Consider the following 72,089-nt stretch of genomic DNA (forward strand, 5'->3'; position numbering starts at 1 on the left):
CTCTAACCCTTACCTCTGCTCCCTAATTTTTTTCTTCATCCCAATTACAAAAAATACAGGCTATCTCGAGCCTCGCTCAAATACAATATGAGAAGTACTGCAGCTCATCATTTATCAAATTTCACATGCACAGTCCCTATGCATATGACAGAGATTTTGATTAAAATTAGTGAGGTTTTAGCCTTCTTGAAAGACATACTAGCTGAGAGCCTCTTGAATTAGCAGAGAATTAGCGTTTTTAAAACCAATGTTTGTGGGATTTTTGCAATAGCCTACATCACTATGGTAAGGAGGAGATCGTGATAACTGACAATATCTTCTTTAGGAAAGATCCCTTTCTGCATGATCATTCTGCTTGAAACATGGACATGGTTGGTATCTTCCTACTATATAAAAGTGTGCATTGATCAGGGAATTATGCAATGCAATAAACACAACAGTGTTTAAATAAAATTAAATATCCTTCCTTGCTATTGCACTGCAACTGCATAAAAGAATGTAAAACAGAGAGTGCAGCTCCATTGGGATTTAGTTCTAACACTATCTAAGGAATTGCTGCAGAATTTCTGCTAGAGAAAAGTATGCTCTCTTCTATCACGCACAAAAGAAATGGCTGAGAAATTCAGATAAGTTTATTTTAACTGTCTCCTCACTATTGATCCTTTGGTTGTTCTGCAAGGAGATTGCAAATACTAAGTCATCATTGCATGCTAGTCACAAAAGTGATGGGGGAGGTGAATGGGAATACGGATTCTGACCTGACTTTTGTGCCTCTGAACATCAAAAGAAATTTAATATCCACCAGGCCAAAACTTGAGTCCTATATGGTAGAATAACTATGCAAAAATGCAGCTTAGTGCATTATCTTTTATTCTGTTGCCTATGGAAAAGCGGTTGCATTATAAATACAAAGTATTTGATGCTGCTATTTGCAATGCCAGTAACGCTAAAAATGTAATACTGGACTTCTACTACAAGAGGAAGAGATAATACTTCAAGAGGTACACATTTTGATGAAAGTATGTGTAGATGATAATTAGAAGCATAGAAAGTATGCAAATCTAGGCTGCAAGAGCAATTCTGTGAATTTAAGTGTTCTGTGTGCATTAGTCATAAGCAACTATGGGGATGTCTGGTGATTTGGGGTTTTTTTACTTGACCTGTCAATGAAAATATTGAAGGATATTGAAGTCTGCAATGACAACAGATTGAAATAGCAGTAGTATTTACAAACTCAGAAAATATCATTCATTGTTTTGGGTGAGTTTTTTACAAAAAAAAAAAAAATTGAATAGTTAATGCTATTAAATGCATTCCATAGGATTAAATCAGAGTTAATGTTGTTAAGCAAATGCAAGAATGCTGCATCAGCTTTGCCTGCTCCTGAAACAAAAGCATGTACAAACACATGACCTTTTCCACAATGTTGAGTATTTTGTTAGAAGTTACTATATAGGAATCAGAAAGCTGTATCACTGTAACTTGATATTGACATTAAAATTATATGTTAAAAAGAAATAGTTAGAGGGGTACCTGACAAATTCATCCTTCCACCTTGAGTTAAAAACCCAGATTTGTGTAACTTGGTCCTAAAGACAACTAGTTATTGAAATGCTACAGCTTCCCCAGGAAATCTGTTTTATCCTCAATGATAAAACAGGCTGAATTAATTCTGAAGAGATTTCTGGCCACCCACATAAAACATGAAATACTCTTACTGAAAAAAGGACTTTATATGGTAATATGTATTAACGAGCATAAATGTTTCATGTTTCTAGCCACTATCTTCAGCATGAAATGCAGTCTTTCAAGAACTCTTTGCCATAGAAACTAATTAGCAGTCTGAAATCTGAAATGCTTAAATGCATGATTATTTGTATTATTCACATTTTTTCTCCTCCAGTAGTCTTCATAAAAGAAATTCTACTGTTATCACCAGATGCCATGAAATAAGATTTACTGAACATGTTTCTGGTTCACAGAGTTAAACCATTCCTCTAATTCATGTAAAATAAACCACACTATTTGGTATAAATTCTATTCATTATTTAAATATCATTAGGATGTATGAGAAAGAGGAAATAATTTCAAGGCATAATTTAGATAGCTTGTTAGAAGCATGAACTGCTGTTGATGACACATTAAAGAAAGATAAAGGAACTGGTGAAATTCTAGATATGAATATTTAAACTCTGCACAGTAAACTAACTTTCTGTAAAAATAAATTCTATAATTGTAAATGCAATCTAACACCTGGCTGAATTATACTACATATGTGTTTATATATATATATGTGTGTGTATATATATATATATATATATATATAATTTGTATCTGCCTGTTATTTGAGTATACACCTAGAGAATGAAATGATTCCAGGAGGAAAACCCAAGGAAGGGCAGAAGAGCTGAGAGAGGCATCCTTCTCAGCGTAATCAAAGCTGTAAGCCTATTTCTGAATAAAGACTCAGGAGTGATTTGGAAGTGGAACAAACAGATTGGGAAACTTGCTCTGGATTCACTCTTAAGCAGCTTCTGAAACTCTGGAACCCTGTTACATAGATAACATCAGTGCTTTGAATGGCATGGGCAGAAGGTGAAGACAGTCAATCACTATAAGGGATGAGCTGGTTTATGTCTCAGGATGTCACAGTCCTTTTCTGACACAGAAGTGTGTTTTCATGATAGAAGAATGACAGGCATGGGAAAAGCTGAAATTTTCAGGAAAATGCCACAGGTTGTTATGTACATTTTGCTTTTGTTGAGAAGTGGTTTTCTCCATATTTTACTCAAGTATAAACTGACTGGTTTACATTCTAGTAACCAGAAAAAAAACGTTTAGAACCTTGAGGGTTAGGAGCTTGAAATTTTGGGTCAGTTTCAGTCAGACTGGTTGCAACCAAGGTGAGCAGGAAAAGAAAAATGCACTGTTGAGCACAGCACAAACATTGCTGTCAATTCTCAAGTGTTCTTAGATGCAGGCAGAGATTTCTTGTGTGGGGTGAGGATTAGTTTTTATGAAGAAGCAGGGGAGCTGGGTTTTAACTTCCAGGGAGGAAGAAGTGTGGCAGAAGGTAGAGGAGAAGAAGGTGAAGGCAACACTGTTTTCTGAACGTACATGAGGCCTGGCATGAAACCAAGGAGCTGCTCTGGATAACTATATCCTAAGATGCCTTTGGGAGTTGTGTATGGAATCAACTAAAACCATCTCTGAAGGCAGGTGAATTTGAGATCCTCTATATACATTTTCAACATCCATTTTCAATGAGTCCATCCAACTACAAAAAAAAAATGTAATATACAAAAAAATTATAAGGTATAAAAAAATTATCACAGATATTCAACAGGATTAATAGCACTGACAGAATCCTGACTATTAGGTTGAACATGTGATGTAGTTTTCACAAAGATATTAAGTAGGGTTTTGCATTGAATCAATTTTTTTTTCTTAGAAAAGAATGTCAGGTATATGATGGGAAATTTGAACTTGACTCTCATAGGTAGAATGGGCTTTTGTCCTTTTGCTGACAATACCTTATAGAGATCACTTACTGAGGTTACGTTATCAGAGCCACAGCAGAAAACAGCACAGCAAATGCAGCTTGATCCGGCTTGTGTGGAAGGAAATTGTAGTTTTCATTTGATTCCATTGAGACTGAATTAAAACTTTCTTACCAGACACAACCAATTTTTCCAACATAACTATTAGCAAACTATTTTCAAAAACTTCTCCAACCTTTCCCTCACCCTGTGAGGGAAATGCCTGTGAGGGAGTACTCTCCTGGGGGAAGGAAAAATCTGTACCTACTTCCAAATCTCCTTGCATCCTCCTTTGAAATGTCTATTATGGATCGGTTCTGGATACAAGATATCAGACCAAACAGACCCAGGGAATCTTCTGTCATCTTGTGAGCTCTTGCTTGTAATCTAAGCTAGAAAAGAGAAGTCACACTAGATTTACCACAGACCCTTCCTGGGCCCCCAAGGGAGAAGTGTGATATTGGTCTTGCTTGTTCCTTAAGAGCAAACTTCAGGGCTGTGGGCAGATCCCTGTCACACAGAGTCAGCTTATTTCCAGGGTAGTTCACTCACTTTGAAAAAGGCAAAACAATAATGAGAAAAGCGGATATAGACAATAAGGTAATATTTATGCTGCATTATCTATCTCAAAGGTTTGGGTTTGGGGCTTTCGTAGTTTGTCCGGGGTTTTGTTTGTTTGTTTTTTTGTTGGTTTTTTGTTGTTTGTTTGTTTGTTTTTGTTTTGTTTTGGGTTTTGGGGGGGTTTGGGGGGGTTGGGGTTTTTTTGTTTGTTTTTTGGGGTTTTTGGGGGGGGGTTGGGTTTGGTTTGGTTTTTTTGGGTTTTTTTTTTGTTTGGTTGGTTTTTTGGGTTTTTTTAATTGGTTTTGGGGGGGGGTTGGTGGTTTTTTGTTGTTGTTGTTTGTTTGTTTGTTGGGGTTTTTTTTGTTTTTTTCTTTTGCATTTCAGAGAACCCATCCCAGCAGAAGTTAGGAAAATAAAGGGCGGTGGCGAGACCGCGTGGATGAAACAGGGGCAATGCATTTGGCCAGACTCCAGATGCGGGTGGGTGCGCCTCTTCCCTCCTGCACTCCTGCCTTCTCCCGCGGCTTTCGGACAGGGAGACCGGCGAACACAATCCGGTAAAAGCCACAACCATCCACAGCGAGAGCGAGGAGGGGGAAAAAAAAAAAAAAATAAAAAAAAAAAAAAATAAAAAAAAAAATTAGCAATGACCAAAACCCCTCATTCTCCTCTGACACGGAAGCGCGCTCCTTTGCAGAAGCACAGCGTTGAGCGGCCGCTCGCTCTCAGACGCGCAGCCGCCGGTTCGAGCACAGCCGCCGGTTCGAGCACAGCCGCCGGTTCGAGCACAGCCGCCGGTTCGAGCACAGCCGCGGCGAGCAAGGCGCGCCTCCCCCAAAGCCCCAAAGCCCCAAAGCCGGCGGGGCTGCCGGGGAACCTCCCACCCCTCCCGGCCTCCTCCCACCCCTCCCGCCCGCTGTGCCCGCATTGGCCGCGCTCCGCCCGTCCCCGCCCGCCCGCATTGGCCGCGCCCCCGGACCAGCGGCGCCGCACCGAGCCCAGCCCGGGGAGCGCTGCCCGGCCAGCTCCCTGCTCGGATACCCGCCGCTCCGATAGCTCCCTCCCTGCTCGGATACCCGCCCCTCCGACAGCTCCCTGCAGCGCCGCCGCGGGCTCCTCTCCCCGGCAGAGCCCAGCGAGTCGCCGCCACCGAGCCCCATCCTCCTGGCAGAGCCAAAGAGAGACAAAGTAAACGCCGGCGAGTCCCCCAGCCGCGAATTCCTGCCTGGTTTTGGTTTTGGTTTTATTTTATCTTTTGTGGTTGTTTCGGGGGGGTAAAAAATAACGGCAAAAAGAATTACATCGCCGTGTTTTCATCAGTCGGCGCTGTTGGCAGCACGCCCCTGATAAACAAAGGAAAAGGGGGAGGGGGCCCGCAGGAGACATGCGTTCCGTCAGGAAGAGGTGGACTGTGTGCACCATAAGTCTCCTCCTCATCTTCTACAAGACGAAGGAGATAACGCGGACCGAGGAGCGCCAGGAGATGCCTCTGGCCGGGTAAAGCCGCGGGGGAGGGGCCGGGGGGCGGCGGGGCCGGGGTCCCTCCGAGTGCCCCGTCCGAGTGCCCTGTCCGTGTGTCCTGTCCGTGTGCCCTGTCCGTGTGCCCTGTCCCTGTGTCCTGTCCGTGTGCCTGTCCCTGTGCCCTGTCCCTGTGCCCTGTCCGTGTGTCCTGTCCCTGTGCCCTGTCCGTGTGTCCTGTCCCTGTGCCCTGTCCGTGTGCCCTGTCCGTGTGTCCTGTCCGTGTGTCCTGTCCGTGTGCCCTGTCCGTGTGCCTGTCCGTGTGCCTGTCCGTGTGCCTGTCCGTGTGCCCTGTCCGTGTGTCCTGTCCGTGTGCCCTGTCCGTGTGTCCTGTCCGTGTGCCCTGTGCCTGTCCGTGTGCCTGTCCGTGTGCCTGTCCGTGTGCCCTGTCCGTGTGCCCTGTCCGTGTGTCCTGTCCGTGTGCCCTGTCCGTGTGTCCTGTCCGAGTGCCCAGGGGCTCGGGGGGCAGGGATGGAGCTGCCCTGCTGCCGGGGCGCCCCTGGGCAGTTTCAGCTGTCCGGGCTGGGCCAGGGCCAGGGCGGCCCGGGGAGCGGCTCCGTGCGCCGGGCGGGATGCGGGGCAGCGCCTGCGGGCTGCGCCTTTGGAGCTCGCCCGGGAGCTTTGCTGAACTTGGCTTTTTCTTGCTCCGGGAGAAGTGTGGGTCATCCCCCAAGCTCTCGAGCCTCCTGCCTGTCGCTGGCTCAGAACGAAAGGCGAAGAGCGCCGTGCCGTTTTTCTGTTTGCGCCTCGGCTCTCTCTATGCGGGTGCCTGCATTCCTCATTGTTCTCACAACTTGCAGCCGCTCTCCGGAGATGCAGCGCTTTCAGCCAAACTGGTTTTTCTCTGGAGTTGTATAAAATTTTGTTTTCATTGCTGTGCATATATGTGTATCTTTATTTTATTTAATGTAGTCAGTAAAGGCAGAGCAGGGACTCGCACTTTCCGTTTGCTTGTGCGTGTCGAATTCTTTCACAGCAGATTTTTGTCCTCTTGTGCAAGCCCTTGCCGTGATTTAAGGAGGTGGCACAGGGGGCTGTGAGTACCTGTGCAGGCCTGGAGGAAGCTAGGACATTCCAGCCTACTTGTTCCCGGAGTTACATCCCTCTTTGCCCATCAGTCTGGGGAGGGAGGGGGCACAGGCAGCTGTGCACAGCTGGGCAGCTGTTGGTCCCCCCATGTGCTGAGAGCAGGAGCGGTCCTCACCTCTGTGCCTGCTATATTTGCTTCCTCTGTTATTCAAGGTTCTCACTATTTGCTGGTATCTCTTCCTCTTGTTCAGCCTGGGTGTAACCCGGTTTCTGACACGAAGGTATCTGTATTTTTAGGCGAAGTACGGAAGTTTAAAGTTTTGGGGTTGCAGCTGTGTGAAAACAGAGGTGAAGATGAATGTGTGAGGTAGAATTGTCGTTAATACCTCTGCTTCTTAGTATATCCTACTTTCTCTCAGACGAGAAGGAACTGATGAAATTATTCAGAAATTACTTTATATAAGTTTGTAAAGAAAAAGCTGCCTTCAGCTTACTGCACATTGTTTGACACAAATTAAAACTTATTAAAATGAACTGAGTTTTTAATACTAAGTGAAAGAAAACAACTGTGTTTAGTTATAAACATGTATGTTCCTAAAAAGCCTTTTAAAATACAGCAGTAATATACTTCTGACTAGTCATTTTGTGATATGTCTATTTCTTTATCAGGGAGACTAATTGTACTGTATGGTACTACCCACTTTCACTGTCGAAGTTTTTTTTTTTTTCTCTTCACAGCCTGTCATCCCATTCATTATTGTATGAAGCAGAAAAAGTACCCTGAAAATGTATTGCTCATTAGCTGCTGCCCCTATTGATGTTACACTTTTCTTTATCCTGAATTAGGAGTTTGGGACGTTGGATTATTTTTGACTGGCTGTGTGGGCAAGCTAAGTTAGTTTTCCACGGGTTAGTTTTACTTTCAGAAGTTATGGATGTGCGAGATGGCCCATTTTATGGTTATTAGTGGCACCAGAGGTAAATCCTAGACAATCCAAAATGGACTGATTATATACAGTTCTGAATTACTTGAGAAACTTAAACCAGCTATGTGCTCTCATAGAAGATTGTGCTAGGACAATTACTGTGAAGCATGCCCTGCTTCAGATAGACAGTAAGGTCCTCTTAAAGGTTGAGCAAGTAATGAAACGTGCATGTTATGTGCAGAATAGTGTTTCTTAAGCAGTGTCATCTTCTACTGATATCGAATACACTTGAAGGCAGTTATAGTATTTAATGGACTATCTTCACGAGAAGTTAGTCTTATTATATGGGTCTAATTGGTCACCAAGGCAAGGTAATCCAAAGTGAAAGCTGGCACTGTCAGCTGTTGCTGTCACTGTATGGCAGCTCTTTGATTTACATCAGAGAGGATTTGCAATGATTCTAGACGATACAGAGTTTTCCAGTTTTTTTTTCAGTTATTTACACAATGAAGAATTACCTGGAGAAATTTATGTATTAGTGTTTTTATGTATTTTATATATTAGTTCATTTAATGTTGCTTTAAGTTAAAGTTAATCCAGTAAAAGGGAGAGGAGGATCTAAATGAGCACGTTTGTGTTTGTAGTAATAATTTTAACACAAAGTGCCTAGGACTTTTTTTCGTAAGAACATAATTTAATGTTTTTTTGATGTACAATCTGTGTAACTCACTGCAGATGTAAATTGTGACTATGGAAATCAATCACATTTCAAATGCTATGGCTAAGTGTTGGCAATGCATTTTGTTGCTAACTTCTGTCACTTGTTTTACTGTTCAGGTGTGTACTACATACTGAACCTAGAATAAACTAGAGACATTTCTGAAGTGTCCTTAGACTGAGAACTTTACCTGGATGTAGTTTGGTAATTTTCCTTTAGATGCATGCATTCAATGCATCTAGAAAATACATGCAGAAATATATATGCAATTAATACTATTAGACTTTCCAAAAGTTTTAGGGAATAAAAAAATAATATTGAAAAAAAGTATCAGTTGGATTCTGGCTGTTGGAATCATAGACTTCTGCAGCATCCTCCCGTGCCTTCAGGTTAGCAGGATTTGGGTAATTTACATACAGGTCTTGAACCTAAAGTTGTAGGTTTTCGGTAGGTGGCAGCCTTACCTCTGCATCAGTGTGATGTCTGGGCTGCAGGATGTTGTCATGGGGGTGAGGGAGAAAGGGAGCTGCAAGTAATGCAGGATGGTTTTGGTGAAGTGTGTGATGCTGGTTTATTAGTTATAAGGGCTTTTGCAATGACAGCATGTTTTAGAAATTACTACATATTACTAGTTTTGTTAATTTAGCCTAATTAATGTCCCATTGCAGGTTAGCTTGTGTTTAGTCTGTTACCAAATATTATTGTTTTATATACAGCAGTAATGTTGCTGTGTTTCGTACTAAGGGCAGTGATCCAGTTGTTATCAGAACTTAGAGCCACAGAGAAACACAACTCAGCAATTCCTGGAAAGCTTATAGTCTCACATCTTTACTGTTTTGTTCCTTGAAGGGCTGTTGTCATATACTCTGTTTTCAGGTTATTGTTATTGGCAGTATTTCAGAGCATGCTTATTTAACAGATAAATTGATTTAGAGTGTATTATTGCCTTGTGCACACCTGAGTTACAAGACTCCTGAGTTACAAGACATTTTTTGTGTAGATTTTTATGTCCAACAGCTTTGAAGCTGTTTCCATTATCGATGATAATGGAAAGATGTGGAAATAAAAATGAGTTTTAGTCCTAACCTTAAGTTACGCTTGTAGTGTCTGGACTTCTCTGTTCCCTTTATGTAATTCTGTTGGCTAATATCACTGCAAATTGTGCTAGCTCTCCAGATGTTCAGTGGTCATCACCCAAAGCTTACTATACTTACTTTTTGAAGTTACCTTGCCAAAAAGTTATAATCATAAGACTGATGTACAGGGTAAGACAATTGAGGTGTTATGGTTGTGTGTGCATGCAAAAGTTTCATGAAGTGTTGGGGAAGTTCTGTATTTTGTATACCATTAAACTCCAGAATTCTGTGCTTAAAAATCTTTAGCATCAGCAGGAGGCCAAAGATATCTGTTAAAACAATATTGCAGATTATGAACTGGGCAAAGGCTTGGAATGTAATACTTAATTCTTAATTTAGTACTAGAAATTTGAAATCTAGGAGTGCAGAATCTGCCTCACAAACATAATGAACTTTTGTCCAGATTCACGATTTGGACTTTGTTGTAGTTCTTGTTATGTCTATTTCATTATAAATATAAACACATTTAAGCTCTTAATTTGCATATTCAGCTGTTACAAACAACTGTCTTACAGATTTTTTTCTGTTATGGCTTATTTTCTTTAGAAAGCTAAGAGATAGTTGCTTATTTTTGTTGTGAATAAAAGGATATATTGCTGATGCTTGGGATGTAAATTACGTAAGCTGGAGTTAGCCTTGATGTAACTGTGTGTTTTCTACATTGCATTGCAGAGATGGTGAACTGAGTTTGAGTAGAGCAATGATCAATAGCTCTGATAAGATAATTCGAAAGGGTGGCTCCTCAATCTTCCAACATGCTGCAGAAGGTTGGAAAATCAATTCTTCTTTGGTAATGGAAATAAGGTGAGTTTCTTAAATAAAAAAGCAGTTCATTTCACCTTACCTATAATTCTTTTCATTTTATGTTGCTTTGTAATTCCTTTGGTCTATAAAACAGTAATTTGATTTACATTTGCAGGTGGATGTTTTTAAACCGTATCTATTTAGTTTTCAGTGTTAAAAGCAACTGCATTACATTAGGCTTCAAAGTCAAGTCATTCTTCATAAGAATTAATAAAATGTTTTCACCTGGCTGTGACTGTCAGACCTGTGCAATCAGTCTATATTATTCATGTCCTTATTTAAGCTGGTTGTCTAGAACTCTTCCACAGGCAGTGGTGAGAAATTGTCACTTTTAGGATATGATTTTCTCTCGTTCTGAGGGTAGGTGAAAATATCCTGAGCATACCAGTTTTCCTGCCTTGACTACAGAGGAAGCTTAGGCAGACAGCGGAGATGCAGGAGTCAGTAGCTGGGCCATCAGGTGTTGTGAATCCACTTGTGGCTGTGGCTGGTCCACGTCACAGGGTCAGACAGACAATAACTGTGTCTTGTGCAGTTTCCCTTCTTGATGTCAGAAAGGCCAAAAAGAGCCTTAGGCTTATGCTGACGGGACAACCCAGTAGCAGGGTTAAACTGAGTGATAGTTCTGATGTGTCTTTACAGTGGATCTCTGCACGTTGTGGCCACAGAGGGTAGCAAGATGTCTCTGAGTGTGTCGTGTCGTATCTTCCCCATCCTTCATCAGGAAGGTGGCCCATGACAGAAGCATGTGGAGCGGATTGGCAGTGTGGAGTCCTAGGAGTGTCGCATTCTATGAAAAATGAGGGAAAGTAACTATTTTTAACGACAATCACATAGCAGATTAGACTTGATTTTCTGAACATTAAGATTTCGGATAGTGATGTGCTCTAATTAAAATGTGGTTTCTGTGTGATATCCCTTTCTATTTTAAATTTTTTTAATTTTTATTTTTATTAAAAGTACAAACCCTTTAAACAGGTATTGTTTCCATGTATAAAAGCATAGCCTCTCTGAAGGAGAAATTTAGGGATTTTTTTAATGACTGCTACTTCATGTCCCTAATTCTAAAGCATGCAGAAGATAAAGGTAGCTCACAAATGTATGTATCATAAGTTATGAGTCCAAAAGTCGAGGAAAACAGCTTTTTCTGCATTTGAAGTAAGCTGATTTGCAAATGAGCAAGTGACTATAAATAGAGACAATTATTCTCAGTCATTTTACTGAGTATCAGAAATTGAGGATTGTATTTCAGAACCTTTTAAAACCAATACACCTTGCTGCTCAAGCCAAGCAACAAACAAGAAAAAAAAATTACAATAACCTTTTGGTTAAAATTAAGAGAAAATTAAGCTTGGGTTATTCCAATTTTCCACCTGTTCCAAATGCAAAATATATAATTCAGACAAAAAGGTAAAACAGAGGATGCTTTAGTATTTTTCATCCTATAATACGTATATATCATCTCAATCTACTAAATTGATAAGATTTAAAATAAGTTTATTTCTTTATTGTTTTCCAGAGGGGAAAATTTCTCTTATTTAATAAATTGCTGTTTACTTAAGAAGCACTTTTTTATGTGGATTTTTTAAAAATACAGTGCAGGGAAGGATTATTTTTTTTTAAATCTTATTAGTATAGTGAAGAAAACAGTATATCTTGTACACTGGCTTAAACACTGGAAGTAGAGGTTCCACTGTAATTCTTGCACTGTAAGATTTTCTGTACCATAGAGAGCATAAAGCTGAGGTTATTTAAAAGTCCACGTTACCAGTCTTGTTTTCAGAGGAAATGGCTACCTTAGTGACCATTGGGGCAGAGAGTAGGTATGAACCAGAAAATTATTTTAGATTAATGTGACTTAGGGCCAGAAGTTGACATGAACTCTACAAAAGGAGTCAGTGCTACCTGCCAGGCATAGTCTTTACATCCACAGCACATTCAGTTATGATGCTCAGTGGTGAGGGAAGGATATCAGGCATGCTTTTCACTAAGGAAGCCACATACAACCCCTTATGATGTCTTCAAGTGTGATGCTGACTAAATTATATATATTCTCTCACTTTTAGAGGTCATTTGCTGTACGCTTTTCTTCCATGTTATAGCAGTAAGAAGCATTTTAGCTGTAGTTTTACACTTAACTATCAGGATTAACTTTAAAAGTGTCTAGCAGAGTTGTACAGTATTCTTGTGCTTTGACTAAGTGCTCAGCCCTCCATAATACGTTACATGCTCTGTGTAGACCATAAAGATGATTCATAGTCTGTAATTGCAGCTGTTAACGTGAAAAGTGGTTGGTGGTCTTGTGGTGTGAGGTTGACCACAGGAAATAACAGTAAGAGAGAAGCTATAAACAAGCTAGTGCCTGTTGAATAATACATAAAATGTTGTCAGTTCTAAGCAGTGGAGAAATAATTTGTGAAGCCATTAGTGTGCCTCATAAAGATATTTTGTAAAACTTCTAGTCACCCATACATGACAGATGTTTTTGTGTCTTACATCAGCTTGCCACCCACATTAGCAGTTTTCAGATGTAGAAAATGTTTTATAGTGACTTTTGCTTTGTGCAAGGACTGTTGGTCAGTGATGTGTCAAATCTCATTGATTGGCGTCTAGAATATTATACTTTGCTACTACTTCATTGGCTTTGTGGGCATCATCTCTGGCCATTTTATTTTTTGTTCAAGTTAGTGATGTGTCTATCAGCCACAAAAGCCTTAGGAGTTCTTGGCAAGGCCATGGTTAGATATGAGTCAATGAGTGGCAAATCTCTTTTACCAGGACCCTATGGAAGGATGGAAAGTTTCCAATGTGTTTCTGGTGCTCTAGGACATTGCAGCCAGCAAAGGCAGTCTGTGGACTGTCACAACCCTCTGGGGAGAGCAGCAGCTCTTTGGAGATACTAAGCAGGCTTAAGAAGAAAGAGCTAGACTTTCTGTGATTGAGATGGAAATTATGGGTATTACTAATTATTTGAGACTGTGTGAAATGACTGGTTTAGTGGGAGAGTGGTTTCTGCAACTGATGTTACCTTCCATTGCTGGCAACTTCTTTGAAGAAGAATTGATAATTCCTGTGACAAAGGAAAGAGAGAGAAGAAGACTGCTTTCTTGGCTCTCCTTTCCATCTGAATTATTTCAGTCATGAAGAAGTATCCACCATCTGCTAAAATTTTTTACCTTAAATCTTAAGTTTCTACTCTCTGTAGCAATGTGAAGGTTTTCCTTATGCTTATGGAAATAAGGAGACTTCATTTTTAATGAAGGTTATAGTTTCAGAAAGTAAGGATGTGGCTGAGATGGTACAAACCTATAGGGGAAAGCCTTCCTGACAGGGCTGATGACAGCACATCTGTGACCTGTGTGAAATGAACCATAGTTTGATGTCTGTGACTTTCTTCTACTTACTTTTTAAATAAATATGGGAATTTATGCTGAAAGGAGCAGAAGAAGGTCATGAATTGAAGGAAGGCAAATTTTTTAAAAAGTAAAATGGAAACATATTTATCTCTGCAATTTAACAGAGAATATTTCCTGTTAGAAAAGTGTGAGAACTTGTAACCTGTCAGCAGCATCTTAAAAAAAAAAAAAAAAAAAAAAGCATCTTCCTCCTTCAAAAGGTTCAGATTAATATCAACTTCTGTCTTGCAAGTTAGTGTGAAACAGCTGTGGTAAGTCCCTGAAGTGCAAGCAGTAAATACAGAACCAGCAATGTAGCACTGCAATTGCTCTGAAGCTTTTGAAGCAATGTTCTGAAGCTATTTGCACTGTTTCCTTCTGATCATTTTTGTGTCAGAGACATGGAATCTGTGGTTCTCCGGTCTGGTTTAGTTATAATAAACCTCAGGGGGCTTTTGCTTGTCAGTCCATCTTACTCTACCTTGCTTATCTTCATGGTAAGCTGATATATAGACAGCCTCCCTGTGATAAGCGGTAATTGAGTCATGGTCTGTTTAAAAGCCCTCTTCCTTCTGCATGCCCACTCTCTGGTATTACAGCATTTCTGATTGTGTGGCCTCCATCAGCTGGGAGCTTATAGGGACCTTTCCAGGGTTATTTCCAGTTAGGTATGTTTTTAACAAATCCAAATCACTGGTTGAAATAGATGATATTTCAAGTCCCCTTCCAACACAAACTATCCTGTGATTCTAAAGGCTGCTTTTTTGGAAGAGCTTTTCTTAAAACTTCCTTTCAGATAAAAGTAAAACCCAGCACAGGGTGCAAATACCTGTGGTTCCTGCTGCCTCCTCAAGAAATCAACAGGAGCTGGAACTCTGAGTCTTGTGCAAGAGCAAGCTGTGGCCTTTTGTTACCACAGAGTTTGTTTTTTCATGTTGTTTTTAATTAAACTAATTTTGCTGGCAAAAAAAAATCGTGTTTTATCTAGGCTGTAGTCCCTCGAGATTCTAAAGGCTGGGAGCCACATTCTGCCTCCCAGCTGCAGAGTGCAAAGGGGAGGCAGGGTTAGATAGGGTTAGAAAGTCGAGTTGTTTATGAAGGCCTGTCAGAGAGGGTCTGCAGGAGATCAAGAGGAGGGTTAGAAATCCACAGCATAAAAGTTTAAAAAAATAAGTTGAGTGGTTTCTTATCCTCAGGTAAATGAAGGCTATTGCTAAGAATAAGGTGTAGTCCTAAAAGCAAGGCATAAGGAACAAGAGCAGCTCAGCTGCTGCGGAGAAGATCTGAGGAATGCTCTGCTTTCAGTAAGGCCAGGGAAGCACTGACAGAGGTGCTTGAGGTGGTTGTCAAGTCCCCAACACAAGGGCTTATTAGGAACATATTAGGTAAACGTGGGGTGGGGGTCACGTAGATAAAGGCCCATCTTCAGACAGCACAGAGAGGATCAATTAAACACTTAGTCCATCTCTGTTCCATACAGTGATTGCTGGTGAACCTTCCTGGGCACTTAGGATGCTCTCCAGAAGCTTCTCCTCACGCCTGGGGTCCACTCAAGTCCAGCAGCAATGATTTATGGTACACCCTGCCTCTACAGAAATGATTTTTCCCAGAAAAAGCTTTGGAGGTCGTATTTCAATTTTCTTGAGAGTGTCTAAAAATATACATGTTTTTGTAATCTTTAAAGTCAAATCTTCTAGTGGTCTGTTTTCTCTCTTTTTCACACACTTCTGAGGCAGATGAAGAATAGTTTGAGATTATAATATATAATATATAATTTTATATAATAATATAGAATTTTGTGGTACAAAGACCACTGTACAAACTAAAACTCAAAAAAATGCATCATGAAAAAAAATCTCACCATGTTGCCCCAGAGCAGTACATATTCTTAACATTTGGAAAGTTGTTCAGAGACATTACTGTTGCATGAACTCATCAGATAACTGGGAGTTTAAATATTATAGAGATCTGTTTCTCCTTATCAAAAGAAAACTGTAGGTCAGCCACAAATTGACACTGTGCTTTTTTGAGTCGTATAAACACGTTCCAAGCAGCTGTTTGGCTACAATTAAGGGTAAGTCACATCAGTCTCACCTGCTCACAAAACAGGTCAGGTCACACCCCAGTACTATTTTGTTTATAAAAAAAGGCCTTGAAAACCACCTCAAATGAAACTGTTTGTTTGCACATTTCAGCTTAAGGTTGTAGAATACTATTTCTTCGAGGTTTGCTAAAAATCACGCTCTTTTTTCCCTTGGTTACTTTTGTTCAAGCTTACTTTTGAATTTAATATGCAGCTTTAAGTGGATTAACACTTGTCATTATTTTGTCGTGTCTGTTTAATCAGAATAACGTTGTGCTATTTTTAGTGCTCTTTGTGGGACAGAGCAGAGGTTTAAAGTTATAATTATATCAGCATCAAGACTGAGACACTCATGCATGTATGCTCAGTATTTGTTACATTCCTCAGTAATTTTTTTTGTCTCTTAGCACTTAGGTGAAAATCAGAAGTACTGTTATCCCCATGGTGCGGGTGAGTCAGTAGCACAGAGGAACTTAAAACAATAGCATGGACTCTGCATTATTTATCATATTACTCTCAGTATTAGATTGGATACATCAATAAAAAGTATTTTAATGTTAGCATTATTACATATCTCTTATACGAGGATTCTATTGCGTAGTGCAATTAACACTACATTTAACATTTAACTAAATGTGTAATGACAGCTTCAGATAAAAGAAAACATTTTTAAATATGTGAGAAGATACCAAGATTAGTGACTTCTGACCCTCTCAGCATTTTATTGAAAAATGAATTCCTTAGACATTTTGGAAATTTCAGCTGTGTTAAGTGAGTGGTTGATTATCTGGCTCTAATTCAGGTCCACATGAAATTCTTTGGAGGACTTTTATGAGCATATAGATAAATGAGTTTTGAATGCAGGCAGCCAAATGAATAATGAATGCCAAGGTGCTTTTACATTTTTTGACGCTGCATAACTTCACTACCTTCTCTCACTTTTTAAAATAATACAGAAGATAATATGTTCATACACAACTGCTGCTACTTTTTTCCTAACATGGACACTTTTAGGCCAATTTTTTCTAGATATCAGAGACTAAAGCAAATCTTCTGGTGATCATGTGACTTTATAGTTGGAAATCTAGTTTCTGTACGTTTCACATGATTTTTTGAGGTTTTGAGACTCGTTTGCAGTCATCCCTTCTCAAGTCAGAGTTCATTGAAATAAGTCTCTTATTAGATTGGCTTATGATAGCTTTTGAACATTGTATTATTCATTTTATTCATCATATATGATGTTCATGTTTGAACATCATTTTCATTCATATTATCTTTTACAGCCCCAGCTATAGTAGCTCTCTTACTATGTAATGACTAATTGAAGTAATATATAATACTTCTAGATTGGGCAATTCTTTGTTTCTTGTTCTTTTTTGTTTCGTATCAGTTGATTTATCTGTTGCTGAGTGCCCACAAAGTTAAGCTATCAAATCCAAGGAAATTGAAGGGCCAGATTTGAGTCTTCATCTTCCTTTTACAGAAACACGTTACCAAAAGCTACACTCAGGGTTTTAAGATTGTCTGTCCTGCTTTGTTATTCTGAGTCCCTCATGTGCCTCAGCCTTTGCTCTGATGCTGCTTCCTTCATATGTGATAGCTGTAACAGATAGCCCAACACGTTCCAGTCATTTTTATTTTATTTTTTTTCCCAAGTTTAGAAAATGAGAATAATTACTTAAAAACCATTTTTATTATGTTTCACTTCTCCTATGGCTTTTAAGATCAGTTCCATGGTAAGTGTTTCGTGTTGGTTGCAGGACTCAGACATACTCTTCTTTCTTGAGGCAGCGAGACAAGAGCTGGCTAGTGAGCGTGGGTGTTTCTGTGGTTCATCCTTTTAATTTGTGGGGGATTGTTTCACCTTTATGGCTGTGACTGAATGTTGTTACTGCTAGAATAACATTTCTAGCTATCTTTCCCTGTTTGGTTGTGCTCTATGGAAGTTCTTCTCTAGAAGCTTAATATGCAAAAATAACATCTTTTTTAATCAACAAAATATCTATTTTGTTTTAAATTCCACCTTACCTACTGAGAACAGTGAAAAACAAAAAAGTTCTTGATTTTCTTCTTTTCTTGTTAGTCTTGCAGAGGCAAAAATTTCTAGTAGATTTATTAGGTACTAAACACCCTGCCCCAGCTCAGCCATCCCTGTATGTTCCATAAGAGTGTTGTACTTCTTCAGATGTGATCTTTCTTCATAAACATACCTGCTTCACAGATAGAAGCCAGCTCCTAAAGCTTTGCTCATTTACAGTCCTGGGTTATCAGTGGCTCCTGGAGCTCTTGCCTAGGGACTTTTTCAGCTTTTTATGTCAAGGATGTACTGAAAACTGCTCTACACTGCCAGTGCAGGTATTAGTCATTGCATACATTAGTCATTACATTGCAGTCATTAAGTGTCTCGTTTGAGCCAATGTATTGAGCATGTGCCAGTTTTTGGACCCCTGCCCCCACCTATCATGGGCAGAATGGAAGCTTTGGACAGAGTTTATTAATAATCCCTCCCCCTGAGTTACAAGCTACAGAACTTGTTTTCTAAATCCCTTGCATGTTAAACTCCTTCTCAGAGAGGAGTCAAGGTATGATTGGATCTAATCATATCTTGACTAGCCCCAGACTTGGTCAACATTTGATGTTTAAAGGACTATGCAAATGTAACCAAACCTTTATGCAACATTGCCCCACAAGATTAAGGATGGCAAATCAAATATACTTAAGTTATTAAAGTAAATTATTTAATGATGATAGTAATTATAATAATTAGACTAAAAGACCGTTTTTATTTAATATATGGTGTAGTTATAACTTCTAGTATAGTGTACTGTTTACTGAAGCCATATTGAAGCAATAATATTAAAGCCAGCTATTGAAGCTATAATTGAGTAGAAATTGATGATACTCTACTCATACCAGTGACCATGGGCAAGACTCTTTTACCCAGCCTTAGGGAATAACCTGGAAGGAAATTCTCTCTCAAGGAAGGAAGCTACACACACACTCCACCCAAGAAGGAGTGTGTCAGAATTCTCTGCCATTACAAAGGGGGCCTCAGCTTTTGCGCTGTAAAGTGATCGACAGTCAGATGTATCAGCTCAGCAGCTTTACTTAAGTTACCAGTACTGTCACTTGTTGGTTCCATTATCAGGAGCTCTGTCTGCTGCACCCTCACCAGTGCCAGTTTCTGTCCGGAAAGAACTGTTCTTAACAGAATGGAGTGTTTAACTTTGGGATTGATGAGTCAGGCAGGTCTCAGCATTCTCCAACACCAAATGTGGGGTGAGCCCCTCTTCTCCATCAGCACTGATAACTTTTGCAAATAGAGACAAATGTGAGCTGCTTGACCTCCACTTAGGCAGAGCATCCTGGTGGCCCCATAAGCAGATACCATGACTTTACTTTTCAGCTGACATAAAAGCAAACGTTCTTCATCAGCTACTTGCTGGGGGTGGGGAGTATACAACTGTTCAACTGCCATGGTTCACTTGTACATGGTAGTTTATTAAACCCTCATTTTTGGTCACATGTGTCTAAACCTGTCTAATAGTTAACCTGTCTAAACAATTATCTGCAGAAAAGATGATAAGTGTTTCAAAGTGTTGATGAGTTTGTAAGAGATTTTGAGTTCAGCTAACAGCTTGACTGGACCCTGAGCTGCGGTAGTTTAATCTGCAATATATTTCAAGCTGATTTTGTTCAAATTGGTACAAAGGGGTGGGGGTGTTATCATATCAAGTTAATTAGGATAGCCTTAGCTAAACTTCAGTTAATTAGGAGGAATTTTATGCTAAACTAAATACATTACTCTTACGGTGAAATAAGAATCTGTAAGAAAACATAGCCATTCCTGAGCCAAGCTGATTTGTAAAAGATGACATTTCCTGATCACAAATACTTAATGTATTTAAGTTTGTTTTTATGAAAACAAACTGCCACAGTCCTTTTAAAAAAGTCTTAATTCCAAAACTTTGTGAAGATAGTCAAGCACAGTATGCATTCAAATTTTCCGTTATTTTTTCTTCTCTCTGTGCCTTTGTGTGTCCGAGTCTATCAGGGTATTATTTGTGTATTATATTGTAAACACAGTGTGAGCTCCATTCTAAAAGCTTTACTTTAACTCCATCCTAGAGCATGGGAACTTACTCTAGCAGGGCTGACACTGTCTACCCTCTGCTTTATGTTGTATGCCCTTTTCAGCCTATATTGCTGTTAGATGAACTCCATTCAAGCCAGGAGTGTTGGGTTTTATCTCTGCATTTTTCTGTCAATGCAGGAAGAACATTCTGCAGTTCTTGGATGCTGAAAGAGATGTCTCGGTAGTCAAAAGCAGCTTCAAGCCAGGAGATGTAATTCATTATGTCCTGGACAGACGTCGCACTCTAAATATTTCTCGGGATTTGCACAGCCTTCTCCCTGAAGTTTCCCCAATGAAAAATCGCCGATTTAAAACCTGCGCAGTTGTTGGGAATTCTGGCATCCTTCTGAAGAGTGGCTGTGGAAAAGAGATTGATAGCCATGACTTTGTAATAAGGTAAGTTTCTATCTACATTGAAGATGCAGGCTCTTATGTTTCTTGGAGAAAAGCTGGGAGAAATGTTTTAACCAAAGATACATATTACAGGCATTCTCTGAAATTATTCTGAAACAGTATCCATCAACATGTGATTTCCCCAGATTTAAATTCATGTGAATATTATTAAGAAGATTATTTTTACTGTGAAAATAAAACAAGGGAGAGAGGTTTGCATTACTTAATTTTGCTCTTTGCTGTGCTTATTTCAGACAAAATTAATCTTACACAGGTCTTGGTAGCATAAATGCAAAATGGTTTCTCCTTTAAAAATACTCTTTCTTAGCTTTTGGTCAGCAGAGATGGCTTTTTGTAAATTACTACATTACTTTTGTGTAGCATGTAGTAAAATTTCAGTGTGGTGTATTGATGTTAAACCAGGATGCCACTGAGGCAGTTTGAAGTCATCCTTATATATTCCTTCATGTTGCTTTAAGAATCTATTTTTGCCATTTGGGGGAAAAAATTATATGTTTCACTTCTTATTCATTCTTCAAACACACACAATAGAGGGCCTTTCGGATTTCATGGATCATGTCAAAGTTGACCTCATTTGACATCTTGGCACTATGTAGAAAATGCTGAGCAAGAGATGGGGACTTTTGCTTTTGAAGAAGAAGTTTCAATTGATTTGGTTAGAGAAGGGTGAAAGGGCAGAAAGCAGGAGGGTTGTGACAGAAAGCAATATAGAAATAGTAGTCATTGTGAGTTATTTGCTTTTTCTTTTTTCAACCTAAAAAATGATGTGACAATAAATAGCAAAAGGACATAGAAAAGAAAAGGAAAATAACAGTTTTGTAATACATAAATAAAATAATATACTTGAGTTTTGTATTTAATTTGAAAGTTATTTTAACAAGTTGCAACTGAAGCATCTTCTCTTTCATTTTCCTTCTTAGTCTTACTTTTACCACTAGTTATTCAAATTAGCATCCTTACTTACTGCAGAGGAAATCCAAAAGTAATTACCACAGTTTTACCCTGCACTTAGCCTATGGCATGCTTTTGTATTTTCGCTGAGGTTAAATGTGACTTATTTAACAGGATGACTTGGTTTTGGACAAATTTAGGAGGAAACCTTCTGAAAGGGTGCTTCCTTTAATGAAGAGTAGATTTTGGCAAAAAAAAAAAAAATTACAGGTTCAAAAGAATTTTTCTCAGACAAAATGAAAATACTGTTTATTTAAAAAGCAAGTTGTTTACAGGTATAAAAAGAATTAACTATGTCAAATAATAAAACTTCATGCTGACTTGAGTGATTCAGAGTTTTTTCTGTAGGTGTGGTTTTTCCGAGTCTGGAGCCAGCCTCTGGGCTGCAGTGCAGTTTGGGGGGACCCCGGGTGATGTTTCGGTGTTTTGGATTGGAGAAAAGTTGAATAGTTCTAGAAGACAAAACTACAGTTCCTGGAAAAACTTTTGCTTCAGTTAATGAACTAAAACCTAGCTTAAAAGGCAAAGAAACAACTCCGTCTCTTTTTCTCTGGAGAGAAAAAGCCGCGAGTTGGAAGAAACTGAGAGTCTTATCTCTGTGTTTTCAAACAAAGGCAGCAAAAAAAAAAAATATTGCTTCTCTTTCCTCTTTCTCTCTCTCTGGGTCTAGCTTAAAGCTATAGGACCCAGTTTTGGGCACAAAGCAGGCAATAGGTCATACAAGAACATCACTCCAGGGCACAGGGCTACGGAAAAAATTAGATGCTGGATTTTCTAGATTAAATTTTTTTGTAGAGAAGGCTGGGTACATACTTTATTTTAAATCTTGTGCTGCATTTCTTTGCAGTCATCCCCATGCTCTTCCACTTGTCACCTAACTTCATGGCTAGTTAAAACGATATCTGATATCTGGTTTTAACTAACTAAACTATAGAAAGATAATATTCTAAAGACTTGGTGAAGCTTAATAAGAGCAGTAGGAAGTTTGGGTTGCTAATCAGTTCTTTAGACTGGAGAGAGATGTGGGTGTTCTGTGAAGATGGTGAAGAACTGAAACAGGTTGCCCAGAGAAGCTGTGCATGTCCCATTCATTAAAGTGTTCAGGGCCAGGTTGGATGGGGCTCTGGGCAACCTGGTCTAGTGAAAGGTGTCCATGACCATGGTGGAGGATTTAGAACTAGATAATCTTTAAGGCCCCCTTTCAACCTAAGCTATTTTATGATTCCCTGAAACATCCCTCATATGGTACATGAGAATTAAAGTGATCTGTATGACAACTATTGAGTCTGACAATGTTGTGATTAATAATCTCTGATGTTTGGGGAATAACATGCTTGGCCCTGCTGCCCATAGGGAGTTAAAATGCAGTGATTATTTTAATATTTTTTTTTAACAAATGAAAGTTAAACTGTTTTAGAATTTACATATTATAATTTCCACTATATGATATTTATTTATTTAAGTCTTGATGCATGTATAGTTATATAGTATCTGTTTAAATAGCAAAGAATTTGTTTGTAATGGAAGTTACAGAAAAAGCAAATCATTCATCAGTGTTAGTTTCTTATATTTCTCTTGTTCCATTTAGAAAAAGTTGTACATCACTTGATGTGTAATCACATGGTGTAATTATGAAGTTCTGGAGTGCTTCATAAGCACTTACCTATATTGCTGTTAGGATTCTAGTATTAAAATGTACCATGACACTTTGTTAATCTTTTTACTTTTATCTGATCTCTTGAGAAGTAAAATGTCCTCACTTATGTGCCACCTGATGGTATTCTCAAAGGGAGTTACTGAATGTGTCCAAGCGTGTAGGCTGGTGAAGGACAGTTTTGCAGAATCCTCTGATGCTAAGTGCATTATGCCTGTATGCTGTGACAAGTATGTCATTCTGGTTAAATATATTTCCTTGATTTTGATTGTATTTTATGGGGAGGGGGGTGAAATCTGAAGGAAAATTGTCTCTGAGAGTTATTTCTTAGAGGAACAGTTCTTGCATTAGAGTTACCACCAACAATACCATTAATTTAATGATAAAACTGACACTGAGGGTTTGTGACAGTGAAGAGGACACAATGGATATCCAGCAATATTTGCAGTATGATAAACTCAATATTATATAAAGGTAGTGTGAAGTGTTAATAATAATGGACAAACACACAGAAGGTTCACAAGATTAATGAAGTTATCCCTATTTTGGCAGTAGAAAATGGGGTCCATCCAATTAAAATGGGAAGCAAGTAGACTCTTTGCTATTAAAAAAATCCCAAACTGCGATGACTGTGACTGTTTTCTGTTTCCTTTATACCTTTCCTTTTTACCTCTCATGCTTTTATACCCCACTAGGGACTTTGAATCTGTGTGCCCCTACTACTCTCTTCGAGTGCTGAGCTTAAGTGTGCTGCATTTTGATACTATGCCCAGAGAGAGTCTGGAGCATTCCAAAATATCTGATTTGATGAATACGTACATCTTATTCCCACATTCTCTGCACTTTCTCATGCTGAATATATTAAGCCAGGGCTGAGTTAGCTGTTGCATCTTACAGAGCAGACGAACTTGTGTAATTAGTGGTATATTTTGAAATGTGGTGGTTACATAGGAGTTTCTGAGAAATGCAGCTGTATTTTGGGCAAGTATAAAATAACAATACTAAGCATTGCCAAGTAATAACTTGAAATTACTTCTGGAAGCCAATGTGTACCAAATATCAAACAGTTCAGCTTTGGCTTCAGAATTTGAACAATATCAAAGATCAGAATAAGTAGTTTTATTTTATATATTTTTAAAATAATTTAATTCCACATTTGTGATGAGACCTATTCAAAAGCAGAGGCAACATTCAGTTTTAGAGTTATTTGGTTAAAACCAACCAGTCAAACAAACTCTAGTAAATATATATTGTGGGGTTTTTTTTTGTGGTGAAACCACTTCTGGAAAAGTCCCTTTCATTTGAGTTGGACAGTGTAGAGAACAGACCTGTTGAGTGAAGCTTTTTCAGCAGGTTAGGGCTGCTCTGACAAGGAACAGCCATGAGATGTTAGTTGCTTCTTTCTTTGGATTGAAGCACCTACTTTATATGTTACGACTCTTCCCATGAGAGTTTTTTCCTAGTGACTCTGACAGCATTTAGGAACCAAATGGTTTGCCATCACTGGTGATAAAATTTTGCTGAGCAAATGCAGCTCTATTTTTCCAGCATGCTTTGACTTTGGTTTTTTTAAGTTGACCACCCTTGTGGGTAGTGAATTTGACATGAAAAAGCTTGTTGTCCTTTTTTTTTTTTTTTTTTTTTTTTTTCCTTGAGGGGAAAGAATATATCCTTTAACAGATGTCTTGGTTTGCCCTGTACATAGATGAGGATAATCTGTTTTGCCTTTCTCTCTAGAGTATTGATCTTTGTGGGTAGTTGTGATAGGCAGAAGCAAGCATCATATGTGGTATGAACAGAAGAGAGCAGATATAGTCAGGCAGAAGAAAAGGACAGACCTAATCATACCGTGGAGGTGTGATATCTTATTTCAGAAGAGCAATTTAAATTAGTAAAAAATGAGTAGTAGCTTCATTAATGTAGCTTTGGGTGCTAGGGAAAAAAGCATCATAAATTTTTCAGAATAAAAATATTTAGACTAGTAATTTACTTATACTCTGGAACTTGTTTTTTGTAATTCGCATCAGCTTTTATTTCCAAATATTTTTTAGTACACCTTGCTTGGACCATGGCCATCATGCCAAGTAGAGCTAAATCCTTGGAGCCAGCAGATCTGTTGAAAGCAAAGTTACCAGTTCAACACACATATTTTAAAGCATGAGTCTTCCTCTAAAAATAAATCATGACTAGCTCATTAGACCCTTTTCAGATCTCAAGTGTGGCAGCTCTATTTTTGCCTTCTGTTTCTTCCTTAAACTTGTCACAGTACAGTGAAACTTTAAATGAAAGCAGAGGAAAGCCATAATCTAACAATGTTCTTGCCCGGGGATTTGAGTGTCTGAGAAAGGGGAGGGTGGTGGAGTTGTGCCAGTCAGCCAGGAGTGAGTGGTCTCCACCTCAGGAGAGCCTTGGGGAAGGCTTGACTGAAGTAGCTGCATTTTAGGGTTGTTGGCTTTTTAAAAGAAGTTAGTCCTTAAGTATGGGATTTAGGAGGATTTTTAAGCACAGAAGTATAGAACACTCAGGAAATATCAGTAGAAAGTGACTTCTTTACACCCATATACAAATGACCATGGTTTCTAAAGAGGCTGCTTAAATAAACACATGTCCTATGAGCTTCCAAATGTAGAGCAGATAGGATTAGCCTGAATCTTCCTTGAATCTTCTAATAACTATCCTGAGAACAAGGAATACAATTATTTTAAAGTCACTTACTCCTATTGTTGATAATACAGAGCCTTTAATTTAGTAGTTTTCTAAACAGTTGGAAACTGAGGAATACTATGGGGGTTTTTTTCCTCACTGTTCTAAGAGGTGAAAATGTTCAGAGCAGTCTTAATCTAAATAACTGCTTTTTAGCTGTTCTCCATTTTGGAATGTTCAAACTGCTGCTGCTTTCTACATTCCATTTTAACAACTCCAAAGTGCTTCTCGAAAACAATGAAAATCATAATTTTTTTCTGAATTTATTGCAAGGGTAATAATTTTTTAACCCTTTCTGTCTTCATAATGTTGCAGATTTTTAAAAAAAAAAGTTCTTCATCAGAATTATAACAATTCTATGGATCTTCATGATTGCCCTATAGAATATACTGTTTATAGATAGTAATGTGTAAGGATGTTTTCACATTAAAAAGCAAAGGTACAGGTGTTCAGGATACAGCTAGGTTCCATTTCTTAGTTTTTTATTTGCTAAAATATAGTTTTCAATATTTCACTGCTGTAGTTTTTTTTGGCTGAAGAGGCTGAACTTTTTATATATGCAAAAACCTTTCAGTGATAGAAATTAATTGCTTTATTTTGTTATCAAAGGAATAGTACTGGGAAAAACAGCAAAACAAATCCATGTGTAGTTTTGCAGCAGGACACACAATAAAGATGTAAATAATGTGTTTTTTGCAACTCCGTCTAAAATGCCATTTAGACTTTTTTGGGCATTCCACTATGCTGTGTCAGTTGATAAGAACTTGGATTTCAGTCACTGATTTTAAGGGAGATACTGGGAAGAAAGAATTGCTTGATTACTAGTATAAGTTCTAATCCGGGTAATAGGAATTAATGAAATTTATTACCAGGTGATGTTACAAAACCCATCTTCATACTGAACTCATAAATTCGGTATTTTTGTGAACTTGTGTTGTGAAAGGGTGTATCAAATCAGTATTTTACAGGGCACATACTAAAAACCCCTCATGATTGTTGCCTGTGAATAGAATCTGCAGTGCTGTACCTGAGCCTTGCAGCTCTCATGAGACATCCATTGTGCCATGGATAGGGACTGAGGTGAAGTGGGTATGTTAGGTGGTTCACTATTATTCCAGATTCATATGCCTAATTTGAAAGAACTTTAGTTTTATCAGTAGCCAAAGTATGGAGAACATGTGAGAATCCATACACATTACTAATAATTACATTAGTTGGGGGAAATAGGAAGTTTGTGCATGGGGTTGTGGGTGTTTTTTTTTTTTTGTAAATCTCTCCTTTTCGGGCATGTGTAAAAGTTAGCACAGCACTGCTGAACACCTTTATTTGGAGAACCAGGTGAGAAGGTATGCTATATACACACAAGTATGAGGGCAAAGTGCTTCCTGCATGTAGATTGAGTAGAGTGTAGTCCAGCTGTGAGATTCTCTTCAGTCTTGAATTCTTCTTTCCTCTCCTGCTTGCTTGAGCCTTTAATTTTTCTTTTGTGTCCAATTATTTCTTTAAAATTACGTGAATTACTGAATTCAAGATTACTATTTTGATTCTTACAAGAATTTGGATATGAATCTGCATACAGAACCTTTCAGGCTGCTCAGGAAGGAGTGTATGCTATTGACACTCATCTAGGTGTAATGCCTTATGTTTCAGAAAGGCTTAATATGTGTGCCAGCAACAATCTGATTTTCATTTTTTGTCTTCTCAGAATGTATGTAGTTATTATGCTGTTACTGATATTTTTGGCTTTGCTCTACCAAGCGAAGATACTAATAAAACAAAGCATTGGTATAAAGCATTTCTTTCCTGTGGCTTTATACTGTTTTAAAGTATTTATTTCAACTTGTAAACCTGAAGTCCATCAGTTGTTAGAGGATTAAAAAGTGTACAGATTCATGGCCATTTCTTGCATTATCTTACTGTAGGTAGAATATTCTTTTCGTTCTCAATGTCAGATAAAATGGAAATGATAGCCATTTTACTCAGGGAAATTTTAATGGTTTTTGTTTAAAATTTACTTAAAATATGGTCCATGAATACTATGTACTGAGCCTTTGTATACATATACATGATTCCTATACTGATTAGTGACAAAGCAAGTTGAACTGAATCTCTGTGGAAATCAGTTGACTTCTCATTTAAGCATGTTTTTGTGATTTTGATTGCATTATTTTCTTTGTTAAGCTCTGCTCTCTAAAAGACTATGGATGTTATGGATTTTTGGGCCATAAAGATGGCACAGCGAACCCAGGGATGAGCACCCCATTTGGCAGAAGTGTGATACAGAAGCACCTACTCCATTCTTCATTTTTTGCTCATGGCATACGACTCCAGTCATTAGCAGTTTTTTCCCCACACTTCTTCTTAAGGTATCCCACTATAACTAATACATGCAATAGGTAGTTGTAGAAAAAACAGGTTTTCAATCACTGAGACCTTTTGGTCTGCGTGTCTCAGTATCTCAGTTGTTTTATGTGTGCTCAAATACTGCAGGATATTTCAGACATTATCTATTTTTTCTCTTTTATCCCAGAGCTCTTTTTAGTGCATTGCAGTGCATTTTTAAGTTGGAAATCTTCTGTTATCACACTGAAAGCTCATGTGTGAGCTTTTTTTACTGAGCATGTTTCATAGATACATTTGTCTTTTAGTATCATGGTTGTACATAGTGTTTGTAAGTTAGGTCCCTCTGTAAGCTTAGAGATTTCCTAAATAATATAATTGATGCCTAATGCTAGGTTTAGAGTAACCACCTTGTTGTGGAAAGGTTTTGTGTATGGTCTGGTCTAATGTCATGGGAAGAGCAGGCACTGCAGCATTAATTTGAGGTACCATGGATGTTATTTCCTATGATACTACCAATCACAACATGAGTTGTGATTGTTTCCCTTCATAACTTTCATTGAAGTTATGAAGCTTCTGATTAAATGCTTTTATATAGAAAAAAATACCTGTTAGATTGTTCGTTTCAAACAATATACTGAAACTAAATTTTTATAGAAAAAAAACCCATGAAAATCATTATTTTAGAATTTTATTTTTTTTTTGCTGGGAGAAAGCTCATTCCATCTTTTTGTCTGGAAACAGCTCAGGAGAAGGAGATTTAGGAGATTTACAAACCTTTTTATAACGTGATATATTATCAGTACTTATATTTTCACCTATTTGCTTAATTAAGTCAATCTTCAGTGCTCAATGTGACTCTTAATTGCTCTTCTTATATTCTCAGTATCAGTAGCATAGCAAGTTTGTCTTGCTCAGCTTTCACCCTGTAGCCTGCTTACTTGCATGCTAATATGAAGACAACACTGAAGTTGTTTTTAGGATGAATGGAAAGGATGGTATGTTGCAAAAAATTTGTACATATGCATGCATATGTTACAAGGTACTAATAATGTGGCATGTGAGAAAGAGGAAATTCAGTAAATTTCAATCTTCTAAATATTCTTCCTTAAATAAAACCAATAAAATATGGTTTTATTTACCGTGAATAATCCCTAGGCATGTAGTGGTAAAGCTTTTGATGCAGAAACAACCTCACTGCTTCACTTCTGCTGTGATTATATTTGGAATTCTGTGCCTTATGGTAAATTAGCTAGAATTTAAAAATACAACTGTTGCTTTGTTTATTTAAAAGTTGTTCAGTTAATAGGCTTCTTCATTTCATGTGAAAGAATATTAGTATATGTAAGTTTGCTTCTGGATGTGAAGCTTTCTTGAAAGAATAATGAGAAATGGTGGGAGGTCATTGACATCTTCTAAAATAAAACAAAATAAACTTCAAAATTCCAACAACACTATGAAACTGTGACATAGCATAAAGATGTATTAGAGGTTAAGATAAAAGCTCCTAAAAAAGTAAAAGCTATAATCATGCACTCAGCTCTATATACAAATACACAATAGCCAGTTTTATTAGCCTAGAATCATAAAAGAAATACAGAGATAAACTTCTTAGCCCGGCCTGTTGCACCAGGACAAGGTGAAACAGTTTTAAAGTGAAAGAGGTTAGATTCACACTAGTTATAAGCAAGAAATTTTACAATAAGGGTGGTTAGGCATTGCAGTCCTTTTGTTACTGCGTGTATTAGGATTACTCATTATTTTCTGAAGTTCTACTTGAAAAATCTGAATATGCAGTAGGATACAATTTATACTGCTTACTAAAATACTTACTGCTTTCTAAAATACAGATTTGAGTTACTGATGTAGCAGTAACGACATATAATATATACACATGGCATACAGCTTAATAAACATGATGATGTTGGTATTTATGTGATCTGTTTCTCAAGGTGGACTCAGAGCAGGATTTGCAATGTCAAGATCTATCTTAGATTTTTAAGTAATATATTTCATCATGTGCTTATATGTGACTACTAAAACAAACCCACTATACAAATCCATCATTATGTTGTGCAGCCTGCCCTTAAAAGAGGTATTTTCAAAAGCAGCAGTAATTCAGTGCATTTGATTGGTTGGTTTTAAGTACTTGGTTTGATTATTTTATCATGTTTATTTTTAGATTGTAAAATACTTTTTATAATGGCAGGTTGTAAGTTCATGCATTAAGGTTTTCAGAAACAATTTACAAAGCCAGTATTAAATTAAGTGGGAGTTTTTCTCATGCCCTAACTACTGTTTTCTAGAAGATAGCACTCTTAGCAGCCTGAAATGCATGCAGATGGTTTGTGGAATACATGTATTAAGATAATGAAGAATGTAAATCTATTTCCTTAGCCTACATCTGTCCACATGTTATCAGAAACTTGGACTTCCTTCTCTCCTAGGAATATATTTACTTTATGACTATAAAGTATTCTTCAGAATGTCTTTCCAAAGAAGATAGAACCACTTCTTAACCTGAAAATGACATAATGAAAATTATTTTCTGGGTAATTATCAGGTCATCAATTGATGTTAAGTAATGCTGACGTATTTTTATGTCATTGGACATCTGACATTAGAAGAAACTAGTAGATGAAAAATTGCAGAATTAATGGAATACTGTTTATATTACAAGTGTGGTAACATGCAAATATTTTGGAGGAGCCCGTTCCAACACTGCTTCTTACCATCCTTTGCCTCAACAGAGCAGACTGTTAAGTTATGAAAATACTGTTGTGTCATGATACATTTTTGGGGCATACAGCTACAGGCTGATTCATGGAGGATGTTGTGGAGATGTTTTGTTTCAGTTAGATCGTACTAGTTGCTGAAATCACAACTAATTTCTGAATCACATTTTCTCACCTGCATTCAAGCACGTATGTGTTGCTACATACATATGTGTTTATATAATTGGGGTAAAAATCTGCTTAACAATGGCATAATGAGAGCTTTTCAACCCTAGGAAAAAGGCACAAAGCTACTGCAAAATGAAAGAAGGTTTGAGAATGAGATATGAACAAAGAATTGAAACTTTAATGCTTTTTTTCCAAAAATCACAGTTCTAAGTAAAATAAAAATACTAAATTTCTAAACGTCTTATCAACTGCAGTGATAATACAGAAACAAAAGTACCAAAACCCCTTTTAAAGATGGGGTAAAGTTAGCTTATAAATAATATTTAACTACTGTGTTGTAAGTAGAGTAAAATAAAAATGCATGAACTAGTATAAATTATGCCTTATTTTGCTAGCATGGCTTTCTTTGTGTGAGAGCTGTTGATAACAGGATGATAAATTCATAATAGAAGGTAATAGCTTTAAGAAAGCATATTATTCACAAGTGTTGCTTTAGATCTTGATGCATTCTAGAGCACGATGAGACGGGTTCCAAATGGTTCCAAAGAGGATTTTTTTTTCTCACAGCATTCTGCACACTTAGTGTTTTTAAAAATTTGTCTGATCCTTCTCCAGCTTGAGTAAAATACTTTGCGTTACCACTCCTGTTATCACTGGTATTTTTTTCTCACATTAAATTGAATTGGTCTTGCATGTTCATTTTTAGCTTTCCCTTCATGCACACATTTTTCTGAGTTAATGTTTCATATTTATTTTCATTTTTCCATTAATTTCTTCCTCTTTAGGTGCAATCTAGCTCCTGTGGTGGAGTTTGCTGCCGATGTTGGAACTAAATCTGATTTTATTACCATGAACCCATCAGTTGTACAAAGAGCATTTGGAGGCTTTCGGAATGAGAGTGACAGAGAAAAATTTGTGCATAGACTATCCATGCTGAATGACAGTGTCCTTTGGATCCCAGCTTTCATGGTCAAAGGTGGAGAGAAGCATGTGGAGTGGGTTAATGCATTAATCCTTAAGAATAAATTGAAAGTGCGAACCGCCTATCCATCACTGAGACTTATTCATGCTGTCAGAGGGTAAGTGTACGGAAAAGACTGGTATGTCCTCAGCACAATGAAACTCATAACTAGAATTCCTAGCAGGCAGAAAAATAGATGAGTGTCGAAAGGAGCACGATATTTCCCTTATTGATGTAATGAATTGCATTTATGGAAAGTTTGTTTGATAATAAATGCTGGCCACTCATTTAGCCAGCTCTGCTGCTAACAGCTGAAATGCATTAGCACAATAACGTTTCCAATTGCACTTCGATGTGCAAAAATGTATCATCATTTAGTGATAAGCTATTCTTAAAAATAGACTGAAATCAGTGTACAAATAACGTGCTTCATGTCTTCTTTGGGAAGAAACTGTGAAGGTAAAAAATACCATCTGAATAGCATAAGGGTAAGGAAGCAATCTTCCATGTAATGAAGCCTGGCAGATCTGAAAGTACTGAGCTCCTTCATAAAATATCTAGGATTTGGAGCAATCTTTCTTCTTTTGAAAGGTGATCTTTTTCCAGATGCTTGGGCAATTCCAAAATATTGAGCAGAATCACTGAAAATGTTAATGAAACCACTTATTATAAAAAAGATGTATCCATGCTTTGAGCAGATATTTTTCTTTTTAATCCCATAATTAAACAAAACTGTCAGAGGAAGGCTCCAATGTCTTTGTCACTGTTACATACTACAAGTAGGGCTCTGCCTGAAAATCATTCAAAAGATGATGGTAATGCATTTATTTGTACATCAAATTATGACAGTATGGTGATCTGCTGGAGTTCATTGAATTGTGCTCTTTGTGGGGTTTAGGAAGATGCCTTAAAGTACTGCTATTGACTTGTACATGAGTTACTGATTATGTAGCTGTTCTTACTGTTACAGCAGCAGAGATGAGTTTAGAAAGGATGTTTGAACTGTTATCCCAGTGCAGTGTGAGAATAAAGCTTAGACATAAGTTGTTCTTCAGGCTATTTTGCCATGTCTCATAGATTAACTACTGCACTCCTCTATGGTGCACTTCTGGCAGTGGAAAAAATAATATATTGCCTTTGAAATTAGGAAATCCTTCAGAAAACGTTTACTTTTTTACTGAGTTACTCAGTTTCGTTAGACATTTAGACTTTAGCTATTTTTGGGCCATGATTGAGTTGAATTATCAAGTATTCAAAATGTAGTACATAGGTGCAATAGTTTGTATGTGAATATAAACCTGTCTGAGATTGCTTCTAGTTTACAAACAACAGTTTTAATTTCCTTTTGCTAAATCTGGGCAAAATTATCAAATGTGAATGGTAATTCAGAACGTGCAGTCTTTAAGCTGGACAAGTTAAAGGTCCTTTGGGGGACTTTGTCTTAAAAAAATTATTAGTACCTACACTGTCTCTCTGAATGAGGCAGCAAAAGCTCTGCTATCTGAATTGTTGAAAAATTTGGATTGAGCTGTATTTTAGATTATATCTAGCAGTGTCATCTGATACATAGATTTGTCCAGTTGTTGAATCTGTGGTTTAAATTCAACAGTAAATTTAGATTGATAGTACTTGATATTTAATTGATATTAATTGATATTAACAGTAAATTTGAATTTGATTTAATGAAGCTAAAATTTTATTAAAATATGAGTGTATGATGAATTTTGGTTCATTTAATACCTAATAATCAATAAGGTTCATGATTCCAACCTGACATGCTGAATACAAATAGAGAACATACCATGCTGGAGGCTGCAGGCTCAAGATTTGGAAATTATCATTTGTATTCCTGTTTATCACACTGTCAGTTTTTACCTTCATTAGTCTTCAAAGCGTGTGGTGCTAGGCACTTTCTAAGGGAAGAACATAAAGTTTCTTATATTTCTGATCTAATGAGGCCAAATTCTTTATTTCTAATGCAGCATAAAAATATGTTAGAGTTTTATCTAGTAACAGGTCAGTTTGGCTACAATCACAGCACTGCACTGAAATTCTCACTCCTATTCTTCCTTCTCTTTTAATGAAAAAAACTTCATGAGCAGTTCATAGTGTTTCAGAGTTGCTGTTGATCAGAGTTTCTATTGATCAGATGACTGCATTCTGAGATAATTTTTAAAACTTTTTTCTATCCATTATGAACTTTTTGGGTTAAAAAAATGGTAATGTGCTATTGGAAAAAGAAACTGCTGTTTTGCTTATTTTGTGCTTTATAAAACTGCTGTGAGTGATGGATGATTCTCTAGAATCTCAGAAGGATTTTAGGTTTTAAAACCAGACTATATACATACATATCCATACAAAGTCCAGCACAATAACTACTTTTTAAATCAGTAGTGTCATAAATCACTGTTGTATTGAAATTTGTTTCTTCAGTAGATTTAGATCAAGTGATTACCTGTGATAATTTTTCTCTATTTTGCTTTTTCACTTCTTGATCAGTAAGTTTTGAGTATTAGATCTTGAAAGTGATTAGGGAGCTACTGCATGATTTTTTTCCCAAAGTGTCTCTAAAAGCTAATTTATGGAACTTTTAATGTCACTGTGCACATATTGACAAAATAAACAAGGCAATCAATACATGACAAGGTTCAAGATCTTTAAATTAACATCTTAACTTTTAAAACGTTTAAGCATTTACAAATTTTAAAACATTAAAAGCATTTACATGCTCTCTAATGTCACTGCCAAAAAGATTAATTATAAAGTAATTGTAATGAACATGCCACGTAACTTTTTTTTCATTAACTTCAATGACTAGTTTCAGAAACTTTTTTTATTAAGAAGGCTGAGATTTAATGCTGAACTATTTAATGAGAATTATTTGTAGTAATATTTTCCAACTGAAATTATACTCTCTGAGGTGTGGAAAGTGTCTGTATAGAGGCCTGTCCCAGTAGCAGACATGTAATTGAATATGGATTAAACAGTAGGCAAATAGGAGCTGAGCCTGCTGGGATTAGAGTCCAGATCATATTGTTTACTTTTAGTGCTGGCAGACAACCAAATTCAGAAGTAGGATCAGCAGGATGTTCTGCCATGGATTCCACCTCGTGGATCCATGGAGGGATTAGAGGGGGTTCCTGAGACTAAACATGTAGTTGGTACATTAAGTGGAGGTCAGCTCCCAGAGCCTTGCACAGCTCTTTTTTCTTTTTTCTTTTTTCTTTTTTCTTTTTTCTTTTTTCTTTTTTCTTTTTTCTTTTTTCTTTTTTCTTTTTTCTTTTTTCTTTTTTCTTTTTTCTTTTTTCTTTTTTCTTTTTTCTTTTTTCTTTTTTCTTTTTTCTTTTTTCTTTTTTCTTTTTTCTTTTTTCTTTTTTCTTTTTTCTTTCTTCTTTCTTCTTTTTTCTTTTTTCTTTTTTCTTTCTTCTTTTTTCTTTTTTCTTTCTTCTTTCTTCTTTCTTCTTTCTTCTTTCTTCTTTTTTCTTTCTTCTTTCTTCTTTTTTCTTTTTTCTTTTTTCTTTCTTCTTTTTTCTTTTTTCTGTGCTTCTGCTGGTGAATGTTTGAAGACATCTGTTGAAGAGGCTGAACACCACCACCCCCTTGCCCTGACAAGCAATACAGATTTAAAATACGCTCATTTTCTGAGAAGCTTTTTTCTTGTATTTCCTCTCTTAAATCCACAAAACAAAGTTCTCACGCTCATCTTGATGTGTAAGAATGTTTTCTTGGCTGCTCTTCTAACTGAAGCTATCCAGTAGGAAACTTGATATTTTGAACTATTAGTCATGCAGCAGCACTATCGCTAAAATTGCTTCACATTAGATTCCTTCCCATCTTTTGGGTACAGAACAATTGTGTGGACATCCTGTGGGATTTGCCTGTGCTCTGCTTATTTCCTCCTTGATCCTGCCAGTGAAAGAGCAGTATTATCCCTCATTAAACATGGCAGAACTCCCACTGAAATCTGAGTTTTGCCTATGTAAGGAGTATGCTGTGCCTTTTTATGGTAATTTCTCAGTGAGGGGGTTTTTTTTTTTTTTTTCTTTACTAGTGAAAGCAAACAGCTGTTCTTTGGATGTAGTGACCTTTTGCACAGCTTTACCACATCTTCAGAGTTCTTTACTCTGGGAATTACAGTGAAAATACTTTCAGAAAATGAAACATGCAGAAATCAAGTAGTTTTCCAGCAGCTCAGTGCTGAGAAACAAGTACTGTGGGTAATCTGTGTTGCCAACTTCTGCAAACTTCTGTTTATTTTCTTCCTGCTAACAGACTTCCCTTTTCAGTTTACTGCTAAAATATATTTATTAAGAAAAGGTGTTTTGGAATTCATGGGTGAATAAATCACCTGAGGAAAAAAAGTGGCCATTACGCTAAAAATAGAATTATAAATATAAAATGACTGTGTCTTTTGCATCATGTATATAAATATTCAAAATACTGGAAAAAAATTCACACTACCTATGTTTCAGTGGAGTACAATCCTGTTTTTTATATATGTCGATGTTAAAAAAAATGTTTTACCTTATAGTACCCTTGTGCCCTAGCGTAAAGTATCCTTGGAGCTCACTTTAACTTGTAGAAACAAATGGGAAGCCAGTTTGGATTTTAAGAACCTAATCTAGTGTGTGAAGTTGTTCATCTCATCTCAGTATCCTGTCCTATGTGGGGAGCAGGAAGTGATGTTCTTGTTCTTGAAATAGAGACACTCCCGGGTTGACTTCTCAGTCTAGGAGCTACTTGCCAGAGCAGCAGCACCCCTGCATCTCTTAAGTATATGTCCTGATCTAGCTTAAAGTTTCACAAGATGGGATTTTATTTCCTTTGCATAAGTTCTCCTATTTTATCACGTTTCTGAAAGATTTAGCAAGGTCTGTGAAGAGGTATATCATTCTTTTGAGAGAGTTTTCATTGGAGGAGAACACAGTAGAAGTAGAGAACATGAAAGCAGAATTGACAATGCATTAAACTGCTTTTTTATATTTTTCACTGCCTGGTCCATTCCACCAGGTAAGCCAAGAGAAGTTTATCATGATAATAGGGATATTTTTATCCAGTTTTTTTTATTCTTATTTACCTTTTGACAGTAAACTTCTGTAAGTTTTTGTTTTGAGAAAACTGTTTCATCTCTTACTGAGGCAACTGTTTTGTTCCTATCAGCAATGTTTATATACCTAACACTTCTAAAACTTACTCTTCCCAGATTGAATTTCAGGTTTCAACTAGTGGAGATCAACAGAGTTAGTCATTAAAAAAAATAGGAATGAAATTTTCCATTTTCAAGTTGTGTTGCTTAGGTTTTCTACCACTCTAATGCTAATGACTCTTAGGAGCTACGCAGGGAATAAGTAACAACACATAGTTTATTCATACAGTGTATCTGCAAATTTATATTTATTTGAAAACTATTTTGGTATTTATTATGATTTTTTTTTCAGTTTTAGGTGGGGTTTTTTTAATTTATTTTCCCTTACATAAGACATGTGTTTTGGAAAACTATAAAAATAACTCCCATTTCATCGTTTCATACTCCTGTAGCTGTGCAATTGAGAAGCAAACTAGAAACATTTCTTGTAGTCTGTTTCTGATGAACCATTAACAGGACTGGAATCCACAAGAGAGTAATGTTGGCCATATGGTATTAACAGAATTGAGAATAGCTTCTCTTGGGATTTTTTGGACACATGAGATGAATTATCTGTTGATTCTGGGTGGAACATGTATGCATGAGAAAACTGTTAGGTTTCCTTCTTTTTTTTCTTTTTTTTTTTTGGAAGTGGTGTTTCCAAGAAAATAATAAAAATTCTGCTACTTTTTGTTTTGTCGGTAATGCCTTCCATGAGTTTTTAAGGATGTGTGGTTGTAGTTTTGATTGTACTGAGCTTCTGTGATGAGGAGAGGTTGTATTAAGCATTGACCCAGTAACAGGTTTCTTCAAATGCTTAGTTAACTCCTGAGGTGATGTGGAAATAAGTGAACAAAACTATAGCTATATGCACTATATGGTCTGGCCCTTTGCTCTGGTCAGTTCAGGCCATTGGGCTGTTAACATGAGCAGTGCTTCAGTGAAGTAATACACTGGCAAACATAAAAAGTGGTGTCAGTATAGGAAGGAGCAGTTTGGCTTAGTATCTTCTGTAGCCTTGCTTTTTAATGCATATGAGTTCCTTCAAGAATGTTTTAATGGATTTGTTTGAAATCTCTGAGTTCTTGTTGGTATACAGGGAGAGATTTAAGTGTTTCAGATCAGAAGCACTGAAAAGCATCTGGGGATTTTTTGTCTGGAATTGCCAAGTGCTAAGACCAATGGCTACTACCTTCCTCCTGAACATTTTGCCAAAATGTAGGCGCTGTGTGTTCTATTTGTGGGTAAAAAGTTCTAATAACACACCAGTGTTGTGGCTGTGCCTGAATGTCACTTGCCCAGCCTTAAAACTTCCATTACCAAAGGAAATGTGATGCCATCCAGCATCATGCTCAGCAAGCAATACAGCTGAGGTAGCAAAAGAAGAGGTGGGAGGCAGCTCTTTCATTCACCTAGAAAGCTATCTTTATCTTGATCCCTGACTTTACTTGGTTTTGCTTTTCTTGTTCTCACCCCACTGAGGAGTGGAGTGAGTGCATCTGGGCCATGTCAGGCCCCCATGTGAGGAAAGGAGTTTGTTTATTTGGTACATAAGCCATGTATAGGCTTTTCAAAGGCTAAGGGAAGCCTGTTTCAGTTTACATCAAAGAATTAGAAAGTGAGAAAAAGGGTGAGCGTTGCTCTATTTCAGACCCTTGGGAGGGTTAGGTCAGTGCTGACATGCCTGCTGTGATGTTTTAAGAACAGAACATGTTTTCAAAGAAAATAACTGATTCATCAGGTGACAAATCTGGATTCAGCTCCTTTGCTGTTGGAAACTATAGTTGAGGTAGATGCTAGTAATTAATGCATGTGTTTCAGATGGAATGAGACTTAAGTCTCTCACCAGTACTCATTTCCTTCCCATTCCAGACTGAAGTCTCTGTCCCTCTCCATTCTGTCTTGTGTGTCTCTTTCAGCAGAGGTTGCTTCTGTGAATCCTGTTTTTGTGTGTTACTGTTATCCTTATCCTCATTTGTGGCCATGAGGACACATCTGTACATGTGCGGGAGGTTAGTGCTGTTTGGATTCACATTATGAATCCAATACTATAACACTGCTGTGCTAAAGTCCTGTTCTGAGATCTGTCCTTCTGTCTTCAACAGATTAATTAATAGGCCATAGGAAAAAATAGGAAAATAATAGTTATTTCTGTAATGTGTAAAAAATAATTACTTTCATTTCTTACTTGTTTTTAAGCAATATTTCTGTATAGAAATAGTATAGTTCCTACACCTCATGAGCACTGTGGAAACAGCTTATTGATGTTTTCTAGTCTGCATTTAGAAGCGAGTGTCATAATTTGCATTTTTGTATCATATCTTTAGTGAAGTAGTCAAAGAAAATGGACTTAGCAAAAGTCATCACTAGAACTTGCTTCTTAATTTCACATTTATTTGTACTTTGTCTACCTCTGGAATACAGGGGACTTTCCAAAGAAGATGAGTAATCATGTTGTTTTGCAAGAAAAGAAGACCTGTAAAAGAATCTGAGATAGGGCCTTACTAAAATACAAGTGCAGCCCATGGTTTCAGAAGACTTTTTTTTTTTTTTTTTTTTTTTTTTTTTTTTTTTTTTTTTTTTTTTTCTCCATTTTAGTATAAGTGTGGGCACACTCACTAGCAGAATTGGCAGAGGGGAAGTTAGTGGGTGTTTCACAGTCATACTGAAACCAACAGGTGGCACAGCTTATGCTTCTAGCAAATTATTTAGCCTTAGATGAAATGTAACGTACAGATGGGCTAACAAGGCAGTAGAAAAATTCATGTGTGGCACAAACTTTACAGGTGGGGCCTTGCCTTTTTCACCTGTTAGTCTATAATAGACAGAACATTGAAATAAAATAGGAAAAAAGTGGTTTACAGAACACAGCTCTCAAAGACAAAAAGATCTCAGAAAATAATCTCAGTGTTAAGTTTTATCTTCCTTTGCAGAGCTAGCAGTCATTGAAAAATCACTAAAGAGAAATCCTGAGGTCTCATAATGAGAACATCAAGGAGTGAAACCCTCCCTCCACATGCTGCAGTGTGTTCTCCTCTCTGAAAGGCATCCACTGGAAGCTGTGCTGGGTGTGTGGAGCCCTGGGAGCACAGCTGTGAGCTGTGCTGTGGGAAAATGAGTGCCAAACAGATAGGGCAGCTCAGCCTGCTGCAGGAGTATTGCTGCATGCTGGCCCTCGAAACAAAATGCAGGCTTGACCCCCTAGATCACTGCTGGCAGTTGGGATTTCTGCTGCCTGCAAGGGATTTGTCATGGGGGTCCAAATAGGAGTTGATTTGCTGTAGTCTGTGGGTTTCCCCCAGGGATGTTTCACTGTGGGAGCAGATCCAGAGGGATGATGCTTGCTGGCTGTGGAAAATGAACTGGATGAATTCAGGAGAGAAGAACAGGTTTGAGAGGATGTGGGTTCATGCATTTGTTAATGTCAGCTCTCTGATGTTGTTAGTAGCAAACATCTTTTCCAAATTGATCTGTTAAAAGAACAGTAGGCTTCTCATCAGTGAGGATAATGAAGACTGGTGAGGAGCACAAAATTATGCCTCAGATCTCCTTGTGTTGAATCATGAGATTGCTATTTTGGTATGATGATCATTCTCTGAAACAGAGGTGAAAGAGAACAGAAAATCTGTCTTTCTGGTTTTGTTTTCAAATTCTATAAATTTGTTGGTAATATGCAAAGCAAGTTTTGGGCACAATATCTGGGAAATGTGCCAGTGTGTAAACACACTTTATAGCATTGATGACTTGAAGTTGAGTAGCTTGAATTCAGACTGAATCTCATTTCAAATGACTGTTAGTCACATGGTTGGTGGTAACTTAGTAAAGCCACTCACAATATGTGAAGATAGCATTTTAAGTAGCAGTAAAACAGCTACGATTTTGTTCAAAAGGCTTTAATCCATGAAGTGTGAACTATTTACTTTTAAAATAATTTTAAATGCATTTACACAACCTTGTTTTTTCTTTTTTTAGATTTTGCTTTGTCTTAATCTTTCAGTCTAATGAAGTAGATACATGATTTGGTTCAGGATTCGGTTTTTCTTTATTTGATATGTAACAGCAGTAATAAAGTGAAAAATAGTAAATACCTACCTACTGTATGCCTCTGTTGATGCAGTGCAGATTTAAAGTACATGAAACCCATGTAAAGAAAATGAAGCAAATTGTACAATGCAGAGGACACATTTCTATTTTTTTTAATACTAGCCAATAATAGCAAAATCTTTTGTAATTTTTCTCAATGCTTCTCTCATATATAGTCGAAAGAGAAGATGATGCAGAAGGCTGTCACATCAGAAAGCAAGCTAAAGACAGAAAATCTTTGTGGAGTAAAAACATCCATTAATCTTCTTACTTGAAAATCACAGGAATTTCTCTTGGGAAGTTATTGCTTGTAAAATCAGTAGTGGTATCTGCAGCCTTACACACAGGTGTCATATATTTGTTTCTGATGGATTGCAGGAGTGACTGAAAACTGTTTTTTCTTTGGTGTATTGCATGTCCTCGTGAAACCATTTGATGGGTTTGGCAGAACTCCAGTCATATCTCATTGCTATTTAATGGGTTTTTTGGTAGGCATTGTTTGCAATGAGCTAGAATTTAATAGGATGTGAACAGTGAGCATTCATTCATTCTTTAAAGACATTGGTCCTTGGGCATGTGGACTCCTCTGTATTGTTTAAGTGTGGTTTTCATATTTAATTAATTTTGTAAGACAATCTGCCACTTGGAGTTCCACATTAAGCTGTGATGTGGTAAATCGATTCTGCTCAAACCTATTCTTCAACACATGCTTGTACATGTTTCAGGGAATGCTTTTGGCTGGTCAAAGATTTTGGGTAATCTTGATCCTAAGGAGTAACTTCTGCCTCCTTCATTTACTGAAGTAGTATTACTTTTATTTGTGTGAAGCCTTATCTCTATCAATTGCTTAATTCAATGAGAACCATGGGTTTTATGATGATGACTCACTTTTGAGCCAAATTTGAGAGAGGATACACTGTAATGAGTAGTCCTCTCTAGTTTCAACACCCCCCCTGCACCAGTAGAAAATGAATACTGATAGAAAAAAGTGGAAAAAACCCCCCAAGTTTATTAACAACGAAATACCTACAAGGCAAGGAAGAAAAACAACACCAAACTGTCAAAACTCATGTTCTGCCCCACACTCACGGAGGAATGAAAACCCAAAAATGCCCCAAAAATGGGAGAAGTGTTGGAAAAATACCCCTTTCCAACATATGGTTCAAGATAGCACCAGCTTTCACTCTGAGGGAAGTGGAGCTTCTATGGAGGAATTCCAGCAGGAGGCAAAAACCTGGTGGCTCTCTGGCATCGACCTCCTCTCACAGCAGTCACAGCAGGCACAGAACCTGGTCTGGAGCCTCTTGGTGGGCTTTCTCTCCCTTGGCTCCCTGAGGCTTGGGGCTGGAATGGGGGAGCCCTGCTCCCCACAGTCCCACTCCCTTCTCAGACCTGCAGCTGCTGAGTTCAGCCCAAGGCAGATCAAAGATTTCTGCTGCAGCTTGTCCAAGCCAGGGAAGGGAAGAGCTTTCAGGCTGGGCCAAAGAAACCAAGCTAGCCAAGCAGAGCTGAACTGCACAATGCCATGGAACACCTGGGCAATGACTCTTCAAAAATGCCCACCAAAACTCCATAAAGTTCCCCCTCCCCAGTCCTGCACACACCCAGTCCTGGGCCTTAAAGATACAATCACAATTTTTGGGCATAAAGTAGAGGATCATGGTAAATCACTCCAAGACAGAGTAAAATCAGTAGCTTTTGTATCTGATTAATCTGCTCTGGTTCATTGCACTGATCAAATTTAAGGTCCTGTAATGCATATTTTTTTAATAATCTCTAAATAGGAGACTTCCATTTGTATTGATTAAATCAAAGAGACCTGATTTTTTTTATATATAACTGAAGTTAGTCTAACAAGTAGTATAGCACTGAACATGCATCACTGAGCATCACAGACCTGATGTTAGGCATTATTGACTTAAGCTTTAAAGAGCAGCTGGGCACAAGGTAACAGCAGTTTAAAACTGTTTATAATCCAATGAGCAAAGAGCATCCTAAACATGTTCTTAAATTCAAAGGCTGTACTTTTCAACATTAGTTTCAGAATCAGTGACATTACTGAAATGCTTTCAGATGAGGGCAGAGTACTCATCCTGGGATCATCTTTCTAAATTTTCCCGTTTCAGGGACATTTAATGTAATATTCCATAGCAGGGACGAAAAAAAGCCCAAGTTGCCACTCTTTAAAAGCAACTAACTCTAAAACATACTTCCTTTTGTAGCCCTACTTAAAATGGAGTTGTTTTCTTTTGCCTACATTTATCACTGTTTTGTTAGGATTGGACCCAGAATCGAAATTCAACACTCTGCCTACTAACGTTTTTCTTTTTTAGGGTAGATTTAACAAATGATGTAAGTTTTAAGAAAATGATACATAAAGTATTCTGAAGTGACAAAGGCAGAATTTAACAATTTGAGTGGGCCCTTCCATTATCGTCTTCCTAATTCCCTCCTATGCATAATGGACACTGTATTTTATTCTTATTCTTCATATATTAGATTTTTCTTCTGAACATGACTGTATTTGCATTGTTTTGAAAAGAGAAAAAATAGTAAGAGAATTTTTTTCTGTTACAGAAAAAATTACACGGAAATGTATTCATCGGCCATTAGCATAAGAACAGATATTCACTCAGTAGGAAAGAGTAGATGTAATGGTGAAAGCTAGAATTAGGGCAAGTTATTAATTTTAATTACACCCCTCCAGTAATATTTATTTCAAATTTTCATAGGAAAAATGCTAATCAATTATAAGTTGTTGTAATGCCTTCATAAAATATGAAGAATTGATACCTTATGTAATGAATACTATTTCATAAAATATTAAGAATTAATGTAATTTTTTTGAAATCCATATTTTATGAATTTAATCTGAAGTTACCTGTATGTTTCAAAGCACTTAGCAATGTCCCCAGTCACTCATCAGTGTAACACATTACTGTTAACAACTTTACACTAAAGTTGCATAGTTCTTTTTTCATCTGCTATCTTTTAAATCAGTTTGTTGTATCGTCATTCCAAGAGAGGATTTTTCCATGTTCTTAATTTGACATGGGTTTCCCAAACAACAAGCTTTCACTTATAATATAATTGAAGAGTTTCATCCAATCAGTTACATTCTTTTTACAAACCAAATTCCTCTTTCACTCCATTTGCCTGTCTTTGGCGTGGGAGATAGATTTTTTTAGTGGTAATTTTTAATTAAATAAGAGGTATTTTTTGTTATGCTCTCACCAATTCCCAGAAAAAGTCAGAACCCCAGGACACAGTTTGACAAAGCACATAAATTCAAGATCAATGTGAACATTTTACTTACCCAATGGCATTGGTTCTGTATGTTACTGTTGGTAAATTACTGTGCAGAACGTGGGTCAAATTCATTTCTTGGCTGCAGTACCTTTGCTGACCTAAGCCATTATCAAGGTTTCCTGTCAGGGGACTGCTTCAGTAGTCTTTTTGAGGTTTCAATACTCTTGAGGCTTCAGTACTCTGAGAAGTATAAGGGCACTTTCAGGAAGGGAATATGGCTGATAGAAAATAGGCTGTTTATTTATCATTGTGCCTGCTCTCTACCTGTTAGAGTTGTCCCTGTGGGCCAGGTGGGGTATACTCTTGAGTTCAGATTCTCAGTTTAGCTCCAGAAATAGAAGAGACCACAGAATGGCCTTGTGTTACTGTCTTTCAGCTTGAGGATGGCTGCTGATTTCAACCTTCCTGATGCCACAGCCAAAATCCCTGCCAGGGCAGCCTATCACCCATCACAGCTGGTCTGAATCAACCTCTAGGTCCATAAAATGTTCCAGTGGTAGGGAACAGCAGCCATGTCTCCTGTGTCACCCCTAGATGGAAAAGGAGCCCTAGAAGATGAGTGGAGAGCAGAGGAATTCATTCTAGCAGTTGTTACCACTCACAGCCAAACCTTTTCTTCAGTGGAGGACTCTGCTTCTAAAACAGACCTAGCACAAACTTGAGTCAAAATATAAGCTTAGGCTACAAATGTCCTAAAATCTGAAAATATCTCTTTCCTGTGACTGCCTTCTCATATTGCTGTTAGAAATAATGGAGCTTTTCTGTACACTGCACATTTGGGGGTTGTTTTGTCTGACACTTTTTCCTACTTCCATGCTTATTTCTTCCACCTTTACATAAGTTTGTGGAATAGTGGTAGGTAATCTTACTTTACTCAGTAGAAAACTTAGTTTTTAAAACCAATAAAACATGGTTGTGCCGTCTTCAATCTGATTATGAATTGTCCCTTTGCTTCATTGCTTCTGTTTAATCCAAACTAATGCCAGTACCCTTTCTAGAGAAGAAAATAAGTAATATTTTCAACCTATAGGAGAGGAGAAAAAGCCACTGTCGCCCTCTGAAACCATTTGTGGCTCTCTTAATTTAAAATATAATTCCATTATTTTTACTTAAAAGTGTTTTCTTAGAATTGGGCCAGGTGTGCTTTCCAAGAATGGCAGTCCCACAGAACTTTTCCAGCCACTGTATTTTCTTTTGCAGCTGTGCGTTATAGGTAAATAGTTTATCTTCTTAGGTTTCATGCAGGAAGAGTGAAATAAAGGAGAAAGGAGGACTATAAAATTATGGAAAATAGTTTCTTAGATTTGATATTCAACTTGATGGTTCTACTTCTTCCTAATTTATCAGATACTTTATCTTTTGTGTTTTATCATTGCTACTGCATGTTCCTACAGACATTGTATTTTGCTTAGATTTGACAGTTTATGTACCATTTAAAATCATCTCCTATCTGACGTTTCAAATCCTCATAAAGTCATATGTATGGTTCTTGATCACCATTTTTACATCTACCAGTCACGCTGTTCAAATGTTCTCCAATATTTTTAAGGTTTTATCTTAGTCCTTAATATTTCTGTACTTTTAAATTGTTCCATGGAAGATAAAAATATACAAAATAGTAAGTAGTCATCTTAACTGTTGGAATTGTAAAGGGGGAAAAAAAAGCTCAGAAATGCTAGCAATTTTCAACAAGTGTATAAAAACAGCTCACTTGATATGGGTTCAGTCTGTATTAATCAAAACCAGATCGATTTGAAATTGCACACTGGCACATTGACCTTCATTTTGTAATTGTGAAGGTAGTTCATTAATTTATAATGTCTGTGTGGGGAGTAAAAGAAAAATTGTTGCCGTCTTGTTGTTCATCACTAGTGGATTCTAGTTTATGGCTACAAATTGATTTTAAAAAATTCAGAAAATATTTCTTGAGAGATTAGGATTCCTTAATGTGAAGGAAACATTAACATGTCTTCACATGTGTATGACCTAGAAATAATGCTCACAGGCCAGAAAGCCAATTGTATCCTGAGCAGCATCAAAAGGAGCATGGCCAGTAAATTGAGGAAGTTCAATCTGCCCAATTTTGCTCTGCTGAAACCCCACCTGGGGTCTTGCAGAAAGAAGGCAGGGACCTGCTGAAGTGGGTACAGAAATGATCAGACAGCTGGAGCATCCCTCCTCTGAAGAAGGGCAGAGAGAGCTGGGCTTGCTGAGCCTGCAGAAGAGAGCGTTTCAGGGAGACCTTCTTGTGGCCCTCCAGTACCTGAAGGGAGCCTACAAGAAAGCTGGAGAGGGAGGGAAAGACTTTATACCCGTCTATCCAAGACAGGGCAAAGGACAGTGCTTTAGAGCTGAAAGAAGTAGGTTTGGCTTAGACAGAAGGCAGAAATGTTTCATCATGCGTGTGTTGAGACACTGGAACAAGTTGTTGAGGGAGGTTGTGGATGTCCCATCACTGGAATTGCTCAAGGCCAGGTTGGATGGAGCTTTGAGCAGCCTGGTCTAGTGAAATATGTCCATGCTAAGAACAGGGGGCGAGGACTAATTGATCTTTAAAGGTCTTTCCCAAGTGAATCAATTCTGTGATTCAATATTTCATAGAATTCCATATTTTGCTGGATTATCTGTACAGTAGGCATATGTTATTGTCCAAATACGTCACAGAAATAAGATAGACATAGAACACCTCACTGGAAGATCTATCTCTTTCCATCATATTTCAGTAAGGAGCTGATCTGTCGTGAAAGGGAAACTTTTTCTCTGGAAGTTTCCTTCCTGACTTTCTAAGCCTGTACGCTAGGTCTCTTTTGCTGCAGCTTTGCTGTGTGTCTGTGTGCACATTTAGTGGAACTGTAATCTCAAATGATTTATAGATGACATCTTCTAAAACTAAGCTATGTTTCACTCTTGAAAATGGTTTTGTGCATGAGTTGAGTGAGCATCGCTTTTTAACAGAGGCATGTGCTGTGCTGGAGTGTCAGTTGATGACTTTGATGGCTCTGAAGCAAGGGTAGATGCTTCAGTCTATGCAGTAGAAGACTAACCATATTTACTGGCAAAGCTTCACGTCTCTTTTTCATGTAAATGGATTCCTCAGCACTTAAATAATTCTAAAAATATATTGATAGATACTCAAAATCACAAGTTTCACTAGAAACGTAAGTAAGTAGCCTTTATTTTCCCTTGTTGTCCTGTAGTGTGACGTATCAGAGAGAACATTTCTAACTACTGAAGAGGCAAATCAGAGCAGGACAGAATCCTGACTTTTTGGGTAGAGCTCTGATGGAGTTTCAGCTCTTCATAAAGTCCTTTATTTTCTTTAATGAAAGAGGTTTTTTATGTATGCTCTTTGAAGATATTGTACACTGAGAACTTTCAAATAAATGCAAACACTCAGCAGTGCTTTTGTGCTGGCTGTCACATTTTCTGTGTTGTTGTTCACACTTTAATACTTTCACACTTTAGATTCCTTGTGCAGCATCCTGCACAAAGCATACCTCAATAAGAAAAAGACAAATAGTGCATTTTTAATTAAAACATTTACATAAATTGAGAGGGTAAAATGAAGGGTTGTTACTATCATTGGTGTGATTAATTCCAGTGAAGACAAGAAAGCATAAGAAAAGGACTTGTTCATTGAAATTGAGGAATATATTTGCCCTAACACCTTCTTTAGAAAACAGATGTTGGGTCCAAGAACATAAAAGTGGCTATTTAAGAGATACCTTTATAGCTTGTAGTCTTAGCAGTGCCAGGTGCCAACACAGAAACATAGAAGAGAAGTTGAAAATAGAGGAAAGGTTACCTTGTGATATATGCTCCCATTGCCAGCTTAGCAAACCCTTGAGAAGGAGCTTCATCAGCACCACTGGGTTTGTGAACGTTGACAAGTTGTGGGTTTTTTAGTCAGTTGCCGATGGCATCCAAAACATCCTATGACCACAAATTCCCAGTTAAGTGTTGTATTGTGTAAAAGTAAATAAACTTTCATCTGTGTATTTCAGGGCTACTAATAAATTACTTTACTGAGTCCATAGCTTTTTATGTTACAGTGCTTATTTTAAAGCAGTAATTAAATTCCTATTTGCCAATTTTACCACTTCATAATTTTGGAGTGTTTTGCCATCTCCCCACTTAGCTGTCTCTTTTTCAAGCTACTCTATTTATTCTCTCCTCGTACAGAAGTTACTTTATTCTTCTAATAGTGTACGTTACTTTACTCTGTGTCTTGTCCTGTTTTAAATTATTTTTTGAGGAAGTGTAATCAAGACAATGTACATACATCCTCTAGCTTCTCGCAGACACTCTTGAGTAACACTGAGATGTTTTGTCATCTCTCAAAATCTTTTTCCCCTACCTTCTTATTAATGTTAATATATTAATTTCTCAAATACCATATATGATTTTTCAGAAAGCTCTTTTTACAAGTATTCTCTCTGTCTGTAGAAGGAACAGAATTTCAGTGACAGCCAGGTGTGTTGAGTAGATTTGCTTGGAGATCAGTTGGACATCTCAAGAAACAGAGCTCAGAATATAATCTTTTGAGCTATTCAGAGTTTAAACGTGTATGTTTCCTCAGATTCAGCCCTGTCCAGAACAAGGAATTCAAAATCCATTGAAATATATGCAACCAGATTCTGGATCTGTTTATGCTATGACATCTTAAAGAATTTGTAGATAAGGCAAATAAAGATGCTAAGTACACTAAATTACCTGGTATTTGAATTTAACCCATCGCAACTGACTTTCTTTGTCTGAGACAACACTTCACTCTGAGTACAGCCATGAGAAGGCACATCTCATGTTTTAATTTAGTCAGAAGTCATCTATTCCACAGTATCAGGGTAAACAATTGCAATTTGAATTCCCCAGTATTCATATAATGTGATGATGATTGGCATCAATTGTTGCATGTACTAGTCATTGTAATAGAGTCTCATCAGAAGATCATTTTAATATTAACTATTTTTAAAACAGATGTCTATATTTTTATGTGTTTATTTTACTTTCATTTTTGTCAATAGCTGCAAGAAGTCATTATCAGGTAGAAGCACGCTATTCAACTGACATTCCTTCAGCAGTTATGCTGACAGTAGAACATTTCTTTTTCATAAATATGAGGATATCTGGCTAGATACAGGTGAAAACATGGTGGATGTGACTCTATAGGTGATAGTTTTCTAGTAGAAACTAGAAAGTAGATAGGTTTCTGATAGAAACAGGTTCAGTATTTTTAAAAGCCGAAATACTGAGGTTCTGTAAACTCAAGGACAAATATAAGTGTCAAAATAATCTTTTTAACAGTGCTTATGGTTGTAAACAATTTATTTATCTCATATTCATCAGGGCAGACTTTCACTTTTTTTCATTGCCTTTTTAAATGTAGACAGAGTTTCCTGCTCAGGCACCTTTGGGTCCCCTAAAGCACAAAAGATATTTGCCAGCTGAAGCAAGCTGAACAGTGAGCTACAGAGGTGGTTGGGTGGAGCACAGGCCCAGCCAGCAGTGGCTGAGGAGAAAGAGATTGAACTGAGATCTGTCAGAGGTTGGTCAGAGGTCCAACATTCCTTACTAAAGGAATAATCTCATGATTCTTGTATAAGTCATCATGGCTGAAATGTTTAGGTTTTGTACTAATGCCTCAATTAAAAATCAATTTTTGATAAAAAATTTATAGCTTTTTGTATGATCTTTATAGAGACAAAGAAGGATCTTTGACAAAAAATAGATTTTTACATACAGAATTTTAAAACATCTTTTATTTATGGTGTAGAACGGCATATAAGAATTAGGTTTCATTAAGATAATAACAATGAAAAGGAAGGAAAAAACATTGTAAGTTTAAAACATCAGAAAGTACTAGAATAATGCTGGCACAAATCCATTATTGAGAGTATGTATTTCCAGTACTAACAAAAATGCCAAAAATGTCTTTGATTATTATAATTTTTTAAATGTAAAATACAGTGAAACATGCAAGAGATCATTGTTCAGATTTTAAAATCATGTAAAATCTATTTGAAAGGTAAAAAAGAAAGGATTGTAGAAGAGAGATCGATATTGGACTCTGTGAAAGAGATCTCAGATGTGTGCTCATGGCTAACTACATAATATGTCTGAAGTGGGTAAGAAGCTTTGGAGGCAAAGATGCTTGGATTTGGGATGAGAAGTTGAGGTGAAAATAGACAGAATGACTGTCAGAGCACAAAGATGTTGTTACAGGAACCAGTACCTGCTGAAATACCCCTTCTTTTCATGGAAGAGGGATTTTTAGCAATCCCCTGCTGTCAGCAGGGTGACCCTTACTCTTACACTGTGTTGTGGAGTTTTTAAGTTACCTGTTGCAAACAGGGTATTTTTTAATGGCAGTTTTATAAAATGCAATACATGGACCTAAGTACTTATCTGACCTTGCTTTTACTGCAGAAAGTTCAACATATTCTCTATTTGTGCTGTTTTTCACTTACCCCTAGAGATTACTTTTAACTTTTTAGCATAAGTTGAAATTCATGGTAACTTGCCAGTGTCTTTAGTACATTACCATCAGCCATATATTTTAAAGTAATTTGAAGTGAGATCTCTTTGAATTCAAGCTACTCAACTTCAAGCCACAGAAATAAAAGAATTTAAAGAGTGTTTATATGCACTAGCATGTTCACTAATCTTCAATAAATTTACCCTTTGGGCCCCACAAAGGAGTTGTTTTAGCATGAGGCTTCAAGAAAACGAGTGCTTGTAGTGGTGCACTGCGTGGCCAGTTACAGACTTCATAGTGATGACTATTTTCTAACATGGTGAGATCCACCCAGTCCTTTCAGTTAAGCAGATTCCTTATCCAGCTGGAAAATTAGGAAAATTTGTCATGGGTGAAGGTCTAGAGATTAGTTATGAGAAACAAGAGAGATTGTCATTCCATTCTATAGTTAGTTGCTTCCTTCAGGATGTAATCTTAAACAGGTTATGAGTACATCCCAGTACAGTTAAACAGGAAATGAGTACATCCCAGAAAAGTAGATCGGGAGAGTATTTTTATGCTTTAAACTAAAGCTATAATAAAACTCCAGAAACTAAAAACAGGTACAAAAATGCTTATTGGTTGAAGCATCTACAACATCAATCAACCCTAATCAGCCTTAACTCAGTTTGAGATTAGAAGGGCTACCTGAGTGACTGAAAAGGTGACACGTATCTTTCAGAACAAAAATCACAAAAGCTGCTTGTGGTTTGTGTCACCAGTTGACAATTCTATTAATTCAAGCAGACATTGGGAGCCAGGAATGTGCAGAGATAAACAATCTCCAGGAAGCATCAACCTAGAGCTCTGAGTGCCTCCAACTGTTTCATTTGTTGCATTTCTTTTTTTATCTAAAGTATAATTGATCCCAAGTTACAAATTTTATAGTAATTACTACATATATATATATAATCAAGTACTCTATTTTCAATACATGGAGAGAGAGTTTAGATATCTTTTCAATTTTAAGAAATAGCAAATAGTTAAACTTATGTTTTGTATAATACCTGAATATGACAAACAGAAGAGAAGATATGCTTTTATAGTCTTAAACTGTAAGAAGGTCTTCATTGCATCTTATTCCTTCATTACATACTTATTTCTGGACAGAAATGCTTAAGTATGATGTAGTGTCCTTTTCAAATATTTACCTGTTTACGAATTTAATTTTCTGCTGTGAGCATCCTATTCCTGGAAGGGTGAAATTCAGCTGGAATAATAGCAGTGCTGGGACCTGTAGTCCCAGATGCATCAGTTTTGATTGCTGTTTGGCTAGAAACACTCATTTAGTAGATGGATGACTGCACAAGATTAAAGTACTGACTTCTCAAGAGACAGCTACCAGTTTCTACAAAAATTAAGTAATTAGCTTTTAATCTGCTGTACCTATGATATGAAGTGCTAAAAGTGTTCGCATTTCTTTCTCCAGCAACTTTTTCATAAACAAAAGTTTATTTTCTAGAATGGAGTCCCTCCTTTGGTTTATCTTGTTTTACGGCGTTGCAGTTTATCAGAGTGAAAAACAAACTGCTTAGCATGACATGTCTAAAAAATCGTGTTTATGAAGACAGAGAAAAATGATACATGCATATGTCACTTGTAGATGTCCCTATTCCCAGTTGCATTCACTCCTTAAATATGCTGTTTACCATCCTGTTTTTACAGCCAAGTAAAATTCTGAGTCATTCCCTAGGCTGGCACTGGAGAAGCAGTTACTTAGCTCAGAACTGTTTTCTGCTTGCAGGGTCCTTCAGCTTTCAAAAAATGAACTTGAGTGTAATACAAAAAAAAAAAAAAAATCAAACCAAAAACTAAAAAAAAAAACAAGCCAACAGAAAGCCAAAACAAAACCCCAAAACAGAACAAAAAAAAAAAAAAAAAAAAAAAAAAAAACAAAAAAAAAAAAAAAACAAACAAAAAAAAAACACAAAGAACCCACAAAAATACCAAACCAGCTTTCACGTGGATACCTATCTGTGATTCAAAGCTATGATTTTGGCAAAGAATGAAACTGAAAAGGGCAGTTTCAATGGGATGGTTAATTTATCCATTGTGTATTTTCTGGTCCTTTTAACATACTTCAGTCTTTGATTAAAGACATAGTTCTGGTGTCCTGTCTCATACTGGGGAGTGAGACAATGCTCTTGCTGCATCATTGATACCTTTATAGCACTCTGGATGTATAATTTTAATTTCCAACCTTATTGTAATTCTTTTTAAAACAAGACTAATTCTGGTCTCGTGAGGCTTATCTCCCTTGACTTTCTTCTTAGACTATGGTAGAAGAAATTCACAGCCTACAACTAAGAATAGATTGGCACACTGCAATGGTTTTACATGTGTGTGGTAATGCTAAGTAATACTTACTTCCCTTATCTGCAGTCACACATTTCCACAGTCTTATCAGTACAGCTGTGGGCATGGCTGTTGTTTGTCTGAATCAGCAGAATGATCAAGTTTAAGAAGCTAAGTGACCTTTTTTTATTTCCCTAAAGTATTAGCGGACCTTCTGTTGAATCAGACCTAGGAGAAGTGTTTTACCATTAATAGCTGGCACTATTTTAATGACATTCTGATTTTAAAGGTTAGAGATGTAGAACAATGTTGGTGACAGACTTGAGGGTACCAACATGAGCTACGTGCTGGAATCCAGTTAAGTTTCCGTTTGTGTCTTTGAAAACTCTCTGCTACTTTTAGAGCCATAACCAGACTTCTTGGTACTGGCTCAGGAGAACTGTCCTGCAGCCTCAGTCGGATCAGTGAATGTTTGAGTACAAAACAAAACCTCTTAAAAATTGGTAGTGTAAGGTTTTGCTTATCTGGAGACTGCATTTAACAACAGGTGGTTTTATATGTTTAATCACAAGCAAGTAAATTGAGCTTCTCTTATACTGACTTCTGAAAGTTAAATGCTTAACTTAGATTTATCATTTCCATTTGCTTTCCATTTAGATAGGCAATCTGTAACCATCAGGTCTATCAAATATTCAGCATAGAGCTCACTTGATCACATGAATTGGGTACCACAACAGGTCATGTTTTACAGCAAAAGACTATTCCCTGATCTGGCTGAGAAGGTTAACTACAGTCTTGTAACTTCTGCAGACATTATGTTGTGTTTGGATGAAAGCTTGAACTAAGTCCCTTAGTTTGCCAGGTTTTTCTGAGCACTCTGCTAAAAAAGGTCTTTCTTAATCTCTTCTAGGAGGAATAAAGACACTCCACCAGAGCAGTGTCATTATGATCTCAATTTAGAGAGGAGAAGACTTTCATGTTTTCATAGTGTAGAATGAATGCATAGTAGAGGATTTATTCACGTGAAGTTATATGTGTTTCCTAATGCACTTTTTCTTTTTTTGCAGCTATTGGCTGACAAACAAGGTCCACATTAAACGACCCAGCACTGGTCTCCTCATGTATACACTTGCCACCCGATTTTGTGATGAGATTCACCTATACGGATTTTGGCCATTCCCAAAGGATTTACATGGAAAACCAGTCAAGTATCACTATTATGATGATCTGAAGTATCGGTACTTTTCTAATGCCAGTCCTCATAGGATGCCATTAGAGTTTAAAACGTTGTATGTGTTACATAATAGAGGAGCACTTAAATTAACAACGGGGAAATGCATACAGCAATAAAGCATATGTAAAGTACAATAAATACAGAATACATGCCTCATCATAAAGATGTTGTGGAATGCAAATGGGACCACAGTGAGGATTTGTTTCAATACCCACTAAGTCATTGGAAAAAGGTGTTATATCAGAAGTACATAACCAGCTATTATACCTGTAAAGTGCTATATAACTAAGCTATTTTGACTGCAAGAGTTCAAGTAAGTGCCACTTTCACTAAGAACAAAGCTTGAATGTATGCTCAGTAGTGTTTACAGGATGCAGTGACACATTCATCACAAATTAAAGAAGAAAAAGAGCCTGCCAGTTTGCAACTGTGATCAAACAGCCCACACAAGGATACCCAGTGGATGAAGTATTTACTTGAGTAAATAAATCAGGCCTTGGCAGAAAATATCATGATGGATTTGAGTAGAGAAAAAGAAGTCTGTAATATCAAACAAATCAGTAAATGCCTTCAGTCAGAGAACTGTTTCTGATACTGTATTATAACCTCAACTTTTGTTGCTGTTTTTCTTACCTGTTGGCTGGGTTTTGTTGCTTTTAAGTTTTGGAGCCCTTACAAGATTTCAAGGATGTTATGAGTAATTAAATTTTTTATCTTATGGAATTGTCTTAAGGAAAAAAGATTTGTAAGCATGGGAGGGTGGAGGGGAACATCAAATATTTTATCAAGACTTACTGTGTTGTATCCTGCTGTCACACAATCTTTAACATCCCAGTTGTTTTTCTAGCTATTGTTGTCAGTACCCATTACATGAAACCACGCAGATATCCTTCTGATCTGACTTAAAGAGAAGTTTTTCTCTCCTGTACAGCTTTGAAGACATACAAGAGGGTGCCCTTGTTTTCGGTGCCAAAGATTACTTTTATAAACATCTTTTCCTTATCTTGGGGAAATGGTATGGATTTATGTTTCTTTGCTACTTAAGAAAACATATTCTTTGTTATTTATATTTTTTAAGCATCTCAAATCAAAGCCTCTTGACTGACTTCACATAGAGAATTCTTCAGAAAAATCTGCAGGAGTAAAAGATTACTTCATGCATTCAAATATATGTGTGTGTGTGTGTATATATATATACACAGTTTTATTCTTGGTGGAAAGGAAAAGTCTAAAGAAACTCAGGTGACAGTGGAACTAAAGAAAAAAAAAAAGACCTAACCAATTAATGCAGATCATTCAGTTCTTTTAAACTTCTAATGCTGTTAAATGATCTCTTTATTTAATATACCTCTTTTGTATCCTCTAGATGTTCTGATGTATAACTGACTGAAATAATGCAGAACTGCATTATCTCACTGTTGTTTTTTTTGATCGTCAGTCTTGTTTATCCAAAAAACCACGAGTTCTTTCACTTCCTTCTTTCCAAAAAAAGAGAACAAGAAATTACAGGAGTTCAGGAGAGGGTGGAGTGTCAGTACCGCATACATTAAGAAACAAAACTTGTCATCCTATGATATATTTTAGTGCTGAAGGAGCACATAAATTGGTAACATCATGGTTTCACATTTTCCTGTTATGCTTGGCTAAGGAGTAGTCATGCAGGTATAATGTATGGGTATTGTTTTGTTGTGTTTTCAGAGCTACATTAGGTCCTGGTCTCCAAATATGTGTATCTATTGAGTTTTGAATTAGTTTGAGCAATTTCATATGTATCACCACTCTCACAAAAATTTACTAGCTGAATATGCTCTTTATTACCCATTTTCTCCTCTTAAGTTTATGTATTTCATCATGCATGACTGAAGATCTGTGATTATGTAAGTTGCATAGCTAAAACACTGCCTTGCAGCCAAATATTACAGGAAGTAGAAAGTCAGTTCTGTTATATGTAAGACACAGTATCATCTTTCCTTACTCACCAGACTCTCCTACCTAGGACAGTTTACTTTGGCCAAATGCTAATGTGCAATAAGCGGTCCTAACATGAAACTCACTGAAACCAAGGCATCAGAAGGAAGTAAACAGCCATGCACTCCGGAATGTGTTTAGTTTGTTGTTGATAAACCAGAGGGTGCTATTTGTTCATTATGTACGCCTTCATTTTAATACAAGGTTATGTCTTCGATGAAGCGCGAGCCTATTCCTGTTCTTGCTGTTAGGGTTTTGCTTCTGTTGATCTTCTACAGCATATTTCATATAGATTAACAAAATTGCTATTGAAATAAAGAATTCACAGATTGCCAGTTTCTCAGAAGCTCAGAGAAACATCTGCTCAACATTGTCTTCTGGGAATGGCTTTTATTCTCTCTAGTGTCAGGCCATCAACAAACAGCATGCTCAAGTAGTCTAAAATATTAACTGACAGGTGATTTTGTTCACCTGTGGAACGTTTGAATATATCAACTGATAATGTGTCTGACAATAAAGTCAATGGGGACTCTCTTATTCTTTGGAAGTAAAAATAATATTTGTGCAAATGAATAAATTAAAATAATATTATATAAGTAGAAAGATAGGTGAGAGAATTTGCCTTTAAAAGTCAGCAGACAAATTAAACCTTGGCCTAAGCCTTTGTTTTGCATGTTTCACATTTGATTTTCTGCAAGTGAAGTTAACTTTAGTACATGAGCCATGGAGTCTAGATTTTTATCTATCACTAAATTTCTCTGACTTGGTTTGGCACATGCCAAAGACATGACAGTAGCACCTGATTCAAAGACAACAGAGTTTTTCCATACCTCCTTAAAACCAGGCCTTAACCTCATCTTCTGTAGGCTTTCTACCTTCACTATTGCACTCTTGGACACCATGAGCCATAGGCTCAGGGCACTCCACTGTCATCCACACTCATCCTTCTCCCAGCACTCTCCTCTCAAACCAGCACCTAGGTGTGCCTCCCAACCAAAGCCATGGGACTCCACACCAGTACACCTCTTCTGTCACCTGCCTCACTTTATCCTGAGCTGAAGTGTGATGTGGTGAGGAGCGGGTCTCAAACTATTCTCTGAGGCAAGTAGCAGTTTAGTCTTTGACTGTGTAGGTTTTCACAAGCAGTAGGAGTCGTTTTACACTATTGTTCTTGTATAAGACCCGTATCCATGTGGAGCCCAGTGATTCTGGGAGGCTCCCTGGTGTGTGGTTTGTTGTGCTACAAATTGTTTTGAGATGGTTTGTGACCACCAGTTACTGCTTGGCCTAAGGTGACCTGAGGTGAGACATGCCCAGGACTTTCCCTTTTGTTTGCACTCTACAGCTGGGAGGCTGTAGCAATGGACTCATTGCAGACACCCTTCTTACCATTCCCTTTTACCTCTTGGGGCATTTTTATTAAGGCACCCCAGGATTTAAATGGAAAAACATGATTACTTCCACTGTGTGACTTTTTCCCTAAAGGTGACCCAGCACATTTCAGCAAAGTCTTACTGCTGTATAGAGACTTTGAGGTGGGACAGATTTCACTTTGTGGTTCTTCACTGGCTAGCAGTCAACACCTTAAGCCTCCTCCAAGAGCTGCCTTGGGTGATTTCTGTTGTTTATCTACATTCACACTTCTGCTGCCCACAGCACAGAGCAGATAATCAATTTATATTATAATTAACGGCTTTTATAATCCAACACTATCAACAACTAATACAAAGTAGTTGGATAAAAAGAGAGATCTCTAATGTTGTGATGTTATCTGCTCTGGTGAGGAACAGCTAAAATGCCAAACACAACATGTCCAATTGTGTTCAGAGTGTTCCTCAAATTTATCCTCTCATCAGCTGTATCAATTGCCTGCTGTAGTTCCTAAATATACATTAAAAATAAGAACTGGAAACTAAGTCAAGACAGCAGAACGTGTATATTTTTCCAAAGCTTATGGCAGCTTTGTGTTTAACAACTTGATTTCATTCAGATAAATTGATTGTAAATTGCTTATTAAGATACATGTTAATGTTTCTGTGACAGTCTTTCTTACTGCATACAAATAATAGATAAATGTTTGATTGTTAACTTTTCAGCTTTGGGACAGTTCTCTTCCACAGCTCTGAGCCACTTTCTGGATATAAGATCCACTGAACCTTTCAAATCTGAGTCTGACATGTAATAATGACTGTATTATTATTTTGTTAAATAATATAAGCAACATGTGCTTGAAGTCAGTACTTTCTCTCTAATTGACTGCAATTTGAAGAAAAACAGGTGCAGGTTCAGTACTTTTTTTTTAGTGGTTGATCTAGCAAAGTGCTAAGCACTCTTTGCGGTGACCTTCCTGGGAGAGACATGTCCAGGATTTAGATGGGGATCTAGATTAGTATATTTCAGGACAGAACTCTGAAATTGCACATTATTTATTTTTAAGAGCACTGTTACTTTGTGTTGGGAAAAGCACAATTGTTATAAATGTAGATAAAGAAAGAGAATTTACAGAGATTCATACCTGCACAGTACTATTGCTACTGAGTGTATGTCATACAATTTCTGTGGTTTAAAGTATTGATACGTATTATCTCAGAATTGTCATGTTTGACACTGTTAGTCTTATTTCAAGTACAGCTATGGGGATTGTTTTTTTATTTATATGACTTGAAAAAATAAAAATTTCCTTTCATGTTTTCTGCTATATTCTGTTCCATATTTCTTTGTAACACTGTTACGGTAATTTTATCAATCTTGTGCTAATTGTAAGAATCTGTGGAAGAGTGCCTGCTCCTTTAAGGTGTCTAATCAGGGGCTTTCTCAACACAAAAGGGGATATTATGAAAAGGAGGAACCCATAAACAGGAACAGAGAGACACAAACTTGTCTGACCAATAACAAGCGAGGCAGAGATGAGAACCAAAACTGATGAATCACACAAAATGGTAAGGGTAGAGTGTAGGATTTTTTTATTCCAGTATAATTTTCTGATCAAGGACTTTTTAAAATGGGGTACTAAGGAGAAGGGGGAAGCAAAATATGTAGAGGCCCAAACCTAACAGGCAAATCATAAAGGAGACAAGGAGAAGAAGCCAACGTCATCCATCACACTGAATAGCTATCAAGAAACTGTAGGCAAATGGTACTTTGCAACTGATAAGGACACAGTCCTGGGAGTCCAGGATGTTGGAGGGGAGTTGGTGGGTCTTTGCAAATGGGGCAATGTGCATGGGGGGAAGAGAAGAGGAATAGACAGAGAAGGGGCTGGTCATATGTAAACCATGGTGGGTATGCTTGTCTGGCAGATTCCTAAGGCTGACTGCCCCAATCTATCTTAAGTCGATAAATTTTCTCTTACCTCCTTCTCTATGTAATCTCACTGTCTGTCCCATGCATGTGCATGCTGGAAAGACTCAGTGCCAGACAGTGGGGGACTGTTGTGAAAGGACTGGATGCCAGCTGCTGGAGTACTGATGAAGGATGTGGATGCCCCTGGCCTGTGGTGTTAGCAGCTGGAGTGAGTGGTGGGGGTCTCAGTCACTCTCTTCCACTGCTGGAATGAAGGGCTTTATGCTGGAGGGTTTGCATTGGATATTAGGGAGAATTTCTTCACTGAAAGGGTAGTTAGGCAGTCAAAACAGGCTGCCCAGGGAAGTGGTGGAATCTGACCTGAGGGACTGGTGTAGGGGTGGATTCAGCAGTGCTGGGTTAACAGTTGTACTCAGTGATTTTAGAGGTCTTTCCCAACTTTAATGATTCTGTGATTTAGGGTCAGCAGTATAGCAAGTAGTGTTCCCTAACCTCCTGTTGGAGGAAGGGAATACTGGATGTTCCCAAAACCAGCTGCTGGGCAGGCTCTGCATGAGTGAGGCAAATGAGGAGATCAGCACTGGTTGCTGCAGTAGAACCACAGGTCACAGTCTATCTGTGTGGTGCCAACAGCTGGGACTGTCTGTGTTCTCCCCAAACCTGGTGTAGATGGGGTGCACGTGGCCATCACCAGCAACCTTCCATCTGGACCAGCCAGCAAGTTGAGGACGCATGGGTCTGGGGTTGGGGCAGGTGCACCAGGCAGGCAGAGGAGGCTCCATGAACATGTGTATGCTCATGAACCTGGAGACTGTTCCCAGAGTGTTGCACCAGGCATTTTCTGCCTGCCAGCCCAGGAGAAAGAGCAGGGAGCCCTGGGGTACTGTGCAGAGCCAGTGTGAGTGACTAGTCAGGTTGGTGTCACAAGGATGTGTGATCAGCTTCACTTCTGTGTGTGCTTGAAAATGAAAAAGCTTTGCCCTCAGTCTGGCCCAAATGCCCCATTAATATAATCTATTATAAAATGTTTGAAGCAATTCACAGGAGAGCAAAACTGACTCAGTGAGATCTAGATTTAAACTCTGTATGCCCTTTAGATTTTTAAATAGAATGAAAAAAAATTGTGCTCAGTAATCATATGAAGGAATGTAGAAATCATAGATAATACTGCAAGTACCACACAGTATATTTAAAGCCTATTAAATCATCACTATCAATAATAGATTCAAACAATAATAGATTTCTAAACGTTTACCAGACATGTTGCAAAACGAAATACACACCTCCTTTCTGGGTATTGATACTAGAAAATATCCCCAACTTTTTCTATAATGAGTTGGATATTTTTATGCTATAATTGCAGTTTCAGTCTTCACACACTGTCAGAGCTTATGCGTCTTCGAGAATTCTATGACTCTGTTCTTTTTCATTACACAGGCATAAAAGAGGCCAAATTTTGCTGATTTCTGCTTATGGCTCTGTAATATTAATTAGATTGTGTTAAATTGCTATCCATTTTTATTGAAGAGTGCTGTCTTTTGATTGCTTACTACAGCAAAAATATAAGCATATAATTGATAATAAGTAATTGCATTCATGAAAAATTACTGCACTGTAATGAAGACCTGCTCACACTGGCACTGTTCAGCCATACTTTCTCCTGACAGTTTTGAAAGTGGCCTCAACGAACCTCTGCTTTCGGTATTCAGTTTATGCCTTATCTCCTGCTTGCTCCTTAAATGCCCAAATAAATGCACAAATCAATGAGATGTTTTCACCCTTCTCTTAATGCAAAACTTTAAACATTTTTATGAGATTCAAGTGCTGCCTTAAGAAATCTGATTGACAAGATGAAAGACTACTTTTCAGAAGAGCACTGCCAAAAGGAGTACTGCCAAAAGCAGGTAATTTCCACTTCTGGTTTAGTTGTCCCTTTATGGCACTCAGTAGTAACTGAGGGCCATACTGCAGTATGGTAGTACATACAACAGAGAGCCAACTGCATACATAGCTAATCAGCTGAACAGCTGGTTGGAAGAGACCTCTGGTCCAACCCCTTTGCCAGAACAGGTTCACCCAATGACCAGGTGACTTAAGAGTATCTCCAGAGACGGATCCTCTGCAACCTCTCTGTGCAGTCCATTCCAGTGCTCTGTCAACCTCAAAATCAAAGCTTTTCCTCATACTGAGGTGGAACTTCCATGTTGCAGTTTGTTCTGTTGCACCTTACAGAGGCTGTGGTCCCAAAGAAAAAGAATGCTTCTTTCTTGTAAACTAAAATGCATTCCAAGGGAAGTGCAATGAGAAATATAAAATGACAAAAAGGAACAAGAAGGATCTACTCTACAAAGGAGATGTTGAGTCTTGGTGCTCTTTGATTGTTTTAGAGCAAACAGCTGCTAGATCAGAAGCCAGAGAGTGGTTCTTTTTTTGGTGCTTATGACTTGATTTTCCTCTGTATGTTTCATCCATGTAGTAGCCAAAAGAGTAAGCCTTGCCATCCAACTCTATTGTTTTCTGCCTATTTGCATCAAATCTGCTTTTGCAGATGTTTGATGGTGGCTCTTTAAGAAACCTAAACCACTCATTGACAACATACTGTGACAATTACATTCATGTGTGAATAACATACAGTAATCATGAGCATACTGAAGTAAAAGTTCAACTCTTGCCTTTAAGCACAGATTCCATTTAAGGGACAATAAAAGGCATTCCTGGTATGCCCCTGCCAAAAAAACCCTCTTGACTCAAAAGGATGCTATCAAGGAATTAAGACCAAGACCTGTGTAAAGCAGGAAAAGTTATTAGTTCCAGTGTCAGAATGGGCGTGGATAGTCAGCCAAGGCTGCCTGAAAATTTGTTCTATACATTAAATAAACCCTTCAAGATAGTCACCATCCTTATGTGATGTGTATCTCCAAAAAGACTTTGAAGAGATGCAGGATTTTTGTAGTAGGTCTTCTTGCCTCAAATTAGTAAGCAATCAGTCAATTTCTGAAATCCTGATAAAGTGGATTCACACTCATAAAGTGTTTTGCTAATACAGAAGTGATGAAATGGGCTACTTCCCTGGATGGTAGCAGATAGTCAAGTGCAAGCACCTTTTCTCAAAAGGTACCTTCTCAGTAAAACCTTTTGGTGAATAAAAATTTTTGGTGAATCTGAAAAGCTGTGCTGTTCAGATAGTGTTCCTAGGACTTTTGCTTCCTTATTACCTCATAAATATTATTCTCAGTAGCTTCTTTTCCCTTCAGAGATTGACAACTGCTATTAAATCAACTAATTAGGCAACTTACCTGCCTCTATTTACTATCCCATTTCTCAGGCTTACCTTCATGACTCAGCAGCTGTTCTGGGGCATTCAAATCCTTGTTTGCAGCCACATCCAAGGTGCACTAACAAGAAAACACTTCAGGTCTTATATGTTCAAGAATAGTGTCTGAGCAGCCCATCCACATGTTGTTTGGCTATATAATCCTTTGATTCCAGAAAAACAAGAATCAAAGTGAAGGTTAATGACATTGTAAGAGTATGAAAATAGCAAGAGAAAGGAAAACAAACAAAAAAACAAATAGTAATAAAATGAAAACAGATTCTTTCAAATACCTCCCCTGAATCTCCATGGCATTCACCCTTTCCTCTCCAGGGCTGTCCACTTGCTCTGCAAGCTCTCTGTTCATCCTTCTGCTGAAACATTGGCAAGTGCAAGCTGAGTCCTAAATCTGTGTGTGAAGAGAGACTTTGAAGCCTGAGGCAGTGTTCTGTAGCAGTGTACCAACCTGGAGGAAGAATAGCTATTGTGGTAAGGTACTCTACACGGATAAATTGCTTCTTTAAGAAGAATGAAAGAGAAGTCCGGGCAATGGATTATGGTAATGCTCTTGGCTCTGCTTCTACAGCAAGAAGAAAATTTTGATACACAAGCAGCATTCAGGGCTGTAATGGCTCTGTTTATCAAGCAAGTCAATGCTTGTAAAGCCTAATTTTACAGTTATGTTCTGAGGTAACCTTAGCTCCTCTCATGTCAGCTGCATCACTGCTTTTCCACCTTCTATCTTTATACTTCCAGTGTCTTCTAGAGTCCTCTCACTGAGTTGCTTCCTCTTCCAGTGATCCCACATTCCTACTGTATCCACTGTTGTAGAATGGGAAAAAAGGACCTGTTCTGCAAAGACAGAAGAAGCTCATAATTCTGGCAGCACTAATATGCCCATGTTAATAAATCTGAATCCCATATGAGCGACTGTTGCTGCTGAGGGAGTGCAGAGTGCTAATTGTTAAGTGCTTCTCTTTTCTGCAGAAGTAAAAATGGTGTTCCCTCTTCCTCTCCTCCTTGTAACTTACTTATTTCCAGAAAGTCCTAAGAATTTAAAATGTCTAAGTCAGCTACTCTTCTAGCAAACATGGCTGACTTTGATCAAGGGGTTAATATGGAATCAGAGAATCATTTAACTTGGAGGGGGTCCCTTGACATCATTAAGTCCATGTCCTGCTGCTTGAGCTGGTTCAGATAGAGCAGTTTGCCCAGGACTGTTCAATGTTTTGAAAGCCTCCCATGATGAAGACTCCACAACCCCCCTGGGCAGCTTGGTCCTTTATTTCACCATCCTCATAGTAAAAAAAAAAACCTTTTCTTGTTTTTATGTGGTATTTCCAGTTTTTAATTTATACCTTTTCCCTCTTTTGTTGTCAAAATGCACTACTGAGAAGAACACAGCTTCTTCTTCTTTACAGTCATCATTTATTTATATACAATTTTCAAGACCTTCCTGAGCCTTTCCTCGTAAAAAACAATGCGTTGGACCCTTCACCTTCTTCATGAGCCTATGCAGTACTCATTGGGTAAGTTATCAGGATGAACTGACTGTGGCATCATTTAAGGTTTATTGCCTTAGCAAACCAGGATGAAGTTAGCCATACCTAAAGACAAAAGTGTGTGACTATAAATAGAAAGAAAGATACTTGAATGTAAATGTTTATGTTGTCAATGAAATAAACCCTATTTCTTGGTCTTGGTACTACTGCTAGTATTTGAGCACCCTCACTGGTGTATTGGCTGGCATATAAAGGCAGATGGGTAGTAATCCAGACCATATTCTCACCCTTTTATTTTCAGTAGCTTCTTGCCTGGAGCATGTCATAAACATTGGAAAGATGATGTGCAATTTTGATAGCGAAAGTAACTTGCTTCACAGGAACAATATGAAAGTTACCATGTAGTCCAGGAGAATTTTGTTCTTAAATTCTTATGATTTACTAGGGCCAGATTATATTTTATAGCTTTAATCTGTCTTGTCTTGAGCAGATCTCTAGGTAATTATAATGAAGTAAGTGATTCTAGATACACTTGCATATTGTTTACTTTCATACTTTGGACAAGGTTTCAAATGAAGGAAAATACATTAAAAACATATGTCTTTGAGCTTTAGTTTTAGAGCTACATTTCCTAATATGTCTGGAAGCTGGCTTGAAGGCAAACACTTATACTAAAAAAATATAATAATCTGAATTTTCAATGTGCTTTTGAAACCAGTTATATAGAGAAGAAAACTTTGTGAATTGGATACAAGTGGTTCTCTAGAAATTGGTAAGATTTTGTCATCTCTAAACTCTTTATCTGAATAACACAAAGAACTTGTATATGCATTTGTAATTATTTTTGCATAGAAATAGTTTGTGTAAGGTAGTTGCTTGACTTTTTCTTAACTAGATGTCTTGGTTTGAAAGACAGGTGTCTGCCAAGGAAGGCAGGAACATCCCTTTGAATGGAAAATATGACCTGCTTCCTTCTGAATTATTATAACTTTAAAAATAAGGGACTTTCAAGGAAAGGTATAGGGAAAGGAAATAACCATTCTTTACTAGAATATATATATGTATATAACAAAGCAAACAAACAGCAATGACAACAGCAACAACAAACAGAAAAAACCAGAAACCCAACAAAGTTTCAGCCTTCTCTGGGCTCAGGCACTTTCCCCTGGGCGCAGTTCCGGTCACGGCCAGCAGGGGCGCTGGTGGCTCCCGGCGGGCAGGGCGGGTGCGGTGACTCCCCCGCGGCTGCAGGGGGCGCTGTGGGCGGGATCCACTCCTCGCTCACAGTCGTGGCGGATGCAGCCGGCGGATGGAGAAGAAGCTTCCTTTAGGAACCCCAAGCGGCAGCCGGCCATGGTGCCCCTCCAGAGAGCAAAAGGAGCTGTGGCAGGGACCTCAGAAGCAGGAAGCTGGAACAGCAGGGAGGAGCAAAGCCCCAAGCAGTCCACGGGCTGTATCAGAAACTCCGCAGCTGGAACTGGAGCTGGGAGGGGCAGGCAGGGGTTGAAGGGCCCCAGTGCAGCCAAAAGCCCCAGAGCAGTGGCAGAGGCACGGGGAGGGTGGGCAGCCACAGCCCAGCTCCTAAACAGGGCAGGGAGAGGCTCCCTGGATCCCGGGGCACCCTGAGGCACCCCAGCAGAATGTGGAGAGTCCTTTGTTTGGTGAGGTGGGTGTTCACAAGGTCCCAGTGCAAAGGCCGCCCTGAGGAGCAGAGCTCCACTCACGGCAGAGCAAAGGCAGCAGAGACAGAACCCACAGTGGGGGCGAATTCTTCCCACAGCAGCTGCAGCCTCCTCCCCCTATGAATGCTGAAAGTGCAGGAGAGCAAGGAGCTGCACCAGCTCCCTTTTCCCCAGCCCAGTTCTCACGGTATCTCTGCCCCTCCACGAGAAACCCACCCCAGCTAGGAACAGCCAGCCACACCCTTCCCATGGCAGCATCTTTTGTCTTTCTAAAGCACCTAGTCGTTATTGTCTCTTAGCAACAAAATAGGAAAAAAATTCTCCAAGAGAAATAAACAAAAGGAAAAATTCATAAACCCCAACACTAGAATACCTCATAGCTTTGGTAAATTTCAGTTTTGGTAATTCTAATTTCAGTTCAGCTGTTGCCATAATGAAATTCAACAGAAAGTCACAAAAGAAGTAACTGAGTTAATGCAAAGTCCTTCTGTTCTTATACAGTGCACCTCTAAAGGGGGTCACTAAGCAGAGTATCTAATCTGCTATAACAGTAATATTTAATCAAAATTTATAATGGAAAGTTTGAAGATGGTCCTCATGGTGCTCTCATTTCATCCTGTGGGTTGGGTTTTCAGTGATTTTTTTAAAGAAAATACTACTGTTTTAATGAAGGTGTTCTTTTTTTGCTGGTAATTGTTATAGAACAACCAGATTTATATCCTATGTATACCTACCAACATTAAGAAAAAAATTGGCAGAAACCTTGTAAACTGGAAAAAACCAGCCATATTCAGCCAACCTTCTGTCACAAGACAATCATTCCATCTCCACTAGGTCACTTATCCTCCTCGCTAGGCAGGAGAGCAGAGAAACATTAAAACTTTGTAATCTGGGGGCAAGAAGTCAGTAAGAAATGCACCATTAGTTATAGTACTGACGTAGTTTCGTATTTGCAGGCCAAAATACTGAAAAGGAACATCAGACAGGCAGGCAGTGTGAAAGAATTAGTAGAAGATCTACAAAAAATTACTCACCTGTATTGATAACAGTCTTTAGACTTCACAGGAGGTTCCATTACCCTCTGGCTGAACACAGGATGGCAGGAATATCTGGAAACAGTCTCTGACTTGCAGTGGCATTGCTCTGCTTGGCTGTTGAAGAGAAGAATACAGGTTCTAATTTAAGCCAATTCTTCTTGAGCTGCCGTGACAAAACAGTAAATATTTTACAAAACAGATCAAATGAAACATGCAGATAGGTATTTACTCAATTAATGAAGTATAATAATATTTCTGACCACCCAAATTAGCATAAACCATTTGAGGCAATAAAGTTGATAATTTAGACTTTTAAACAAGCTTCTAATTTGAGAAAGGCAAAAACTCTTACTTTTGAATGTCAAATAACTTATAAATTATGAATGATCCATAATACCTGTGACTTCAGACCAAGCTCATTAATAGGGTGGGTATATATCAATACAAAGGATTTTTCCCTTGCCTATGGTTGATGTCACTGCTGTGGCTGATGATGCAGCTGACAAAGAACTCTTCTGAATGCTTTTTCTTTCCCTTCTGTTATGATGGACACACAATTTAAAGTGAAAAGGGATCCAGGTAGAAAATAGGTGAATATTATACAGACACAAGAGCAAAAACCTCATTGGGTAAGGGTGTTTATTTTTGTCTGCACATGCAGACAAACGGTGACCAAGCAGTGATGTTTGACATGGAAATTAGCAGCTATATATTTTTATAACAGTTTTACTTAGAGAATAAAGCTTTTGTTTCCTTGGAGGAGGAATTCTGGAATAATGACTGAAACCACCAGTAGAAAGAAGTACTTGAAAGGAAACAGTCCAGGAGAGTGATGAGCAGTAAAGTGGTGATGGACAAATTATAAGGACCATAAATACAGCAAGAGGGGAAAGAAAAAGTTTAGAGGGCTCATGTTAATGGTGTGATCCTGCTGCTCTTGCTGAGTAAGTAAAGAGCACTCAACTTTGCCAATGTCCCCTTCCAGCACCTGGGACAGCCCTATTGCCTGAGCCTCCTTTCATCTGTAAGACAAGGGGCACTTTTTTAAGTGCTGACGGTAAGTTTTGGTCTGAATAGATTTTGGGGGGCAGAGGAAAGTGAGAGAGCAGTTTAGGGAAACCATCTGGATGAGTTTGTTTCAGAGTAGCAGCACAATAAAACCATTAACATTATTGGAGCCACCCAGGCTGTTTGAATCTTAAATATTAGAACAAGATTCATCACTGCAGAAGCTTTGTACTTTATAAAAATTTATAAACATTTAACCTTCAGTTTACTGATCCTTGAAAGCTTATGCCAGTTAGAACTCATAATGTTACACAGATCTGTTGAAATTAAAGAGTGAGAAAAACACTTTTTTTCCCGATGCTGGGGCTTGCATTGACAAAGTACATGGATTATTAATTTAATATATTTCACACATTGCCACATGTTGTCAGATATTACTTTTTTTCTTCTTTTTTATTAAAATTTACTATTTAGGTTTATTCAGCTTCTGGAATTAAAACTGAGTTCTTGAGCAGACTCCTCTGGGTTGCTGCTCTTTGCTATCAGACTCTCCTCTTACTTTAATGGTTTTCCTGCAGCAAATTGGAAATTAGGATTTAGAGACAGCTGATAGTTAGATTGGATTCTGATGCTGTGTAGGTTAAACAGCAAAAAACCATGAAAGCACTTGTGCTTCCTGGCAATAAGAAAAGCCAGCAGGATGCAGAAATAATCAAGAAGTGATAACATCTCATATATACATGTGTATGGAGAAAGTGCCAGGAGTTAAAGGGGCCAAAAGAGTTTTTGAAAGGAACCAGTGGCCAGAACTGAAGACTGACAAATGTCAGCAGTAAAGGAGTGATACCATTTTAGCTGTGAGGCTGGTTAAGTAGTCGGACATTAACTAGAAATTAATAATTGTGGTAGATGGGAAAACAAAACCTTTCTGGAGACCTGTCACTATTTTGTGACACACAGAGGACAAGCAGGCAGCCGCAGGTCAGTCAAGGAAAGCTCCAACTTTATTTTCTGACTCCAACAACTTAAATACACTTTGTACAAAAGCCAAGGATTGGCTAGAGTGGTTGTCACCTCATGGACCTCGTTGGTCACCATCACCATCAATCGTGTTCTTTTTTCAGAGGAGAACTATGCAAACACATAGATAAATTCTAAAAATACATATAGCTTGCATGAACCTGTGTGAGAACCTTGCTGTAAAGGTTCAAAGACTCAAAAGCAAGAAAATTCAGGGCAACAGAGACCCTCATGAATACAATAGAAAGAAAGAACTAAAGCAGGGTCTAAAAGCCTGAAAGCCTTTGCCTTAACTTTTTTATAGTTTTTATTTTCCAGAAATGAGTTAATTACTTTCTTCTTTTAAAGAGGTAAAAGTTTCTGCTTGGAGTGCTGTATGAACATGTTAGCTGATTAAGGCATGCCTTAGATAGCTGAGTCTGGAAAAAAAAAGGTGTTATGAAGATAGAATTAACTTTGGAGATTATTGGTTGCAAAAGAACCAGGTAAGCCTTCAGCATTAGTCCCACCCTTGCCAGAACAAGCAGGATCTGTGTGGGAGCACCCACAGACTTTGTGCACTGATTTGAAGAACAGGAGATGATGTGCTGAAGCTATTTATATTACCAGATTACAGACAAGAGCTTTGAGCTGAAAAGAAGCTAAGTTTTTCAGGAAAATTTGTATTTCTGTGGCAGTCTGATAGGAAATAAACGTGATAGAAAATCAGTCTTTCTCCCCTAGGTACTTTCTAAGCAGATCCTGTATACCATCAAATAGTGATGATGGGAAGGTCTCACTTCTATGACGTACCCTGCACTGATATTTTACAAGATCTTCTACAGTGCTTAAAGGCTTCAGCACCAAGGGGATTAAATTTGTAATGTGGAAAAGGTTCACGATGAGAATTAACTGCCCTAATACACAGGCTGGAAATATAGGACACTTCAGGAGTGATGTAATTGCAGCCCACTTTGTGTGTGCCCAGAATCCAAGTCAAATTTGAGCCTAAATATATTTTATTGCATTAGCTTAAATCCATTGCTACACTAACATCTTCTGCCTCTTAGGAGAATTCATTATTGACTTGCTAACAGAACTAAACATATTTTGATTTTCTGCAGACTCTTTCTATTTACCTCAAAATATGGGCAAGACAAACTTTCATATGGTCATATCCTCAGGCAATGTTTCACAGAAGAAGTCTGATGAAAGTACATATTTCAGTACAAAGCAACTGTAGATGTATAAAAGACTCTCCAAAAAATCTGTGCACTCATTTATTTTTATGTCTGTGATCAGATAAAATTGACATATGCTGAGTAAGTTCCCACTGCTGACAAGGAATTACTTTATCTTGTGAAGAGACATATGACACACAATCGGTACAAAATATATTAACTTCTGTGTAAAGGCAGTTGATATTTGGAAATTGTATGCTCAAACGATGGTGGCATTGTTTTAAACAGTGATAGGGGAAAGAAATGAGAATATTGTCACAGCACAGGACTCAGAATGAACCACCAAGTCTATATTTCTTCAGCAGAATAATGCCACTTTGGAGAAAGGAGACATTTTATCGTGAGAATGTGAAATGATTATAGGAAAGTCTTGAGAACCCAGGTAACTCTGTAATGTATGTACTGAAATGTTTAAAAATCCCATGCTTCATCCTGAATGGGGACTTTTGAGCCCTCATTTGCCCTAGACCTTTATCCTCTCATTTTTCAGCATTCAGATTGATACCAAAAATGGCCAATCTGACTATTTTAAGGTGTCATTAACACATTGTCACAGTATATGCTCAGCTGCAGAACAAAGCATCTCCAGAGCTGCTTAATCAGTGTGTTTTAAGTTTGTTAAGCAGTGGTAGATCTGAACTGTTTCCTTCTGATGGAAGGTAGGTGCCAGTAGTTGGTTTTGGGTGGAGAATATTTTAATTTTTAGACATTTAAATGAAAGTCCTACATTTCTGCCCACCTTCTAGGAGAGTTGTAATCTTGTCAATAGAGATATGAATCATGTGATGATGCAGAAGTGTTAATTGTAGAAATATTTAGAGTAAAAATATCTGCAGGTTGTTGAAGTTCCTCCTTTTGTAGTGAGTCATTCCTGGGGCAGTAGAAAAAAGATGCTTTAGGATTCTAGAAATTCATTCTGGCTGTTTAGACATATTTTAAGTAAAACAGAAAAAAATTATATTTTAGGACAGGCAAATTGAAAAACCAATTAACCAATATATTTTTAATGTTTCAAGTCCGATGGAAAGTGAGCTCCTTATTCAAGTGCTTCTTAAAATAAACCTTCATTTTAAAGAACTGCAATATGTCGTGTTCTTTGACATCCTTAATATTTTTCTGAGTATTTAAATTTAAAAATTGTAACTTTTTTCATTCTGAAGGCCTTAAAAAAAAGAAATAGCTACTTAAGAGGTCTCTCATCTAAAATAATATTTTTTGTTTGTATTTCTAGATGTTTTGTCCTTGAAAAGCAGATAACATTCATATCACAATTTTCCTAACTCATTATTTTATGTCAGCAATTTACCTACATGTCTTTTTTCTACCAGCTATTCAGCTATTCCACAAAGGTGTTTCATCAATTTTTCTATAAAACATGCATAGAATGTTTATGCAGATTTTCAGAAGGCAGTAAGTTTCCAACATATATAATTTAATGGAACAGCTGCTGCTCTAGTATCTTTAGTTTGTGTGATAAACGTGACAAACTTCAAAGTTGTATTTGTGGATCTCTGTATTCTCTGATTCATGGAGCAGCCACTCAGCAATATTAGAGTAATCTTTGACTTCAGTTAAGCTGAGCTGAAGTGGCCTTGAGAGACCTGTCAGTCACTGAGCTGCTGCAAAGAAAGAAATCCTTTACTCTGTGTACACTCAGTCTGCAGGAAACTGATTGGGAACCACTGTAGAAAACCCAACACCTGGTT

The 72,089-nt window shown here is 37.8% G+C and overlaps 1 protein-coding gene across 1 annotated transcript; it reads left to right on the top strand.

The window, feature by feature from the left end:
* The first annotated feature begins 5,224 nt into the window (after positions 1–5,224).
* ST8SIA4 (ST8 alpha-N-acetyl-neuraminide alpha-2,8-sialyltransferase 4) lies at positions 5,225–59,086 on the top strand. Its single transcript, XM_083883532.1, has 5 exons — positions 5,225–5,597; positions 10,100–10,231; positions 19,983–20,240; positions 31,595–31,888; positions 54,164–59,086. The coding sequence occupies exons 1-5, from the start codon at positions 5,485–5,487 to the stop codon at positions 54,444–54,446; spliced, it is 1,080 nt and encodes a 359-aa protein (XP_083739658.1). The 5' UTR covers positions 5,225–5,484; the 3' UTR covers positions 54,447–59,086.
* The last annotated feature ends 13,003 nt before the right edge of the window (positions 59,087–72,089 follow it).

The sequence above is a fragment of the Zosterops lateralis genome (assembly GCF_965231275.1).
Source record: "Zosterops lateralis genome assembly, chromosome: Z".
NCBI classification, from domain to species: Eukaryota; Metazoa; Chordata; class Aves; order Passeriformes; family Zosteropidae; genus Zosterops; species Zosterops lateralis.

What these genes read in the sequence shown, in the direction of transcription:
- ST8SIA4 (XM_083883532.1), top strand. Translation starts at nt 5,485, where the DNA reads ATGCGTTCCGTCAGGAAGAGGTGGACTGTGTGCACCATAAGTCTCCTC. An exon ending in TCTTTGGTAATGGAAATAAG is followed by an intron (nt 10,232 to 19,982) that starts GTGAGTTTCTTA and finishes CTGTCAATGCAG; the next exon opens with GAAGAACATTCTGCAGTTCT. An exon ending in AGCCATGACTTTGTAATAAG is followed by an intron (nt 20,241 to 31,594) that starts GTAAGTTTCTAT and finishes CTTCCTCTTTAG; the next exon opens with GTGCAATCTAGCTCCTGTGG.